The sequence below is a fragment of the Alosa sapidissima genome, chromosome 16, assembly GCF_018492685.1.
Source record: "Alosa sapidissima isolate fAloSap1 chromosome 16, fAloSap1.pri, whole genome shotgun sequence".
NCBI classification, from domain to species: domain Eukaryota; kingdom Metazoa; phylum Chordata; class Actinopteri; order Clupeiformes; family Clupeidae; genus Alosa; species Alosa sapidissima.
Genome location: NC_055972.1, coordinates 9521542 through 9593630, shown reverse-complemented (window position 1 = coordinate 9593630; position 72089 = coordinate 9521542). Strand labels below are relative to the sequence as shown.

General features: G+C 41.7%; 2 protein-coding genes across 2 annotated transcripts in view; one reads left to right on the top strand and one right to left on the bottom strand.

Annotated features, from left to right (window-relative positions):
* LOC121685123 overlaps positions 1-2388 on the bottom strand; it is a 6928-nt gene extending 4540 nt beyond the window's left edge. The window contains exon 1 of the mRNA XM_042065446.1: positions 1341-2388. Coding sequence (XP_041921380.1) covers positions 1341-1575 — 235 coding nt within the window. The 5' untranslated portion in view covers positions 1576-2388. The remainder of the gene's footprint in view (positions 1-1340) is intronic.
* A 12516-nt stretch (positions 2389-14904) lies between these two features.
* On the top strand, positions 14905-55824 carry plpp4 (phospholipid phosphatase 4). The gene is made up of 7 exons (XM_042066653.1): positions 14905-15381; positions 34854-34962; positions 39117-39207; positions 41558-41621; positions 41705-41829; positions 49473-49643; positions 52047-55824. Exons 1-7 carry the CDS (start codon positions 15293-15295, stop codon positions 52250-52252), a joined length of 855 nt encoding a protein of 284 aa, XP_041922587.1. The 5' UTR covers positions 14905-15292; the 3' UTR covers positions 52253-55824.
* The last annotated feature ends 16265 nt before the right edge of the window (positions 55825-72089 follow it).

Here is a 72089-nt window from a genome sequence, read left to right as displayed (position 1 = left end):
TGAATGAACTGTTGTGCGAAGCCTTGGGGCAGCCGTGGCCTACTGGTTAGCGCTTCGGACTTGTAACCGGAGGGTTGCCGGTTCGAACACCGACCACCTAACCCCTCACTGCTCCCCGAGCACCGCTGTTGTTGCAGGCAGCTCACTGCGCCGGGATTAGTGTGTGCTTCACCTCACTGTCTGTTTGCTGAGTGTGTTTCACTAATTCACGGATTGGGACCAAATTTCCCTCACAGGATCAAAAGAGTATATACTTATACTTCCGCAATCATTTGAAGAGCCTATGAGGAGTGCATGTTCACCAAGTGCTGAGGTGAGTAGTGTGGGTGTGCCAAAGTGTGTGGTTGCCTGATTATCATGGACTGCAGGCAAAGGCAATAATTGGTCAAAATGGGCTATGTGAGCTGCATGTGGGGTCAACTGAGGGAAAACTGGGGTAGACAAAGATACCATACTGTTTTTGTTTTTTTTTGGGGTTTTTTTTGGGGGGGGGGGCGTCATGAGTAACTGTCACCCTCAGTGTTTCCCACAGAATTGAATTCCATTTGTGGTAGTTGGCTTACAGAATGATCTTGAATACAACAGTTTTTAACAAATTAGCACAGCGTGGTTATGATGCTAGCCAGATTTAAGCACAATTTAGTACAACCTGGAAAATCATTGTGTGGTGGTCAATGTTGATATTGTGGTGGGCCACCACAAATAAGTCAATGTATGGGAAACACTGACCATTGTAAAAGTGTAAATGCGCAGAGCTTCACTCTGACCAGAGACATCCTGATCGATGACCGCCCTGTGCTTGTCTGACGTTGCCATTCAGAAGCAGGACACATCAGCACCCTTGGAGAACCGCGAGTGTCATGTTGTTGCTTGTCCTTTAAGGGCTGACAGTGAGGACAAAGATGGGGGCTGAGGCTGGGGGGCCATAGTCTGCTTAGAGACTGCCCTATGCCTGGGGAGCATACTTGTGGACAGCTATGCAGGGGGCTGTCCGGCTGGGTCCGCCTTGCAGGGAATGAGCGACTGTAAAGCTGTTGCATCCATCATAGCTGTTGCATCCATCATAGAGCTTATACAGTGTATTCATATTCAGAAGACATTAAAATATGATGTATAACAACTTTCTCAAAAATGCCTACAGGGTTACACATTTTTATACTGCCCAAAGAGAATTACCAAATTGGCCACTGAGTGGGTGGGGGGACAGATAACACACAAAACACACAGATACGTTCCTGTCATTAAGATAATTATTGTCTCGTTTCAACAGACTCAAATTCATACATTCACTAATCCTCTGGAACAATTAAACAATATAACCAACAAAAGGCATAGCCTACCTTTAGTGATATCCTGCTTTTTGTGCGGGAACTCCTTTCTCATTGTAAGGCCAGCCTCATGTGTGGGGTAATTCTCAAGGAAACTTTGCAAAATGTCCCCGTATTTGCTGCAGGACAACTCCCATTTAATACCTTCTGCCGCCATAGTCACTTTGTACTCCAATGTTACTTTTAGTAATAATTCTACTTCATCATCAGTCCATGAAAGGAAAGTCGTAGCGTTTGTCTTCACCATCTCAACTCTTTCTCCAACAGTAGTGAGTCGTCCTGTTTAACGGTTAGTGCATGCCCAATTGGTCATGTGACAGTTGCATGAATGGCCATGAGAACTGCGTGAATGTTTATGTGGATTGCATATCAACGGTCTAATGTGGACGGAAAACGTTTCTATTTCGAAATTGAAAATGGTCACTGAACAAAATTCGTTTCGAAACGCCCTTTTAAAACAACAATAAAGTAGGCTGATCTGAGCAGGAACACTGCAACATGGAGCCTGTAGGCATATAGCCAGCCTATTTCACATCTTCTTGTGTTTAAAATACAAGACAATCTAAGGTCTTTGTCCACGGCTGCCTTGTTGCGTTTGGCTGAGTGCCTTGAATCTGTATTGGCCACATCGAAAGCTTGATCTCAGTCATGTCACAGGTTTATGAGCCAACGCCACTGAATGTTGTTTTGTTTTGTTTTGTTTTTGCTAAACGGATTTTTTTTTGCTCACGGATTTGTGTGCTCGATCGTTCACTCGCTTCCAGTAGGCACACGTTTCATGTTCAATCAGTCACAACAATGAGGTGTGGATCTTTCGAAATCACGCCTCGCTCATTTGCCCGTGCTGCTGTTTCCACCTTCATACCCCTCTCACAAAGGAACTGCTGTACCTATCAATAGCCGGCAAATATTTAACATCAACCATTTTGACAAACACATCAAAGATTGTACCTGCAAGTGTTCACGTGTAGTGACCATGGACTGTAAAAATGGTAGCGACCCTGGGACTAGTTTGTTTTTGCAGCCGTGCATCAACACTTCTTGTTCTACGAGCTTGACAAACAGCTTTTGGTGCATTACTGCCACCTTCTGAATAGGAGTGTGGGTCTGAATAGCCTACTAACTACAGGGATTCCCAAACTGTGGTAGGCTTCGCGAGCTGCCACTAGGGGGTAGTCAAGAAGTGCTTTGAGCGGCTTGTCATGTCACATATCAAAGCCATTCTCCCCCCCACCCTGGACCCCTTCCAGTTTGCATACCGAGCCAAGCGGTCTACAGAGGATGCAATCTGCTCTGCCCTCCACCCAGCCCTCACCCACCTGGAAAAAAGAGACTCATATGTGAGATTGCTGTTTATAGACTTCAGTTCTGCATTCAACACCATAATACCACAACAACTCATCTGCAAACTTGACAAACTGGGACTCAGTACCTACCTCTGCAACTGGCTACTGGACTTCCTCTGTCAGAGGCCCCAAGTAGTACGTGTTGGCAACAATACCTCAAGCAGCATCACACTGAGCACAGGGGCCCCCCAAGGCTGCGTGCTCAGTCCGCTGCTCTTCACCCTGCTGACGCATGACTGCACTGCAACCTACAGCAACAATCACATAGTGAAATTTGCTGACGACACAACTCTGGTGGGTCTCATCACCAAGGGCGACGAGACTCAATACAGGTTGGAGGTCGACCACCTGACCACGTGGTGCAGGGACAACAACCTCCTGCTGAACGTCAGCAAGACCAAAGAGATTGTTGTTGACTTCCGGAGAGGTCACACCCAACACCTGCCACTGACCATCGACGGTGCTGTGGTGGAGAGAGCGAGAAGCACCAAATTCCTGGGGGTGCACATCAGTGAAGACCTCTCCTGGACCACCAACACTGCATCACTGGCGAAGAGAGCTCAGCGCCGCCTGTACTTCCTGCGGAAACTCAGGCGAGCAAGTGCTCCACCAGCCATCATGACCACATTCTACCGAGGCACCATCGAGAGCATCCTCTCCAGCTGTATCGCTGTGTGGGGCGGAAGCTGCACTGAATACAACAGGAAAGCCCTGCAGCGCATAGTGAACACAGCTGGAAGGATTATTGGTGCTTCACTCCCCTCCCTGAAGGACATTTACACCACCCACCTCACCCGCAAAGCGACCAAAATTGTGAGTGATGCAAGTCACCCCGCTCACAATCTGTTTGATCTACTGCCCTCTGGGAAGAGGTACAGAAGCCTGCGCTCCCGCACTACCAGACTCACCAACAGCTTCATACACCAAGCCGTAAGGATGCTGAACTCTCTCCCTCCTCTCCCCCCTCCACCCTCAGCTACATAACATCCTGGACATTGGACCCAAAATGGCCGCCTGCACTACTCCACTTGCACACTTGTACACTTTACAACTGGTGTTGTTGTCCTGAAAACACAACACTTCTGCTGCTCTTACATAACTGCACCACTATGCCACTTTCTTCTTACTTAGGTCAAACAGAACTACCCAAGCCTTTTATTGGCCTGAATTTGCACTAGTATTTTTATTGACTGTCTATGCACAATTTCAACCACACTTTGCTGCTCTTATTTTTTCATTATTATATGTGCCCTCTTATTTACTTATTTACTTACTTTTTTGTTTACTTGAATGTTATGTTTGTCTGTGGACCTAAATTGGTAAAATATGTCTTGTCTTCACCGTGGGATAGTGAGAAACGTAATTTCGATCTCTTTGTATGTCTGGAACATGTGAAGAAATTGACAATAAAGCTGACTTTGACTTTGACTTTGAAGTCAAGTCAAGTCGGCTTTATTGTCAATTTCTTTACATGCACTGGTCATACAAAGAATTGAACTTTCCCATGCAGACATAGACATACTTTAAATACAGATATAGACATACTTTAGACATAGACATAGCCATAGACAATAAAAAATAAAAATATACAGACATACCACATACAGACATTAAAGTGCGAGACTGAAATATAGAACATATATCAAAATATAGAAATATAGAATATCAAAAAATAGAGGTAGTGTGTATATTTACATAGTCCTAGCGTAACCTTCTGACAGAGTAGTAGTAGCAGCAGCATTGTGGCAGAGTGATAAATAACATTGATAACATTTACATGAAGTTTAAACTTGTGCTTGAGTTTACTGTATATTTACATTGTTATGCAGTCATTTCAAGTATATCAGGCTTGCAACACATTAGGCTGCGCAGGCACAGTGCAGTTCCACAGGGCGGTCCTGGGGAGGTGTTGGGGGTTAGGGTATACAGGATCCTAGGTTCCTGGCTGGCTGGTGGGTGGGGGGGGCTGTCAGTGATGGGAGAGTAGGTAGAGTGTTCAGCATCCTGATTGCTTGGTGGATGAAGCTACTTGCAAGTCTGGTGGTGCGGGAGCGGAGGCTCCTGTACCTCTTTCCAGAGGGCAGGAGGCTGAACAGTTTGTGTGCAGGGTGGGTTGTGTCCTTGACAATCATTAGTGCTTTGCGGGTGAGGCGGATGGTGTAAATGTCCTGCAGGGAGGGGAGTGGTGCTCCAATGATCCTCTTAGCTGTGTTAACAATGCGCTGGAGTGTCTTCCTGTTCTGATCTGTGCAGCTTCCGCCCCACACTGTGATGCAGCTGGACACGATGCTCTCTATGGTCCCTCTGTAGAATGTGGTCATGACGGGAGGCGTGGCACTTGCCTTCTTCAATTTGCGCAAGAAGTAGAGGCGCTGCTGGCTTTCTTCGCCAGTGATGCTGTGTTGGTGGTCCAGGAGAGGTCGTCGCTGATGTGCACCCCCAGGAATTTTGTGCTGCTCACTCTCTCCACAGCATCTCCGTCGATGGACAGTGGTGGCAGTTGTTTGTGGCCTCTTGAGGGCCCGTCCACACGGAGACACTTTTTAGGTTAAACGCAGAGGTTTTGCTTCGTCTTGGCCGAGCGTCCAAACGAATCCTGTAAACGCACTGCCCGAAACCGCACTTTTCTAAAACCTGGTCCCAGAGTGGAGAAATCTGAAGCCGTAGCCCGTTTGAATTCGTTTAGACAGCGAAACCGCACATCCTGCTTGCGTATCGATGATGTCATCGCCACACCTGCCCTGGACTTGCACTTTAGTATTGCCTAACAATACTAGTTTTCATACATGACATTACCTACGATTACACTCCGTAAGATAAATATCACAACTGGTGCTGCGCAGCGCCGATAGCTTATGACTTGGTGGACTGAACACTGTTTTTTCCCGGTGTTTTTTAATGCATTCTAGCTACTGTCAGTGACGCGAGAGAACTTAAGTTATTATAGGAAAGTGCGGTGTAAGTTTAGGCTACATTAATTTGTGCGTAGTGCCAGTGTCATTCATTTATTTTACATGTCTTACAACACATGCATTCACAGTCGAGTTATATTTTCTTCCTCTACTTGTCCTATAGGCTACGTGTCTTTCCTGCAGGTAATAAGGGCAAAGGGCCTTTTCATGTGCTGGTCAATCCTGTATGCCCGCTGGTAGGCCTACTCCTGCTCAACATTCTTTTGAATTGTCTGCCTATTTTCATTATCCAGCATATTACTATCATTGATATGGCTTTAATCATGCTGTTCATTTCTGCTTGGCCATATTGTACATGATAGCCATATTTGTATCATGTTTTATTGCCTGTTTGGCATACTTGTCTGCAACTTCATTCCCCCTTACTAGGACCCACCCAAAAAAGATTCTGACTCCTGAATTGTGTAACCTACTTGCCAAGTGCACTATCATACACACCTTACCTGATTCTGAATGTATATTCTTTATAATGCTATGTTTGAATCAGACCATATTGCATCTGGTTCTATATTCTTCCTCCCATAATAAAGCCAACCAGCATGTACACAGCCAAATCATCATTGATTATTTTGGTCTTTCAGTTTTAATTCTGGGATTGCATATGCCTCTCCTACAACTTGTTTTAAACTGACGGAACGTCTTACGTTTTTTGTAGCCTAAACTCTCCAGTGGGGTACGGTTTGGAGCCCACGAAGGGTCATGGTGGGAATTATGTTTTACAGGTGGAAGTTTATTTTTAGAGATTCTTTAGCGTTTCTTCGCAATAATTCTGAGTTCCCTCGCAATACTTTTCACTTCGCGAGGGAATGCAACAAAATGGCAAAGGAATGCAAAACTATTGCGATGGGGCTTAAATAAATCAATTCCAGCATCAATAATACATGTCCCTTGGGGGGTTCCGTGCAAGTACATACCTTTTCTAAGTTTACTCCCGGGCCTACGTAGGCTAGGTATGGCCTCTCCCCTGTATGTATTCTCTTGTGTTCGGCAAGATCTTTGGGATTCACAAAGCTTTTATCACAATGTTGACAAGCATAAGGTTTAGTCTCTGAATGGCTGAACCGATGTACGGGTGTCCCGTAGTAGTGAAGTCCTTACCACACTGATCACATTTATAATATAAGGCCTTTCTGCTGTATGCAGCCTCACAGCTAGACCATCAGCTTGTGAGAAGCTTTTCTTACAAACTGAACAACTGTGCGGCTTTTTACCTGTTTGAATGTATGTGTGGACAAGGAAATTACCTTTCCGCCCTTTCCTTTTTCAGACTGTGAATAAAGCTTCCAATCTACAGTATCTCCAGCCTATCTGAGTTTAGAATAAGTCAATTAGGTTTTCTACGACACTCTGACAATATAGGAGATGCCATCACACAATATCTTCTCTTTAGTAGGCCTACCGAAGTTATCCAAAAGTCTGTCGAAACCTATAACCTACAGGCATATCCACTGAATGCCCCCTGACTTTGTATTTCAAAGACCACATAACATTACATGATTGCATCATGAGATTTTATTTTAAGAAGTTTTGTTCCCCTCAAAGAGAAGGCTGTTGCCTAAGTGACTTATTCCACACACAGGCCTACTGTAGGCTACCTCATATTCAATAGTGGATACACATTGAATGGAAAGAGATAGGTAGCCTAGGTTTACAAGTGATAATAGCTGTGATTGTTTGGAGATAACGGGCCAGACAATCTTTTCATTTCACTTAGATAGCTCAATCAGTCAGAATGTCTTTGACAACTGCTATACATTCACACTTATCAGTATCAGCTAGTAAATAAAGGCAGAACCACACAAGTTCAACTTATTGTTAAACTTCCAAGATTGTGTGCACATTGACTCTTCAGGAAAGTGTCGCATAATAAGCCACATTTAAATAGACCATGGAGAATATTGTGCTTATGAAACGTACTTTCAGTATTTTAGACTACTAGATATGGTTTCAGAAAATGACTTAATCTCCAAACCACTGATCCGCTATTTAAAGAAATACATTTGAAAAGTTGCTACACAATTATTTAAATTAATTAAGGAGAATGTTCTACTGAACATACATGTATGCAGGCTGCTTCCTTCAGCATTGTTTCTTGCAGTGAGACCTAATGTGCTTTTCCAAATGCCCTTTACTCTTGAAGACCTTAGCACAATTTGAACAAGTCAGTGATGCTTCACCTTCATGTTTTCTGAAAAAATGTTTCTGTAAGGTCTCTAGACGCCGGAAGGCCATCCCACATTTTGAACAGGGATACGGCCGCTCCCCTGTGTGCATCCTCTGGTGTTTGGCAAGATCATTGGCATGAACAAAACTCCGGTCACAGTAGCTGCAGGCATATGGCTTGATCCCTGCATGAATGAACTGATGTTCTCTTCGGTATCCACTTGTTGTGAAGGTCTTGTCACACTGGTCACATTTATATGGCCTTTGCCCTGTGTGGATCCTCATATGTACAGTCAGACTATCAGCCCGCGAGAAACTTTTCTGACAAACTGAACAGCTGTATGGCTTTTCACCTGTATGAAAGTACGTGTGGACTATGAACTGATCCTTTCTCCCAAAGCAAAGACCACATTGATCACATTCAAATATTTTTCTGGCCTTTACTCTTGCTTTGTATGCTTTCTTGCTCCTTTTGTGGCTAGTGTCTGGCACACAATCTACTTTTTCACCACTCTCTGGTGGGACAGCTTCCATTTTATCAATATCATTTTCAAACACATCAGCCTCTGATTTAAAAATCTCACACTTTAAGTCCATCAATGTGTCTTCAGTGTTTGAAGAAGGTGTAGAGCAGATAATGTTTCCAAGCCAGTCCTCTTCTAATTTGACTTCGGTAGATGTTACTTTCAACCCATCAAATTCAGTTTTTATACTGACTGGCTTTGATATTTGCTGCCCTGGCCAAAATCCACAAGCCCAGTTTTGTGAGAATGTTTCACTGATAGGATGGCGAAGTCAGCCATCTGTAGTCTGACACGTTGATGTGTGCTTGCCCCAGAATTTTTTTTGATGTAGCCACTGGTAATAGGCTGGTATAAACCTGTAGGATGAGCAGAATAAACTGAATGTATAGCCACTGCAATATCCGCATGCAGTATTGATGGCTTCAGCACTGGTAGCCTACATTAGACCACACAAACTAGCCAAGTTTAAAGCATTACATAGGCCTAGCCTATCTCTGCTCACAAAATATGGTTTGATGTCACAATTAAACAATTTACATGGTTAGGGTTCAAATTGTTTAGCCTATGGTTAGGAGTGATGTTTTCCAAATGCCAAAAGATGTCTCAGGGACAACCACTGTCATTTTTCAAAGCTTTCAGTCTGACTTATCCATTCAAGGGTTTAAAAAAACTGCACTGAACTTGAATACTTTGGGAACTGTTGTTAATAATCTGCATGACCATGTGTATTATGATCTCTTGACGATAATTGAAGATTATTTCTTTCATTCATTGACATCTGTGTACACCAAACAAGAACAAACAAACAAATAATGTATTATGCTATAATATATACTCCCTAGCCTACTTTCACTTGTGACCACAATGTTTAAGAACATTTTACATTAGGTCTAATTAAAATACCCGCAGTAGGCCTGGGAAATATGTAGGTTAGTTTCATTTCAGTTTTAAGACTAGGCCCGAAACGTCAATCCAATTGTTTACTTTTTTCCTGTAAAACTAATTATGTGGTTTCTAACAAACTTACCTCGTTATAGTGTTTTCTATTTCAAAACAGAGCACATCGGCCTTCGCGTTGAGCTTGCTTAACTTCAATTAAATTGTTCGATTCGGAAGCGAGTCTGCTAGACTGAAATCAGAGACGGCCGATGCCAAAGTGACGCCAAAAAATGAGTGAGGGCAGAATCTTTGGTGAGGGTCCAAGGAAGGATTGCTCACTTTGGACAGAGAGGGTTGCCTTAACGATGGCTATTAAGCCTACTTCAGTGTAGACAGACACCTTGCCTTTCTTGTCTCTCCGTAGATCCGCCTAATAGCCTCCTTAACATTGTGGCAAAGTCATGGAGAAGTAGGTTTGTCCTCTTTGTTTAGGCTACCTATAGCCCTTTGAATTCATTTGCATACGGATAGCCTACTCGCACTTTGCTAGCCTGGCCCACTCAACAACGGGTGCGTTCGTAAATTGCCACTCCAAGCGCTCTTTTTAACACCGATAATTCGGAGCATCCAGGGTGTAGCCAACTGGGAGTTCGCTCGTCTTTTTCGAACTTAAAAGCGTTATTCTGTTTTCAGAGTGTCAGAATGATATTACAAACACACCCTTAGATGTTCTTTCAGGGAGATCTAAGCCCCGTTTACACGTAGGAAAAACGCATATGTTTGCCTATTTTGCCTTCACTGTGAGGATTCCAGACTCTTCACAAAAAGTTGAAGAGTAAAGACAAAAGGCCAATCCACACCAGAGCCATGCTGAGGTGAGGTGTCATGTGATGTTCAGTCAGCCGACATTATAAAAAGAACACATTAACATTTAGGCCTACATTTCAACATTCAAATGCTTGAATCCTTACATTCTCACTCCAATTTGCTCATAATAAAATGTCTGGTGATGCCACATAGTGTGTGTAAAGAAGTCTCAATCTGGACTCTTCCATTGTGGTTGGTTCATCGCATGGTTTGGACACGGTATCATGCAAATCAAATAAATGTGAAGATACAGATGTCTGAAATTGCATCAATGCAGAAAGATGTCAGCAGAATGTTTATAAAAGATGAAACATAATTGAAAAAGCTTCTTTCATAATCATGTTAAAATCAAACGCACATTCTGAGGCATATTTTTAGTCACTTGAGTTTATACACACATACAGTATCCAAGGCTGTCCTGTACTGTATGACTGAGTCAAACAACTCCAAGGACCTGTGGTGTTAGAGGTGCTTGTAGTGGCACAATATTTTCTGCAGGTGGTGCACTGGTACTTTTTTACAGCTCCTCTGTTAAATCAGACTATAGTAGCGCATGATGATTGGTGTCTTTTTGGGGGACATTTGTGAAGCTAAATGCTTGAGACATCCGTCATCTAACAAATTTTCAGATTTCCCTCCTTATTTAGATCATCCTGTTGACATGCCTCAAACGCAATGGTATATTACTTACAAGTGGTTGTCAGAAGAACTTCAAACTAAAGCTGATTGAATTAAGGGGCAGTCACAGTGACATGTTGCAAAACTAGAGATCAGTAGAGGTGTTGAGATTTCAATTCAATGTCATACTTAGTGCCAGAACTTTTGTGGACATAATCACACCAGGTTCAACACAAAGGTATGTGGGCTGACATAGCTGATAGTATCACACTCCTCAAACAAGAATGCTCACTTGCACTCGAAACTCCACTTCCTCTCCTCAAACAAGAATACTCCCTTGCTCTCGAAACACCACTTCCTCTCCTCAAACAAGATTACTCCCTTGCTCTCGAAACACCACTTCCTCTCCTCAAACAAGATTACTCCCTTGCTCTCGAAACACCACTTCCTCTCCTCAAACAAGATTACTCCCTTGCTCTCAAAACACCACTTCCTCTCAGAATATTTTAGGTACTGTACAGCATGTGTTATCATCATAATACAATCAAGACAGTTGTAATCTCATAATGTGAACAAGGAAGAAAGTCTTCCCACCGTAGCAGATGGGGATGTAATGCAGACAGTTGTGATCAGTTGAGGTACCTGTCTAAGTGAATGACATCAAAGTTCAGTACTGGCACAGAGTTATTATCCTACTGGCCATGATATTAATGCCCCATTCCTTGAGGTTGAGTTGACCGGACATTTTGTGTTCTCATTCCTTAAAGTTGCCCATTTGTAAGGCTTGGATATAAACTCAGGATTTAAAAATACATAAAAACATATTTTTCAGATGCTCATGTCCTTCCTGCAGAGATATATGGAATGTCATGTCTGGAATGGGAATGTGAGAATTACCTAGCCCTTTGCCAGAGATTTAGCATTGATTCATTTTCTGTTAACTCCAAAGTTTTTCCAATTATTTTTTGGCCAAATTGGCTATAGCACCACCTATTCCTTTTTAATTGCATGAAAAGAGTGTGAGTGCTTCTATAATTCCAGGTCTGCAGATTGGCAGGTGTGATTTAGAAAGTGTTTCTTTGTCTTTTAGAACGTTGACTGGCCTGTCAGCTTAGACCTTTCTTGGCAGGCATGCATATGTATCTCATAGTATGCAAGTTGACATTCAGGCTTTCTCTCTCCTCTGTGTTTGTACAAGCTAAGTGAATTATACATAACAGTAGTTTGGTTAGTGCAGAATAAATCAGGATACACCAGTTTGATATGGAGTAGCTCTGGACATAAATAAATTAGATGCTTTAATGGAGCTTAGCCTAACAAAGACCTAAGTAGGTGTTGTTTTAGGAATCTAGAATGAGATAGAATGTCTAGACTTCAGACTTAGTGAAGCCATTTTAAAGTAAGTTTGTTTCCCTAACCAGTGATAGGAACCTCGTCAAGACGAGTCAGTACATTTTTATAGCATATTTAATGCAACAGGGTTGACCCAAAGTGCTTTACAAATAATAAAATACAATACAGTTTGACTACATATGAAGACTTAACAAATTGATGATTGACTCACTTATGATGGATTTAAGAAATAAAACCATGGGAGGAGATCAGCGTTAAAAGCTGGTGCAGTACTAAGGACTGAAGAGATCACAGATACAGTATATTGTGGTGCTAATCCATTGAGGGCTTTGAAGACAAATAGTAATATTTTGTCTATTTGGTATTCCACAGGTAACCAGTGAAGTTGAGTTCCAATTAGTAATCTGGCTGCTGCATTTTGAACCAGTTGTAGTCTTGCTAGAGTAGAGTGGGTCAAACCAAAATATAGGGAGTTACAGTAATTCATCCAGCTGATGAAGGCATGGATGGGTGTCTCCAGGTATCCTTATAAGATAGAAAGGCTTTTAATTGAGCTGAAGAAGTTACCCTTCTACACTACAGTAACTTGTTTATTAAAATTCAAATACAATCCAAGAAAATGGCAAGATTTTTACTAAGAACTTTTAGGGTTAAGATGTTGCCATGCTGATCCTCAGAAACAATGTTTTTTGTCAGTGAGTTCTGACTGCAGACAAAGTGTGATAATTAGAAAGAAGGACGAGAAGAAAGATTTTATATGGAAGAAGCATTGAATGGTCCAAATTACTGGCTCTGGGGAGGTATGTTCTATGTTATTTACATGATCCTTATTTTGATAAGGAGAGAGATATAGATAGGATCAGAGAGACGAATGCATTATTATAAAGGGAAAACAGTGACTAACAGTCTTTCTGCAAATCGTGCTTTTTCCACTTTGTTTAGAAGCCATGAGTTCCGGAGCTGCTACACTTTGATGTGATGTTTCCCTTTCCTGCAGATGCATTTGATGTGAATTCACAGTTGTTTTATCCTCATTAGTGAGCTGGAAAAGATAAGACAAGTGTGTGCATGTGTGTGTGTGCGTGTGTGTGTGTGTGTGTGTGTGTGTGTGTGTGTGTGTGTGTGTGTGTACAAATGTACAATGATGTGGGCATATGTGTGCAGATGTGTTAATGCATTTCAGCAGTATGCACATTCATTACATTACATTACATTACATTACATTACATTACATTACATTTGGCTGACGCATTTTTAACCAAAGCGACTAACAACATGGTAACAGTTAAGTTTTAAAACAATTCTCTCAACAATTTTAGGACAATTTAAAAACGGTAGAGTACTGTAAGAATAAGTGCAGTGATTGCTGTTTTTAAACAGTTGAGTGTCAGTTCAAGACGGCTGGTAAGTGCTAGGATCAGCAAGACTTGTTGTAAGTGGTGCTATGAGAAGAGATGTTCTCTAAAGAGTTGGGTCTTCAGGAGGTTTTTGAAAATGGAGAGGAATGTCCCTGCCTTTGCAGGAACTGGCAGTGTGTTCCACCAATGACACCAAAGACGTAACAAATATACACCTGAATGTGCATACAGATTCACATAGACACAACTAAAACACCCAACACCAATTATGCTCCAGACACAAACAGAATTAACATCACGATAAATCTGCACTTTCACGGTGCATGTGTGCGTGCGTGTGTGTGTATGTGTGTCCATGTGCGTGTGTGTGTGTGTGTGTGTGTGTGTATGTGAGTACGTGTGTCTACGTGTATGTGTGTGTGTCCGTGTGTGTGTGTGTGTGTGTGTGTGTGTGTGTGTATGTGTGTACGTGTGTGTACGTGTATGTGTGTGTGTCTTAAACTGAACCCCTGAGGGCTCTTCTCATATTCTGCTCAGGCCTCCCATCACCTAGTGAAAGCAAGCGGTGAGCAGGCTGGTTCTTTTATGGGCTTTAGGTCTGAAATATTCAGAAGGCTGTCTGATTTATGGGAGAACTGCTGCCTTACAACTTTGCCACACTCATGCCTGATCATCTATGACCAACAGCCAGAGTTATTAAGGGACCTGTGCTATTAGCTATGTCTAGCTCCACCATAAACTGGAAATAGCCTATAATCTGTCTGCCAACTTCCTCTCTTTCCCCTGTCATATGGCAAGACAAACTACTTCCACAAGACAAGACAGTAGAAGTAACTCACAAGAGAGAGTCCGGAGCAGTAACTGAGTTATAGTTACATGTTGGAAGACTGTACCCATAGGTTTCACTGCAGTGAATGGCCTCTTGATTACATAATGAAGAGGTTGTGGGTTGTGGATTGTGGTCGTGTGGGGGGCAGGTGCTGCCTGCCAGGCTAATAATATAATACACAGCACAGGACGAGGGGGTGATGACAGGGCATGATACCGCTCAAAGTGCACTCAAACAATACACTAATGCTTTCACCATGATAGCCTGTATGTTATGGTTCATTGTTCTGAAAGGAATTAAAAGAGCATGTATGACATCAAGTCAAGACTTAGTTTGTTGATAGGCCTATTGTTTCAGTAAAATACAGGTGTCAATCTAACATTTCATTTAAATCTTCATCAAACCTATAGTAGGCTAGAGAGTAATTTGTAAATTAAAACAATACATTTGCATTTTGGTGGTAAAACGTCCGGAGTCCTGTGAAGAATATATACCAAGTATGCTACTTATAATGAAGAAGGTTAAAAGGTCCCTTTGGATAATTAAGAATTCTGTAAAGATTGATAAATATCTCGAATTTCTACATCTGTTGCATATGTGTCTCTCTCAGTCTCTCTCTGCATTCCACCTGAGAGAGAGACAGAGCGAGAGGAAGAAGAAGCAGCAGAACAGCACGTTCAGGCAAAACTCCACATTTACTTTGAGCTTGACTGCATCCTCTCTATTTGACTTACTGCGAACGCTTTGGGACTGCCGCTCAGATATATTTTGGTCGTTTGCTTTCCTCCAACGCATTTTCATCGAAGAAATATATTTGCTGGTAAGAGGAGACCTAAGTGTAGGATAGAGTACCTGAGTGAACCCAATTGAAACAATGTTTGAAATTGCTCTGACACTAGCCAGGCTGGGTATACTCGGGCGGTGAAAAGGAATGTTCCCCGTGGTATCTGCACCGAAGTGATTATCGAGTCGGATTAAAAGTGGGAGAGCAGAGCTATACTGTCTTATTTGACAGTTGAACTGTTGTTTGGACTACATTCAGATTGCCCTAAAATATGAAAATGTCACCCCCGGATCGAAGGAAAAATATGCGCGCTCTGGCATTGGAGATTGGAATACGAGTTTTGCTCTTTGGAGTTTTCGTGTAAGTAGGCTATGCTATTTGTGAAATTACTATTCATCTCGTTCAAACCATTGCTCTGTCTCTAGTTTCGCGTTAAATGCATTGGGCTTTCTTTTCTAAAATCAAATCTCCATGCTTCTGGAACCACAGGCTGGGGGTACTTACCTCTTGCTCTCCAAACCGTTTAAAATATGCACGATTCTGTTACTGTCTGTTTGCGCTTTTCAGCGGATATTATGGAGGTTGTATGCAAGCTAATAACAGGACGTAGCTGTACCTGGAATGTACCTGGCTTTATCGTTATTATTGTTACAGTCTGTGCTGTGTTTCAAATGTTTTCGGTGCGTGGTGCTGAAAGGACAGCATTGGCCATACGAATTTGTCCCCACATATCCTGTTAATGGCAGCTCTCGCCTAACTCAAACAGGTTGCATCAACAAGTTCATTCATACATTTTTAATAGAGGACAACACTAGTTCTTCTAGGTGACAACCATTAAAAAGGAACCGCATGCATTTATGCTCGAGTGCTGTATCCAGATTTCATCCTCCGATGCGGGCACATAAATGTGTAGCTTACATGAGCCGTTTAAATGCCTTTCAGACTCAATGCAAGCCAGTCACTATGTCATCTGATACAACTGTTCCTCTTGTGCAGTGGAATTCGGAAAGCAGTGCTTTCTCATCATTTTAGATTTTAATGTAGTACCCTCATGTAGGCTACAAGGCAGATTGCGTTGTCACCCGGGTGGGTATTTAAATGCTTTTTTTTATTAGTATTCAAGTGCGTATCTTAACCTCTATACTCTTTCTTTCATTCTTTTTAGTGTAATTTCTAAATCCTTTGAAACACCTGTAGTGGGAAATATATGATTACAGTGCTGGGGCCCCAAGATTTATATGTAAATGGGCATGGGAAACCTGCGCTGGACCAACAGGGAGATCATTTAGTGTCCAAGACAGTGTCTGCTTGTGTCCATGAGGATTTATGTTCCTATGAGATTACCATTATGTATGTTAACAAGGGACCTTGCCCACACAATAAGATGGCCATTCCCTAACTTCTTAATTAATTATATGTTCATGTCATATTATCTGGGAAACATGCTTGTTTTGTTACAAGTCATCAGGCTTAATGCTACAAGTAGCCTAGTGAAAATAGATTCTTGCTCAAAACTCAAAACAATAATTCCTACGTGACTAATGGTGACACTGATGGAGACTTCACAACCAAATGGATAGTCAACTTTACAATGGAAGCCTTTAATCAGTGGCAATACAAGCACTATACAGGCCATTCAATATCCCCATTAGTCAAAATGTAGCTGTCCTAAACGTGTGAATTATTGTACTCAGTTGGTATGCTGTTTCCTGTTTCATCTGATGATTGTATTATACTGAGATCATTATAGACTAAGATTTTCCTATGGATGTCGGTGTATATTAATAAAGTGGAAATTATAATTCACCAATTTACCATTAAGTATTTCTCTCTTCCATCTCACTATCTCTCTCTCTCTCTCTCTCTCTCTCTTTCTCTCTCTTTCTCTCTCTCTCTCACCCCCCCCCCCCCCCTCACACTAGTAATCTGGCACACAAATCATCTAGAGCCTTTGGTTAATAAAAGGCCAAAAGAGACCCCAATGCTCTCCTTCCATGTCTAATGCCTCTGTGCTGCTGTAGAAAGCTCCACATGTTGCCAGCCTCTGTCTTTCCCAGCTCCCAACTCTCCTCTGATGGAGATGGCAGTCACATGAGAACGCTTTGCGCTCTGAATGCTGAATGTCCATGAGTGGTAGGAGTGAGGCTGATTAAAGGGCACCACAATCATCGCCGAGGAAAGTGAATGTCACAAGCCGTTGCGAAAAGAGACTAGTTTACACAAAAAAAACCCTGTGCTTTTGTTAGTCTGAATGTGCGTTCTAAATGATAAATGTACTTTTTAAATTCTGTGAAGTTTCTGCAATTTGCTGAGGGTATTCATTGAGCAGTGTGAGGTGGCAACCCTGAAACGATAGAAAGCACATAAATCTCTGGAGAGAATGATTAGTCCCAGAAGGTCAGGAGATAAATAAGTGGATGAGTCTGCAGATTTAACGGTACTTTTCATAGACCTGTGCTCTAATTCCTCCTATCTTTAATCTCATTCTAATTTGATCTGTATCACCTATGAGCTGCAGTCTAAGGGTAGCTGTCCAGGGGCAGGTTGTAATTAGTACACGGCAACACTACACAACTGTTCAATAAGCTCCATTCATCGCAATTCTCAGCTCAGTCCCATAAGGGACCTCACGCATTCTGTCATTTAATTTGAGGCAAGACACCGTAATAACCCTCTGGTCAAGGAGAGAAGAATCTCGATCTATAACCGTTTTGTTCTCTGATTACAAAATATTAGGTGTAGGCTAATGCTCAGTTACCTGGCTCATTCAGTCTATTCTCCAAACCAGCACACAAACACGCACACTCACCCAGACACACACACACACAGACACACACACACACACAGACACACACTCATCTTGGGGTGGGGATTATAATCGATGTAGTGAAACAGAATGGGTGTGGTTTAATGTAGTGGAAGGGCTCAGAAATGTTCTGTTTGAAGTGGAATATGCTGTGCTCCTTCCATCATAGTGGAATGGCTGCCTATGCTGTACCAGTGAGTCAAATGTCACATGCCGCATGCTTCCACATAGTTAGATAGTGTGTGGGCTCGATGTCAGCATTTGCGTTTTGACATAGAGGACGTGTTATTGTAGTGAAATGTGATTTGAGACCTTGTAATTCTTCCTTCCTTGTAAATCCTTGTAAAACCTTCAAAATCATAAACAATTTATACAGTTCAGAGAGTAGCCTACACTTCAGTTCAGAGAGTACTTCATTTCAGAGAGTACACTTCAGTTCAGAGAGTACACACTAGCTCTTTTGTCCATGTGAGGTCATCATGTTACAAAGAAAAAGTTCAAATGGAAAGATAAGTTGAGATTTTGTAGGTTTTCCCCAATTTGAAATATCAAACTGCCCTGCTGGGAGAGTCCTAACATGAGAAAGGATGAAAAACATATTGATGTTTTGCCAGTCATTGTTGACTGCCTGTTTTGCTTCCCTGCTTTAGTGCATGTCCATTTGTTTGTTTGATGCCATTCTGTGAGCGTAAATCAACACAAATTGTGCAGGGGAAAAAATGATTGGCTGGATCTACAGACAGAACTATACTTCACCACACTACTACTATCTTAACTTCTACATCCAGTTACAGATGTCCCACAATGGAGTCCATGGGGATATATAGGGTGAAACACAGATATACTGTACTGAAATCAGCTTTAGCTACTGCTACATGATCCGCATATTAAAAAATAATACAATGATAACAATGATAACATATTATGGTAAATATCAAGGAGACTGTCCATAAAGTGGACTTTTGAAATCATATATATATTAAAAAAAAAAAAAAATGACAAAGTTAAAATGGCAAAACTCTAAATAGGGTTGGCATGGCAATAGAAAATATGAAAATATGTAGATGAAGAGAGACATCCATACAACTTAACCCAAATTGAAATGAAATAATCAATAATCAATCAATTCAGTTCTAAAAAATGATCCATCGCTACATGAGAATTATTGGTCTATAAAAATCCCTGTAGAAAAACCTGAAAGGAAGCTGGAACACAGCTGTTCATGGAAATCACCCCGTCTAGTGACGAGGGGATGTGGACACAAAATGAAACTTTATCTGGAAGAATTTGAGAACATATTTATATATCATAAAAACATATGCGGGCTGCACTAACACTGATCTATTAAAAGTGTTCCATGACTAACATTTGCTCCTGAAAGTATGTTGAGGCTGCAGTCTCTGTAAGTGTCGATGAGCACATACTGCATTCATAATTTGCTGTTTATTAGGCTAAATCCATACACACTGATTAGAGCATCGCTAATGAAAGCACATCAATCACAGAGGAGCGTGCGCCTGTCAAATCTCTGAAGTCCCATCAGGAAGCTCTCTGGGGTTGTGGTGTCAAGTCTAGCTGCAGGCACTCGATGTGACAGCATGTTGAGATGGCGGGCAAGGAGCTAAAGCATGGGCCTGAAGAGCGGCATTTAGACTCCAACTCTAACAACATGCCCACAATTCCATCTAAATGTAAACGCTTGGTTGACATTTAAAGACAAGCAGAAAACAAACCAATAAAACAGGGACAAATGGAGCGGCTTAATAAATGGTGTGATCTGTTTGGTGGCACTTGGAGACGATAATAAGGTTATGGACCATTTCTTCACCATTTTATACAAACATGATCTCATGTGAAAACACTGCTACTATACTGCATTAGTGAATTTGTGGCTGTGGTGAATAGGCTGTCTTGCCTTTAAAATGTAAAAGCCCTACGAGAAACACTTGAACTTTAAAAGGTTCTTTAGTAAGCATCTATATAGAATGGAGAGTTGAAGAGTGCTAGCTGAAAAAAAAAGTTACAAAGACCCCTTCGTGTTCCGGCTCTAATAAGACACATGAGTTTTGTTCTCTCGGCATCAGGCGGATCCAGTCAAATATGTGTACTCTCCCTCCAACTGCTTCCATTCTCTTACCCAGCAGCTTCTGAAACTCACACCTGGCCTATGACTCTTTTATCAGTCTTAGAAAGGAAGCCTGCAAAACGTGCTGATGAACTGCCACAGGCGTACTGTAGGCCAAGCACCCACATACCCCTGGATCACTCTTATTGATGGGAAAGTAATCTGTACCTGACAAGTGTTCACATCACTCTCATACTGACCCCGCTGCTGTCAGGGGGTGGAGCAGGCCCAGTAAATGATGGAAGACTAACAGAGAGGGAGGAGAGTGGGGAGGGAGGGATGGAGGGAGGGAGGGAGGGAACCACCAACGCCAGCCCAGGACTGACACATTTATTCCAGTTGAAAGGAAAGGCAGAAAATGAGTCTGGAGGAAAAAAACGTCAGTATATTTTATGATTGGCCATCCCAGCGGGGCCCAGGACTCCCACAATCAAGATGTCAGAAATCACGCATGAGCGAGATTGAGGCCAGAGATTGAGAATGAGCTTGATCAGGCATGGAAGTCCATGCTGACCCATTTGGCTTGGAAAACTGTAGGGAGTGACTACACAACTGGAGTCCCAAAGAATCATATGCACCAGGCAATGCTCTAGACTCACTGACTCTGCAGCTCTGATGCTGCCAGTTAGTTGTTGGAGGACGTCAGCCAAAGCCATTTCATTTTATAAAATCTGGTGCCTAATGGGTTTTTATCTGCTGTGCAGATGCTGTACTGCACCAGAATGTATCAACTAAAAAGGTGCTATCACTGCAGGTATTAAGAAAGTGAGAAATAAATCCTGGAAGATTTCATCAGCATCAGTATTTTTATGGTTGTTTATTTAGGTATATTTCCAGTTTGATGTCATAAATAATTTTTAGCATGTTTTAATAATAAAAAAGACAGATTTGAAAAGAGAGAGTGTTCTGTGATAAATGGTTAATGTGGCGAGGTGAATGGGAACAGGGTCTTAGAGTTTTTTGAGTGGATGCTGTTTGTCTTGCTGACGCTGTGAATAATGCAGTCTCTTGTGTTCCACTTCTGGAAAACTCTGTTTGAAACGAGGCCGCGAGTGGTGTCATCAAGAGCACATTTCCATGCCTCCTGTGAACATTCCTCTCATCTCTCTGGAAGCTCGGAGGTAAAATGGCCTCATTTGGCGTTACTGATTTCACTCAGTTGAAGAAGCTGTGAAGCTTTGATTTCTCTGATGATTCTGACATCTTCTAGGCCAAAAGTAAAACATCCTCTGCCACTGAAGACATAGATTTAGCTGCCATACTGCTGTCTGAAATCTTGGTCAGGACATAATACGTGCATATTCTTCCAGTAGGCTATACAAAAGCACACTACCTTTACACATTACACATTATTTTTTAGTCCTTTAATTGCTTTTATCTTTTATCTGCTCATTTGAAATCATTTTGAATGAAAACTTGTCTTGTCTAGAGTGCGATAAACTGAATTCATTGTTCTGTCTATTCACATTTAAACTCCAAATCTTAATACACAATTATCTTGAAAAAAAATCTCAGGTTTACTCAGTTGCAAACTGTTGTCAGTACACAAACATACACAACATAATTCGTGGTGGGTGGTGTTTGCTAGTCAGGGACACCACGACATGATGTGAGAGTGCTGGTGAACACGTGCACATTCTGAATTATTTATACATGGAGTAGAGCTATGATCAAAGCCAAAGGTGACCTTGAATGTGGCTCTCTCGTTACCTTTACAAGCATCTTCTTGATCTCGTTGTCTTGACTAACATGGATAAAAGTCTGTCTGTTTCCCCGGCTTGTTCACGACGCTTATCTGTAACAGAGATGCACAGTGGCACTCTGCCCATTATTTTAAAATGCTCCACATCGCAGATTGCGCTGGCACCATGTAGCCTCAGGGAGTGGCGTCTGTCAGGGCAACTGCCTCCGTATGCCAACTGTTTTGCACAAATGACACTGTCGCCTGGCATGATGCTTCTGCGCTGTGAGCTCACATTCAGCTGGTGTTGGCGAAGCTGGCTACGCGAAGCTGCTGGTGGCGTAAATGGCACAGGCACAAGTTTCCCTGAGCCTCGGAGTCACACAGGACACATGACAATAGGCCTGCTAGTGATTTATGACTGAGCTCCTCGCCTGCCCTCCACAAATACCACAACAACAACAACAACAGCTTTTACATTTCAGATGACAAGTGAAAAACAGTGTGCAGAAACAAGTGATAGGTTTATACATGCATACACACACACACATACACACGCACACACACACACACACACACACACGCACACACACACACACACGCACACACACATACACACACACACACACACACACACACACACACACACACACACACACACACACTTGACAGAGAGGGGGAAAGAATGGAAGTGGGTAGATCCTTCTGTGGCCAGTGGCAGGCGGGAGACCAATTACGGCAGAGTTGGAGGAGAAGGCGCGTGTGTGCGGAGAGGCCGGGTGAGGCCTGGGGCTCAGGAGCAGGATCACACACGTCAGGGCGAGACGGGTCCTTCTCATCTGCTCCCTTTCGCCACCCCCCCCCCCCCCACACACACACACACACACACACACACACACACACCCCTCCGTCTTCTACTCAGTCTGCCTGCTTATCAGCACGCCTGCATCTCCTGCTGGCTCCACACATTGTGTTCACATTGTTGTGCTTAAGCTGGAATACGGCCACAGCAGAGTATAGGCAGACAGACACTCTTTATTCTCTGTGTCCTGCCATTGCCCACACAATCCAAAGGTAGAAATAGACTCACTGAACTCAACAGCAGCAGCAGTTCTTAGCACTTCTGGCTTTCATATGTTCTTTTTTTTAGGTTTTCTATTGAAGGTGCCTTGGGGATATGAAAAATCCCTGATAGTCCATTGCAGGTTAAAATGCATTTATTCTTTTGTGACTTTTTAAAAAATGTGGTTGAAACTGTTAATGATCTTTGAAATGTTGTAAAACGTGCTTGCCTGTTTGTGTAGTTTTGCACTCAGCATGTCTGCTGCTGAAGCTAATGGTGATGGGATCCAATGCAACGCATTGTTAATTAAGGTAGTAATCACAATTTGAGCAGGCACTGCTACAGGTTCATATTTCCTTTGATGGCTATTCCTTAATTACTTGAGCAGATGTAATTAAATGTCAGAGTGTTAGATATGCATAATCTCATCTGGTGCTGACCTAGTTGCCTTATTATAATGAAAATTTCTCAGATGCCTTGATTCATTCATTTAAATGCCATACTCATATTAACTATATTATTTGTGTAGGGGCAACATCACTGTGTTTTTACTGCATCCTTGACATGGAGATACAAAGATAGATCGAAAGCTGCCTTCATAAACTAAACGCCTCCATGAAATTATGAATAAATCAGAATTCACAAGGAAAGGTCTGGATATTACAAAGCTGCAAGATCAGTTGGCTTGATGTTCATATTCTAATGTTGCAAACTCCAGACTGAAGGCTTCCTTTCATTTTAATCGTGAAGGTACTGCCGGTGTCAGTGCTGTGGCAAGCCCACCATTAATCATGCACCTCTGAATTATGATGTGAGGCGGATGAAGCGGCGCTCTGGAAGCTCTCCAAAGAGCCGTCAGATCAGTGCCAGTGGATGTGCCAGTGGGTGACAGGCCTTTCCAGGGGAACCAGGGCAGCTCCTCAGCAGCGCTACGCTAATTTATTAGCTCCCTCCCTCTTCCCAACCTTACGTACACTCTCACTCCTTTACCCTTCTTTCTCTTCTCCCCCCCCCCCCCCCCCCCACTGTTCTCAATTTCTCTCTTTTGCTCCATGTGGCAGTTTGTCTTCCATTTCATTTTTCTCTATTTCTTTTACTGTGGCTCTTATGGGTGTGGTGCTGTCTGTTTCCATGGCCTTATCAGTTGGAGTGCAGAAGAGAGGGAGGCTTCTGAGGGGGTCTGTTTGTCTGTTTGTCTGGCAGGGGGGGGGGGGGGGGCACAGGGTTGGGGGGTGGGGGGAGTGAGAGATAGAGATGGAGAAGGACACTGCTTCTCATCTATGGCTCCAGACCTGCATCAACCCGCATACAAAAGCCTCAGCGACTCAGAATGCACGTCTGCATTCATCAGACGGACAGGGCACAGGCTCTCATGGAGAAGTGGTCAGTGTATCAGGGGTCTTTTCATTCTTTATACTATGAAAATATATCGATTCAGAATTAGTATCCAGAGACTAATGTGGCCATGGATTCTAGTACTTGCTGTTTTCAATTAATTCTATAACTCATATTCAGTGCCACATTGAAGGTCATCTGCCTCATGACAAGAATAAGGAGACCTAGGTCGTTCATTTAAGAGAGTTGGAATTCCTCTAATTTCATTTCACATTCCACTTGTATAGCCAATTCTGTTACAGACCTTTTCCACACTATGCATTCAGCATTAGCTTGTGCAATCAGAGTAGTGATACCTTTTTCACAATATGAATTATTGGTAATTTGGCGGGGGAGTTGACACATTTTTGCCATTATGCTATAAACGCACAGAATATTTACTTTAATGAATGTAATCACTTCGGCATCCCGTGTTGGCGTGGGAGACAGTCTTATACTCTCTAAGGATATCTGATCTGAACGCATTTGATTAAAACCACTTAACTCAGGTAGGAGTGCCAGTGACCCTGTCCACATAAAGTATTCCCAAGTGCAAAGGTAGCAAAAAGACATGGTGTGATTTGACTTTCCAACATGCATACATAATAGGGATGATGTCAGTGTGGAGAGGACTCATCCAGTGGAAAGCCCACATCTCCTCATGCATAATTACCTTTTTCGCCGTGTTAAAGAAATCCTCTGGGTCAGTGCAGGGTCACTGATCAAGGGCACAGGAAACGTGTAAACAAGAAAAAAATATCAAAACAGAAACTCACATGGTCTAGTTATTTCCAGTGGTTTGCAATCCTGTCTGTAAATGCATGTCTGTGTATGATTTGCCCTCTCATAGTGAGCGAGTAGGTGAATTTATGCATGGCAGCTCAGGTAGTCATTCATTGCATATAGGCTTTTGGGTTTTTGCCTGCATTTATGTATGCATCCACACATCCATGTATCTTTATGTATGTACATATCCACAGCTAAGAAAATGTGACATTTGCAAAGTTTATCAAAGGGGGCACACTCCCTGCCTGGTAATAAATTCTACAGCTTCACCGAATGTCCTGCCAAACTGATTTAAGGTGGCAGAGAATCCATTGGTCCAAACAAAGTGCTTGTGTGGGAGACGGGGTTGTTGCTGCCTGTGGTTTGGGTCTGTCCTCACTGAAATTTAGCTTGATGAAAAATGAGGATGTCAGGTGTGATAAATGTCAGGCAGAGCACACCGAACCTGGCTGAGGTGTGTGGAAGGCAGTCAAAAATGCAATGAGTGCAGGAATAACACTCGACTGGAGGGTTAAGCCATGTGAGGACTATCAATGAAGTGTGTGTGTTAGATATTATTGAGGACTTATGCATCCCACTCAATTTATATCCAACTCCAGCAGCATAGAATCGGGGAGAAATCAAATAATGTGTAAATGTGAAAATAACCAGCTGAGAATGCATTTGGGAATAAATTGGTTCCCAACACCTATGCCACCATGGAAAATGGTATGACTGCAAGAAATATCTCATAAGAGGTTTCTCAAACTCTAAGAAATGTTTAACCATACCAAAAACAGACTAAATTCCAATGACAGTTCTCACCCTTAAAAAGCGCCGTGCTGTGAGTTTTCTCTCACCGTCTCTCTCTCTCTTTCTCTCTTTCTCTGTCTCTCTCCTCTCTCTCTCTCTCTCTCTCTGCCTACCTGTCATTAGAGCTCAGAGTTCACTGTCTTCCACAGGAGCCCCCAGGGACCTTTCAGATCATCAGGAGAGCCAAGCAAATGAGCAGATAAGATGCTCTGCTCTATGAGAACTAGTGGGACAGTTTTTTTTGTGCAGGACTAGAGATAACCTTGTCACATTGACCTTGCAGCGCACACCTGGGGATCATTTGTTGTAATTTGGTTAGAGTATTGCTGTGACATCCTACAGATTTCTCTTTGAAAACCTGCCTTCAATCTCACAAATCTCATAAAAGCACTGTTATTGATTGTACAAATAGAAGTTTGAATCATCACTTCTGCCGTAAGCTCTGCTTTCACAAGGCATTGGACTGATCCAAAAGTCTTATCATTCCAGCCCACATTTAACCCAAACCCCAGATAACCTGAAGTCATTATATCATAATGTAACGTGGCCCCTCTGTACTAGTGGTACATGTATCACTTTCCTCGTTTATAAGGATTTTTCACCATGTTTAAGAAATCCTGAGCACAGGGTCAGTGATCAAGGGCACAAAAACATGTACACAAGAAGAATATCAAAACAGAAACCTACATGGTCTAGCTATTCCTGTCGGTTTGCATGTATGTGCATGATATGCCCTCGCATAGTAAGCACAAGCAGTTATAGTAAGTTATAATGTAATCTGGCCCCTCTATACAAGTGGTCCATATGCCACTTTCCTCAACTGTTTATAAAGGATGCACTCGTGTCTTCTTCAACAGCTCATTCATTTGGTATTTAGAACCTTCTAGTTTCCTGCTGGATGTAACAAACGAGTAGAGCGCTAATAAAGCCTCTGTTGCATGTGAGTGACCTGGCCTTCGATAAACAGACGTTTCATAAATAGGATAATGGTGATGACAGGAGCAGGGGGAGTGGTGAGGCCGTGCAGATCATGTAATTACCCAGCATGCCCTGGGCTGCAGCTGGGGCCTTTGGACCGTGTGTTGAGCCTGCACTGCTGCTGGCCTGGCTTCCCTGCCTGGCTATTCTTAGAGCCGCGTGCCCTCCCAGCATCCTCCTCTCTCCTCGTCTCATTTGTCTTTGGCAGTGTGGCCCAGGTTCACCTCATATGGCAGTGCTGGAGGTGCCGGGAAAAGAGAATGAGAGAATTTTTCAGTGCCATGTGTGGTCAAAACATCAGAATGTTCTTGTGGAAAACAGAAACAGTTTCAGCATTTACGTTAGATGTGTGGTAATGTATTCTCTGTTAGGAGATGTACCGTAATATATTCTCAGTATTTATGAAATGACAGAGAGGATGTAGACTGATGTAGATTATTGTCTGAATGTCCTGACACGTACCATTTGGCTCAGTGTATTAGAACCAAAATGTGCCTGACTGTGATAAGCAATGACCTACACTAGCACAACACGATAACCATGGAAATATTGAATGGAGTGATGTTTTGTGGGAAGAGACAAAGGTGGAATCCTCTGACTCACTCAGCTGTTCAGAATAGCAGACATCACACTGCGCAGGTCCGCGCTCCCCCTCAACACTCGCTCACGTGACAGAGGCAGTCAGGCAGGGCAATTAGGGCTTCGCAGTAAAAACCATGGCATGCCGTTCCATTCTTCAATTTACTGACTGGCTGAATACATGCCTGGCTGCAACGTGCCACGTAATTGCGAAATGTGATGAGAATTGATTCTACATGCAGCTTCACAGCCCCTTAAGTGCTGTGAGAAACATGGGGCTGATGCCAATATCACCCCCCTCCCCCCCCCCCACTCCTCCTTTGCACCCTGGCTGTCCTTCACCTCTGAGGAGAGATCCCTGGGGGGCTGCCACAAGCTTCACACCTGCCAAAGTATCACTCGAGTCCTGCCCCCTGTTCCCCTGTCTTAGCTCTAGGACCTGTCAGTACGGTTGGGAAGGCGCAACGCTATAGCGCGGTATTTCGTCTCTGGCTGCAGGGGCTTTTGCCATAACTCATCCACCACGTGGTTGACACTTCGGGTCTTTCCCTAGAAACTATTGGGCTGTCGCTCCCATTGATCTCCACACGTCACACCCGAATATCTTCAGGCTTCCCTCCTGTGAGAGTCCATGCATGAAGTTGGCATTGGGAGCCCCATAGGGAGGTGATCATTAAAGGCTGTTGGGGAGAGTAACATCTCTGGTCTGGTCTGATGTCTTGTCTAATCTATTATGTTAATGGCCAACTGCAGTGGCAATGCCAGGAGGTGGGCAGAGGCCCACAGACTATTGGGACATAAAAGGGAGAGCCGGCCCCACAGTGTAGCCCATCAATATCCAGAGACTGCTCAAGGACCTCCCCTACCCCTGCCGTGGGAATGATTCACCTCCTGCAGATCCGGCTACATTAACAGTGCCGTTTTACTGCCGCCGCAGAGGTATTCCTCAAGTCTACGCCACCTCTCCTGGGCCGGGTAGCTGTCTGGTTTTCTAGTGGGCCATATGATCTCTATTACTGTGTAATAATGGCCAGGGCTAGCCCAGGGAGCCTGCTATTTGATAGCCATAATCCTCCTCAGCTTATCCCCTCACCCAAAGCTAGGCACTTAATCAACAGGCTCTATGTAGACACACATCGATTCACCAAGCAGGAGAAAGGTGTGAAGCCCTCTTGGTGACTGCTGGGTAAAGAAATAAATAAAGGCAGTTATTAAATCATGCCACATCCGTCCCTGCACTGTTTCCGTCTGCGGTGACCCTGCAGACACTCAAATCAAATTAAGATGCCGCATTTTATTAAATCATGCACCCACAGAAGAGATGGGTGTCCAAGCTGCCAGTGAGGCTGGGAGTTCAGCATTGTGATTTTTCACATAAAGCAGAGATTTGTATCTTCCGGCAAATCCATCAAATTGTAAATCAGGAGACAGTACATGCATGCCAGAGCTTTACAAAGTGATAATGTTCACAGCACCATTGTTTTTGCTAGAGAAACTGTTTTATTTAATGTGGCAAAACACAGTATGGTTGATTCCAAGGCATATACTGTTGTTTTCATTGGAGGTGCAGGGCATATTGAGAGAGAGATCTCCAGCATGTGGGACTGTAAACAAACAGTGGGCGATGTTGGCGATACCTCATCGCTATACCCGGAATAAATCTGGCATATATTGGCACTTCCCAGTTTGGAAGCTATTTTCAGTTTGTTAGCGCGTCTGGGGCTCTCACCAGCAGACACACTTCCCAGACAGCCGATATTCTGGTGTGACTGGCTGTGTGTCAGCTTCCGTAGGGATCTCATCCTGTCAGGAAGCAAACACGTTCAGAGGCAGAACCCCCCCCCCCCCCCCCCCTCTGTTTTCACGCCCTCACACTATCCTTTTTTGGACTTCCTCCCATGCTCTTCTATTGTCTTCTCTCTTAAGTGCTCACATCTGAAACAGTTTTGTGTTTTGAGCAGTGAGCTGTGATCTTACTGTTCTTGTCTTTGACACAGTTAACAATGCATGGGATTCTGGTGTCCTGTCAATCTACAGGGTCTCTGATTTTGTGAGAGGTATTGAATTACATTGTTATGGTAGCACTTACATACATTCTTACTTTTCTTCGCAAGGCACAGGCTCTATAAGTACCTCATAAATCCCTGCCTTAGACCGAGTCATTGTGTGGCATTTCTCATTTCGCTGCATGCGTTTAGAGATGTAGCAATATGAAGAAATGGTATAACTCAGTTTTGTCTCTTCGCTTTTGCTGTTTTGTTGTGGGACTTTGTTTGTGAGCCAGTCTGTGACTCATGTGAAGAGCTGGTGATGAATCATGGTGATACCCCCAGGAGGGGAGCCATGGAAGGTAGATGGAGGAAGATAAGTAAAAGGGTCTGGAGGAGCTGCCAGATCTCATTAAAAACACAGCGCATACTTACTCTCTGTCCTGTGATCAATCCTGACTGTCACATGCCCACATTTAGAGGACCATTCAGATTCCCAGACCAGAAACATAAAATAGCATATAGCATTTCTCTTCTATTATTGGTTTGCATATTCTGTTATGTGGATGACTGAGCTTATGTTGCTGGATCATGTAATCGTTCAGTATCACCTGGTAAAACAACAACAATCAGTGCCAGCAATGAGTGTGTACGTAGCACTTTAGAGGTTGCAATGGCAAGCTCAGATCTCTCTGGAGGACATACTATTCATAGGCCACAGACTAAAGGAAAGAAATAAGGATGTTTGTCTCTTAGTTGTGTCTGAAGAATTAGAGAAATCTGTGGGTTGTGAGCACATTCATCATTCAGGGATGAATCAGTGAGAATGCTTGTTTTTTAGTTTCTCATTTATCCACTCTCTAAAACAGGAGACTCTTCAGGAGGCTCTTTTTCTAGCTCATCCATTCAAATGCCTCCCTAGACTCATTAAATCAAAAATGGACTGAACTTAAGGGAAATACTTAGCATAAAGTATATGTCTTAATCAAAGCTAAGTTTTGTTTGTATCACAGTATTTCCTCTTTACATCTTGTCTCAGAGATTTAGTGTCAAAACTTTAATGTAAACTAAAACTTTATTTTAATTAACACATTTTTTTGCATACATTAAAATCACATAATATTTCTTATGAACTAGATGTACCGCAGAGCGGTACAAAATATGACCGCCGCCCAGTCCAGCACATTTTTTCCACAAAAAGAAATCCCGCTGAAAGGCCTATATGATTCTACTGTCTCACTAAATTGCATTATCCACACTCAATTCTCACTGGTATCTGCTAGACAACAAGTACCAAAACATGATTAGTTCATAGATTTCACATGTAAAATTCATTTTATACAACCCCACCTCCATCTTGCCTGTTTATAATTCTGAGAAATTCTTGATTGTTTGTGTTATGTTTATGTTATGTGTGTGTGTGTGTGTGTGTGTGTGTGTGTGTGTGTGTGTGTGTGTGTGTGTGTGTGTGTGTGTGTGTGTGTGTGCGTGCATATGTCTACTGTGTGAGTATGTGTCATACGTATGATTACTGTGAATGTATGTGTGTGTGTGTGTGTATCTGTTTGTGCACATGTGTGCACATGAAATGGGTTAACATGACCCCTGGAGGCAAACATATGGGAAAAAAATGGTCATCCTAGGCCCTACAGTTCTCAAGATATTCACAGAGAACTGTGTCTGCCCTACCCTCCTTTCGGGGGGTCCAGTCCAGCGGGGGGTTACAGATCAAAACGAAAAATGACGGTTCCATGCTATCCATGTGGGGGTACATGCCCACCAAGTTTCGTGTACCCCGGTCTTTCAGTGTCCCGGGAATCCTTGTTGGTGTACGTCACTAAATGTACACATAAATTATTTTATTGTAAGGCCCCCCATGAACGAAAGTACACAAAACTTGGCATGCATTCGGAGGGTGTCATAATGATCCTACACTTTTAATTTTGTGCAGTTTTGACCTTGTCAGCCAGAGATATTGTGATGAAAACACCAAATTCTTTGCTTTTTAATTTTTAACTAGGTGGCGCTATACATGAAATAAGTGGTAATGGGATGGGTTGACATGCCCCCTTAAGACCAACATACATAAAAAAGATGGACCTCCTAGGCCCTACGGTTCTCGGGATATTCACAAAAAACTGTCTCCGGCCACCTACAGGCCAGTTGGTGTATAGTAACATAAATTAATTTATTGTGTGGCCCCCCATGAACGGAATTCCACAAAACTTGGCGTGCATACAGAGGGTGTCATAATGATCATACACTTCCAATTTCGTGCAGTTTTGACTATGTTAGGTCACAGATACCTTCAATTACAACACCTCATTTTTACTTTTTTGTGTTTAACTAGGTGGCGCTATACATGAAATGAGTGGTTATGGAATGGGTTGACATGGCCCCTTGAGATCAACATACAAAAAAAAATGGTCCTCCTAAACCCCACGGTTTTCGAGATATTCACAGAAAACTGTGTCTGCCCTACCCTCCTTTCGGGGGTCCAGTCAAGCGGGGGGGTTACAGATCAAAACGAAAAACGATGGTTCCATGCTATCCATGTGGGGTTACATGCCCACCAAGTTTCGTGTACCCTGGTCTTTCAGTGTCCCGGGACTCATTGATGGAAATTTGGGCATGCGAAAAGAAAATCATCTCAGAGATTTAGTGTCAAAACTTTAATGTAAACTAAAACTTTATTTTAATTAACACATTTTTTGCATACATTAAAATCACTTAATATTTCTTATGAATAAGTTGAATCAGGAGTGGGCATTTTGCTCTTTTGTTAACAGCTAGTGGATATGATACAGTTAGTCCAAACAAAAGTAATCTAGTGGCATTCACTACCAACTGCACCTTTTAAAAGCTAGTTGAGAGAGAGATAGAGAGAGAGACAGAGAGAGAGAGAGAGAGAGAGAGAGAGAGAGAGGGAGAGAGAGAGAAAACAATATTTTTTAGGGCTACCTGCTGGGCCAATCATGACTGCTCTTGCTGCTGACATTAACTTGACTAATACAGTTATGATAATTGCCACTATTCCCCGTGACAGATTTATTGTCAGTGCAGGTCTTTGGTAGTCATTTCAATGATTGCTGCCTTATTGAACAGCATGTCATCATTTCGTGCAAGTGAGCCATTTCAGCCCAGGGTTGAATGATACATTATCCATTATGGATGGATGGGAAATGCATATTCGACATTATCACAATAATGTTAAACATCATCGGGAACCAGAGCCAAGAGACTGGTACACATAAGTCTGGTACACTTTTACAATAGCAATGTTCTCTTCAATTACAATATAACATATGGACATTATATGCATAGAGTGGACATGCTCTGTTTTTGACATGTATGTTATGTGCCAGTGATTTCTGAAATCAAGTGCACAACCTTTTGTGAGAACTTTCACCTTTTCTTGTAAAGATAGATAGACAAAAGACAGTAGAGCCCATCCTTTAAAAGACAAAGCCCATCGTTTTACACCAATTGTGGTCTCAAAAGACAGGTAGGTGTAATCTAATTTGGCCTGCTGTTGGGCTGATAACAATGTTCCATGCTCAGTATCGTAACACCCCCAATTATCACCACTTTTATTCAGAAATTCTAAAACAACGACGTTTTTCAACACTTCAAAATAACATTTGCTAAATTAACCTGACATTTTTCAGTAGCCATAGGTGTGTAGATTTGAACAAAATCTGGTTTGTTTGTTAACGGGAGCATTTACTGCCTGAAATATCCGATTTTGTTTACCACGCTCGGAGTTATAGTGCTGGCCTGATGGGTCGCCTATTTACACCGTTTCAACGGCACATGAACGGTTAGACCGAGAATTCTCGTCGTGAAATTAAAATTCCACTGGAGCTCCAAGCGGTTGTGTACACGCAGCCTTACAACACTGTCAACAGCTCTTTGAGTCACGGTAAAATGTCATTTTTGGTACATAGCTAATTTAGATACACCTATGGTGTGGGTGGTTGCGTTTCTTTAGGAGTCTGCTGTCTTGGTTTGTATAGAAATTGATGACACATACACGCAAGACGGTGTCTTGCAACAAGTGACACATACACGCAAGACGGTGGAAATACGGGACCGACGGTAATAGGGGGAGTTCCGATATCTATGTTGTGTGAGGGAAAGAATAGAGTGAAAAAGTTTGAAATGTAAACTTTTTAACAGCAATCCCAAAAGAGGAAATATAAGACCTCCTGGTGGGCACTCAGATGTATTGATTTTCAACACAGTACTGTTTGGTACACTGTAAAAAAACTATTACAAGGACCATTTCAATCTGGACAGAGATATCAGTGAGTGACGGGCACCCTGGCGGTTGTTTTCTTATGGTAAATGAATGAAAGAACGGCGGGAGGAGGAGGAGGAGGAGGAGCAGCAGGAGGAGGAGGAGGAGTAGGAGAAGGAGCAGGAGGAGGAGGAGGAGTGGGTCCTATATTAAATCAGTTTTCCTCTCCTTTCTCAATCAGTGCTGTGCACCAGCAGCAGAGCTCTTAATCACGGCGATCTGCAATAATGCTGCCAGGGAAAGAGTAATTACCACGCCAGCAATGAAAAAGGCAGAGCAGCAACGATGCAAGCTTCATACTGAAAGGGAAAAAAAAAACTTTTTGCAAATCAAATGATGACTTGTTATCTCACTTTTGTGTTTATTGGTCTACGGTGTCTAGCTGTAGGTTTTCCTACATTGATTCCCTGTAGCCTACATAGCAGCATATTTTCTTGTTAAGTCAGAGACATAGCTATCATAAGTATTAAATAAGAAATGTCAAGGAGTAGTTGAAAATGCATTACTCTAACACTTCCACAGATGGATCTTGAGATAGTCCCCATGTTTTTTGTTTCTCTCCTTAACGTAAAATTCACTTCATTAAATAGAATTTATGAACATGTGCCATACTGCAGGGATATAGTTTGAGGTCTTTCCCTGGAAGATTGAAGCTGCTCAGTTCGGGTTGAAAGAAAGATTCTATGTTGATCCAGGAGAACAAGGTCTTATTGGAGGGAAATCTGCTTGGCAGCAGCAGACTGCTGAAGGAAGCCAATGCAAACGAACCAATCCTGTAGCTTCCAAGAGGGAGTATTTAACAGACTCCACTAAGGTCACAAATGGACAGGTCTGTCAATCAGTGTGAGCATTATTCAATGTTCTGTTCCTTAAGATGTTTTTTTGTTATTATTGGGTATGGTGCCATGTCACATTAGATTATCCTGACAAGCCAATAACTTTTATTGCAACTGTCCCTTATTCTTCATTTACGACTGTGCATACAATGCTGCACAACTACACAAATAGCCCAGTCTATGAATACAAATGAGGTTGCCAAATTGATTGCTTAAGATGCAATTCAGTGCTTTGTTAGAGCTTTATGTTTTATCGTAACATTCATAAACCATCCATAAACCATAAACTCTTCCCTATGCTATTCCCATTTTATTGGCAGGTTTTCTGTACATTTGGTGATCTCTGCAGCAGAGAGCCAACATCATCAATCTGACCATCTCAGCAGTGGTAGAATTGAACTAGAACCCTTGATATTCAAATCCTCTCTAACTTCCTTTGTCATACAGTTTCATAGTAAGTTTTTCAGACTGCTTGGTGATTGACAGCTCTTTCTGTCATTCTCTCTGTCTGTCTTCCTTCACAGCTTCACAGAGTTCCTGGAGCCCTTTGAGAGAGTGATCCAGCCGGAGGAGCTGTGGCTCTATAAGAACCCTCTGGTGGAATCAGACCACATCCCGAAGAGGGTGATGTTTGTAAGTATGAGCTACTGCAAAGCTCTTCATCCTGAGATAACAGGGAACTGCACCAGAGTCCCATACAGTGTGTCTTATCACTGGTAAAAGCTGAGGGACAACAAGTGCCCAATAGTTTTATCACCCATTCGCATTTAGGGGCATAAGTTCCTCATGAATAAATGTGCTGTTGATAATAAAGCCCATTCATCAGTTCATAGTTAGGCTTCATTAGGTGGCCATGTAAACTAATAAGGGAACTCCAGATTTGCTGTAAAATTTTTCTGCATCTACTGACATAAAGTGAAAGTCTAACCATTACACACACACACACAAAAACTTACAACGTAATGAAGATTCACCATGTCATGCTATTGTTAATTTTGATAAATGACAGTTACTCACCAAAAAAAATTATACCTCAATGGTTTCAATATGGAACTAATGCCTACTAGCTTCTTCTACGTTAATGAAAAAGGTCTTAGTCAAGATGGCACTATTTCATTATTCCAATGTGGACATTTTCATACAGCCCCTTGCCTTGCACAATGGATTACAATATGCATTCTCTATGACAACAACACTTAAGGAAGATTTGTGTACCACTGCTCTTCAGTTCAGTGTGGAATGTGATGAGATCCTCCACTGTGCCTCTGCTGTTGGACAGTGGAGCAGAGAGAGAAGGATAAGTGTTTATCAATAGTTATTATAAAGTACATGATCAATTTTCTCTGGAGATATTCTGCTATGTGTCATCTGGAGAATGGTAGACTTGGATATTTTTCACCAATGGACATGTTCACTGGAGTGTTGAAAACACATTAAACATAATCAAATTGAAGGAATCAATAGAATGATCGCAGAGAGGATTAGGAGACTCACTCTCCGGTCCAGCTGCCATAACTCTGCATGTGAGGATTAGCATAATGAAGCTTTTTCTCCAGAAGGGCTCATTGCAGTTAAAGCCATTACAGGTTATAGGTTAATAGCTTGACTAATTTTGGCCCATTTATTGACCTAGTGTTGGCCAAAACTCCCTTTTCCATTCGCTGCATCTAAAAGTGAAGGTGTTCCTTGACAGTAAAGGACAGTGTCTGGCCTTAGCTATTGCATTGGCTCAGTATCTGGTGTCCACGGGAAGACTCGCTCATATATTTCACCACTATAGCGGCAATCACCTTGGGCCCATAATGCTCTCCCAGAGAAAGTGGATACATCCGTGGTGGACCATAAGCTACAGTTTATGGGTTCCTCTCTCAGAGTGCCTCATAAAACTTGGTGTCAATCTCTTGGTGTCCCTCTGCCAATGGATCACTGTCTAAACGAGCGACCACTAAAGTATAGCCATGAGGCCAGAACATATGTGGTGGGCAGTGCATCTTACAGCAATGCCTTGGGGTTCAAATTGTGTGCTTTTTCTTAAGAGATCTACTGAACGGCCTTTTACACAAAGGAAATGTATTAGCCTAGCATTCATTTGGTGTAAAGAGTTCATGTTTTATATAATGTCCCTGTGCACAGCTTCAGTCAACATTAGAAAATGTGATCATCAGAATAAGCACTGGAATGGTAGGGGAGAGTCGGTGAAGATGGGCCATTATTTTTAATTACAGCTTTTTTTTATCTAAGTTGATCTATTTAAAACATTAAGGGTAAGAATAAATGGGCCTGGTTAAGCACTGCTGTTTGTTACGATGAGCTTCGTCTTTTAGGGGAATACAAGACATTCAATGTAACATACACTACGTAATACAATTCATACATCGGTGTAGTTTATAAAGGTGAAATCTGAACACATAAAATGGTAATATTGCAAAGTGGAGGGCCTGAGGAGAGGCTGAAATGGCCAGAGTTGACGAGGCAGCAGACCACCCGTGGGCAGACATTGTCTCCCATCGGCCTGCAGCTCAATCACCTGCTGCACCCTTCACAGCTCGCTTGGCATTGTGGACGAGGAGTGCAACTCTGCTATCTGATCACTAAGCCCTTGTCATCTCCCTCCCCAGACATTCACCCCTCCACTGCCAGGCCAAGGGTTTTAAGAGCATAAGCAATAAGCGCGGATTTAGATGTCCATAGTATGGGGATACATGAATGCAAACACTTATGTCTGAGACAGCGAGTGTATTGTATTTGTGCCGTCTAGCATGTGGCAGCGGTGTCACTGAGCGGAGTTGTGAAATGAATACTGCACTCGCTGATTATGCCACATCCAGAATTCTCCAAAGCCACTTCTGAACATGTCTCCTGGGGCCAGATGAAGGCAGTCAGCATAATGAATCGCATGCCTGCAAGGAAAGGAGAAACAGCTGCGTTTGGCCCAGAGCTTTTAGGTTACGCCATTCATTCACAACCTTACATGGGCCTTAATGGATGGATTGTGTAGTCTCTCACAATGAGCACAGAACACTCTCTCTGGCAGACACCAACTGAAAGTGGTATTCTTTATACACATCAAAGCCGGCATACCGAGCTCTGCGGCAGAATAGGAGGTTAAAAGTAATTAACACTTCTTTGGATGCCGGTGATTACCTGGGAGTCTAGAAAGCCCCAGCCCAGACGCTTTCCATCAAGTGAGTGCCACCAAGCCCAAAGTGCCACCAAGACTCCAACTCTAATAGAATGGACTCCGGTGTACAATAAATGGCTTGATTGTGGCAGCTCATTTTGGGCACAGTCGATACGCTTTTGCCTTAATTCAGTGGTCTTCGAGTGAAGGAAATTGCCTGTAATTTTCTGCTGTCTCTGATACAGGGATTTAGATTACCTTTGCAGCCTATAATTTCTCCAGTAAAGCATAGTTTGCCAAGTAGTCAACACTTTCAGTGGAGTGATTTAGCATAAATGTCAACAGCCTGGGCTGAAAGCACATGAACTTTTCTCCAAGACTTAAAGTTTGCATCTGATCATCAAAGTGACACCAAATCCCAAATTGGAAAGATCAACATTCTTATAGTAGGCTAATGTTAAAGTGTATGATTTACAAATTCACAGATTAAAGGATTACTGACTCACTGACAATGTCATGCCACAATTTCCTGTATCCATTTTCATGTTTAAATTAAATGAGGACCTTGTCTGATGAGTACATTCTTTTTGATGTTTCATCTTAACAATTAGCAGTACTTTGTCTTTCCTTTTGTCTTTCAATTTGCATTTCTCTGTGGTGGTATTTCTCAGCTTTGGTTAACATCATTCATGGACGATAATTGGGAGCTCTCCAGAGAGTGTGCCCTAAATCGTGAGCACTACAAAGTAGTCACGATGAGACCCATTGATTTTAATACCATCTCAAGCAGAGCTTTATAATACCATACCTACTGTATATAGCTCTGGAGAAAGTTAAGAGACCACTGCACACTTTTCTGATGTCATCCTACGGTTGCTGAGTGTCATTCGAATGAGCTGACGGTCATATTCAAAATTAAGAATTTTGAATATGACCGTCAACTCATTAAAATGTCAATTAGAAACCATGGGATGACATCAGAAAAATGTGCAGTGGTCTCTTAACTTTTTTCCAGAGCTGCACTATGTACTCCTGACTAAGTTTTTTCAACAAAGCCCCGTTGTGTATTCCACCCTATTACAGGAGATAATTTAAGGGATGTCCACCCTTGGCTACACCCCAGTACTAAAAGGACCACAAAACTTTGGCTCTGTTATTCCCATAGCAATAAATCCTGCAGTCATGGGCACAATTGCCTCAAGGGTGAGCAGGTGAGCGTCAGGGATGTCTCTGTGCCAGGCAGGGCCCTGACTGGTTGGGCCTAAATGATGGAGGAAAGTGCTGTCACATTTTCCCTAATGGATTTCAGGGCAATTCTGTAGCAGTCATAATGAGAAAGTCAAAGACACAAAATTCATCTCAATCTCACCTTGTTCCTGTCCAAAAATATATTCTGCTACTTCATTTTATTTAGGAGGTACAGAACAAATTGGAATTAGATTGATGCATATGTTTGGGTATTTGAGGTGTTGCATGAGGTGTAAATCAAATCGTTCTCTATAAGCCACAACTTGTTTTTCAGCTAAAAACAAAGCTGCTGCCTGGAGATGGATTTACCTCAATAACTCTAATTTATGATAATGATTATGGGCACACCAATGTGACAGTCAAATATTGACACCCAGCTCTATGGTTTGTAACTTAAACAGCATTTCTTTGTTTTCAGGCAATTTCATTCCTCACACCTTTGGCAGTCATTTTTGTGGTGAAGATTATTCAGAGGACAGACAGAACAGAGATCAAAGAGGCCTGTCTTGGTATGTCACCCTCATGCGTCTCCAACACTGTCTCACATTAGACACAGGAGAACTGGAGCGCTGCTGGTGCCCCTTGTGTCCCTGGTGCTCTTGGAAGGGTTACATGTTCATTGAGAAGAAAAAGGGGGAAATTCCATATCCAGCCACTCGGTAGGATTGTAAATACTAAAAAGCCTTTATTTTCTAAGGCTAAAGTTTAAGCATACACCATGCGTATTGGCTCACGGGCCTTCATCAGGGTGTGGACCTTCATCATACCCTGGCCGGTGAGCTGATACACGTTGGTGTATGCTTAAACTTCTCACATTGGTTGTACTGTTTTGTATTCTTCAGTCAGATTTGCTGAAGCAGCCTATTGTCGGCCTGTTCCTCATTCCTAAAGTCTCCATATTGTCTGTAATGCCATTTAACTATGCTGGAATAGATCTTCAAAGAGAGTGGGGGAAAGAGATGAAGAGTTGAAGGGTTGATTGATCAGTTGAGTAGTTGATTGATTGCTTGATTTGTTGGTGAGTGGTTGGTTGATTGATGAAAAATGAAGGGAGGGCACGCATATCCCTAAACACTTGTTGGTTGCAGAGCAAGTGTTTGAGAAAAAAGGAAAACTCGCACACCAGAAACAGCTCTTGTTTATACTTTTAGTGTGTGCAACATTTTAGTGTGAGCAAACTGCTCTTCTTCAGATTGCTTTCACTAATACAAAAATGTTGCTCAATCTTAAACACATATCAGTGGGCAGCCGTGGCCTACTGGTTAGCACTTCGGACCTGTAACTGGAGGGTTGCCGGTTCGAACCCCGACCAGTAGGCACGGCTGAAGTGCCCTTGAGCAAGGCACCTAACCCCTCACTGCTCCCCGAGCACCGCTGTTGATGCAGGCAGCTCACTGTGCCGGGATTAGTGTGTGCTTCACCTCACTGTGTGTACACTGTGTGCTGTGTGTGTTTCACTAATTCACGGATTGGGATAAATGCAGAGACCAAATTTCCCTCACGGGATCAAAAGAGTATATATACTTATACTTACTATCACATGACACGACAATGCATCTGATCTACATTAGTATATGTTAAAATTAAATATGTTAAAGTAACTGTTAAAATACAGCACTCACCGACGCACTTATTCTTACTGTACTCTAATGTTTTTTTAAACTGTCCTAAAATTGTGAGAATTGTTCTAAAACTTACTGTTTACCATGTTGTTAGTCGCTTTGGTTAAAAAAGCGTCAGCCAAATGTAATGTAATGTAATGTAATGTAATGTAATGTAATGTATATTTAAAGCATCTTACAAGACAAATATTTACAGTGGTAACACAACGTACAAGATGATCCAAAGTACATAGAAGTGGGAAGTATTGTTCTCTTACATACACATGCTATTTAGAAAACTAGTCATACATTTCACTAATGGAAGATGGAAACAGATAATCAAGTAGAGAACACACAGACTCACATTAATAAGTTAGAATTACTGCTGTGTCTTGAAGCTTGCCCTTTTGGCTGAGACAAACTCCAGTGAAGGTTCCTAATTTGACAAATTAGATGTGTATGTCTGACGTGTACACTGATTAGACTGTGATAGCCGACTGGCCCAAAATATCACCCTATAATAAGGCAATCAATATCTGCAAATCATTGTGTTGCTTGAAAAGGTGCGACTAAAACTTCAAAACGATGAGCACAACACGTAAATCTGGGACATGTAGCTTTACTGTGTTAGCGCTCAGAGCAGGAAATAAGAGCCATGACAACTGCTGTAGTACATCGCTGAAGCTGATATGTAACTTTGGCCTTGTGTGGGTGGGATAAAGAAAAGATGACAAGGAGAGAGAAAGAGAGAGAGAGAAAGAGAGAGAGAGAGAGAGAGAGAGAGAAAGGCCTCTAATGACTGCAGGGTGAGGCAGGTTGCAATTTGCTCTCCGCAGCCACCACAATGCCTCCTCTACTTGGTTCCTTGCAGTAGTACGGAGAGAAAACACATTGCAATTAATCTGCTATTTTTACCTCTGCTCATGAGCAAATTGAATTGATCAGATGGAACACGTCTCATTTCACCTTTCAGCAGTGCACAGAGCTTGTCCAAATTAACAAGCTGCTTAATAACTGCTTGCTGTTCCACTTTAACTCAGACGGGGTTTGCAGATAATTCTCCTCCACCTGGAGAATAGATGCTAAGTGAAGCGAGGGGAAGTTGATGAGCTCTCTCAAGATCCTGTTCATACATTTACCTGATACATCCAGGAGTCACTTAACTTGGTCACATTAAAAATTGATAGAGATACAGAGATTACTGTGAGACACTGCAAAATGTAATCAGATCAATAATGTTTTTATTTCAACTTTGCAGCAGTATCTCTTGCACTGGCTTTGAATGGAGTCTTCACTAACACAATCAAGCTGATCGTAGGCAGGTAATGTATAATATACATATTCAAGGGTTAGACTGCTCTCTTCGTGTTCAAAAACTATGAATGGTTTATGTCTGTTCATGCAGGCCCAGACCCGACTACTTCCACCGCTGTTTCCCTGACGGACAGGAGAATTCCAAGATGCTGTGCACTGGACAGCCGGACCTGGTGGCCGAGGGCCGCAAGAGCTTTCCCAGTAGCCATTCGTCATGTAAGTGACCGATAAGAGCCAGGGAGCAGGACTCAGGCCTTCCTTTGGAACAGCGCTACAAACGTAACTAAACCTCCAGCTCTGGAACTAAACTGAAGTCAGAGACAGAAGTTCCTGGAGGTCATTTCTTGTTCGTCTTGAGATACTTTCTGTACTATGACGTGAGTGGCACTGGAATCTTTTGTTTCTTAGAGAATAGAGAGTAAGGCAGGCTATTTATGCCAATGTCTGGCTTGCAGGAGAGAGATGTCTTGTCAAACTGTTCAAATAATCATCTGCAGGGCTCTCTGGACTACTTTTGGTCCAGATAGTTTCTTAATATAAATATCAAATATTTTAGCCGTGAGTCAGTTTTCATTGTGGCATGTGGGCGCTTGTGAGCTTGTGCTTGTGATAACAGAAGTCTAAATTAGGAAAGGGATAAATATATTCATACAACATAGAGACTGTCATGAAAGAAAGATGACTATCTTTACACATCTGAAATGTTGGAATATTAAAAGGCAAATATATATTTGCACATCAAAGAATCTAAATTAAGAGCAAGATCTAGATTAAGGCAGGCATGCTCTAAATGTAGAAATCTTGCTCCAAGCTTATAGTGTAATTTAATAGTGTGAAATCATAACAACAGAGTACATATGACATATAGTATGTGTTTGGGTTGTACATTAATTCCTATTTTATTTTCAAAGTGAACTCCCATTGGTTTCCTAGTAATTGCTGAAATGCTGAAAAACAGACAAATTGTTAAACAGCATAGACAGTGACAAATGTCCATGAAAATTGGGATTTTGTTAGATAACAGGTCTTGCCAAAACTATTCAAATTTAATTTGTCAATTTAAATGCATTTTGATAGATTTGTTGTTTTTCAGAGATTTTCAACAGAATGGATTGTGACAATAGGGGCATGCCAGGCTGAGTTAGTCTGGTTTAAGATTCATTTGCAAAGACATTTGAGGATCTCTATGAGAAGACACCCCCCCCCCCCCCTTCTCTCTTTCGCTGTCTTGATGAGACCTCCTGGGATTGATTGGAAATAGTGCTATTAAGAGGACTACACTTCATAGCCTTATGGTGCTTGTTCGTGTGGTGAGATTTCATTGCAGAACCCTTAAGACTTCTGTTGCTCCCAGCAATCACCTGGGGGCAACTTGGTGCAATTGTAGGAAAGAAACAGTTGACCTGACTCTGACTAGTTAAATAGGGACTCTTTGGGTGTCCAGCAAAGTAGTTTTTGTTTTATCCACTCAATTGTATGTTTTATATTTTTACATTTTTCAGTGAGGATAGACCAGACCATTAAATTTGTCCTTGAACTTATGAGCTGCCCACTAGAATGAAATGAATCTGAGATTGTGTCAGTATTTCTCTTATACTCATTGATAGTGCATGTTAATGTCTTAGTTGATATCAGAGAGTTAATTTTTCTATATTTCTATAAGTCAACATACTGTATGCAGTTATTATTATTATCATTATTAACTAAATGATATTTTGGTTACTGATGAACAATGAATAATTTGTTTGGAATGAAAAGCAAGTCGGGCATTTGAACTGCTGGTATATCAAACTCTTTTGGTCATTTTACTAGTTCAGAGGCAGCAGCATTGCACCACATGTCATGGGGGTTCTGGCTTGTCTGCATCCTTAATGAAACCTGGGATGGAAAGATATCAAATCAACAAGTGCTATGCCCCTTGGTGGAAAGTTTAATCATGAAGCAATACCTGAGACATCTGCTTGAAAGGTGTGACAGCATTCCCTAAAGTTAAATTGAGGTTATTTCATGGTTGGTTGCCATATTGCCAAGGAGTTTATGTGTTGAAGTTTAAGAAATAACATATTTTGAAATGTGCATATTTTAGAGATAAACCTGAGGGCTAATAGTTTGAGCATGAGCAGTTTCTGTTGATCGTTTGGTTTTGTATTGGTGGATTGTTTCTGGATTGTATCTGGGTGAACTTAGCATTATGGCTATAGACCCTTTCAACAATAAAAACAAAACCAATGCTTAAACGTTCTATTAAGGTTTTGCACCTACGTCATCATGTCATGTGACCGTTTGTTTACAACTAGAGTGGTAGGCAAGAATGGTAGGCAAGGCACTGCAGAGTGGTAGGCAAGCCTACAACATAAGCCTATTCTGTTTTCATTTATTAGCATTTGTTGTGATTATATAATCAAATGACACTCATGATAACGTGAAATAGAAGGACAGGAGATAGGTGATTGATGTCTACAAGCACGAATTTCACGAGACAAATTAGAACAAACTGTAAAAAAAATCTTGCCATGTTTAAAATGCTGCACTTTTTCCCTTCATAGCCTATCTCTGGCAATTCATTTTTGGATGACTGTAGATAGTTGTATTTTAGCCTACGTCTTCGTAGACAGTAGGATACACCATTAGGCCATCTTGAGAATAAAAGACTTCACAGCTGCTAACGATCATCCTCCACAACCACGAGGATAGGTAGGCTAAACGGTCGTTCGTAGCCTTTTTGCTTCTTATTGTAAAACCAACTGTTAGGGCATACACAAGTGGTCGGCATCCCGGTCAATATTTGATATTAAAATTTCAATTTTGAAGCTATTTGTAACTATGTGTAGCCTATGCAACCCGACTGTTGTAGGCTTGCCTACCACTCTTGCCTACCACTCTAGTTGTAAACAAACGGTCACATGACATTATGACGTAGGTGCAAAACCTTAATACAAATGATCTTCCCACCACTGCTCTGTAGGTGACAGATGGTGAGAAGTTTGACTGTGTGGCTGAGAGTGTGAATAAATTATCTTATGAGGGGAGACCGATACTGCAAGTGTCATTTGCATAAATTTAGTGAATCGTTTTTAGATGGCACACTCTCTTAATGAGGTCAGTAAATCAACGAAAATACTTGGAAAGTATTGCGACTACACTTCAGACATGAGAATCTCTTGAAGTCAAAATATGTCTCTCTCTTTTACTGCATGGTTGTGTCTTCGAGTGAACAACTAGTGCCTTTGAAACACCCTTGAGGAAATAGTTCAGATGGGGGAACCTGTCAGCCGGACTTGCTTTGACTGGCATATTTTTCTTTGGGCTTTAGAGGGAAACAAATGGAGGTAAATGTAACCTGACTGGCCTGCCGTCTCGAGTGGACGGAGGAGTTTCTCCTTGGCCGCTGAGCCCAGTGGGGGGAGAACCCTGGGTCTCAGGTGTGCCTGAGCGCAGCCAGATTGCCTTGATATGTTCCCATCTCCATCCTCTCACTGTGAGATGGTTATGAATAAATGAAATCACCTTTGGGGTTTAACTGCTCAGTTCTCTATCAGTGTCATCAACAACTTCTGAGAGGAAGAGATTTTTTCCGCCCCAAAAACTGAACTTGTTAAATCTGTCAAAACCTTAAATAGGCTAGGGGATTTTTTTAAAACGTCCTACAATCCATGTGCAAGTAGTCTAGTTGATGCTAGCCCACAGAATCTCTCTGGGTTTTATCATTAGGGGTTTTCAAGTTTTCAATTTTGCATTACATGTCTTTGCGTCACACTTGCTGGTGTATTTGAAGCATGGCACAGCTGAGATTGTTGCTCCCTGGTTGCAGCCGCTGTGTGGCTGAGCCTCAGAAGACTGCCGCGTTTCACAGAGCAAACACCAGCATGGCTCCACTGTGCCGTTTGATATGCAGAGAGAGAGAGAGTACACTTCCAGGCAAAGTTCCCGTCCCCTGGCGACAAAAGTAGGGAGGGTTATGGAAAATACATAACTACTCGCTAATTCTGGGACTCCACAGGAACTACAGATGGGTCAGGGCAGGGCTGTTCTTTCAGAGATTTGCAACTCTGATCTTCAAAAGCACCAATTGTCCAAGAGAGTAGAAGTCCACTGTGTACAGTATATGTGTGATGGCGTGCGTTTGAGCTTTCTGTGGGAGCGGCCCTGTGGGACTGGGATTCATTAGAGCACCAGAGCATGCTGGGATGAATTTGACAATATAAAGGAGAAGTGAATACGCATCAGTGTGGGATTTTAATGTCTTAGGAATTGTAAATGTTATTGCGTCATTCAGAATTGTGTGACATTGACAGATATCACCCGACAGTGCTAGACATGTCTGGTAGGAGATTTCTTTATTGAGAAGTCAGTGGTGACAAGTACAGAAAGAATAGAATAGTACTCTTCAGTGCTCCCGTTGTGTCACTCCTTGGAGCGAGGAAGACCTCTTGCTCTTGGAGTCATCATAAACACACATCGCGGTATTCTGATATTTATGTGTGAGGAATAAATTCATAGTGGCACAACTGAAATGCCTAAAGATAAAAGCTGACTTTGTTCAAAGAAGCACATAAGCTAATCAACCATAATCTAAAAGTTAGATATTTTCAGCATTTATTAGGTGCTTCTCTTCCTTTCTTTAAAAGTAATGTCTTTTGGATTTACTGTTCCATTTTGCATATTCTTATTCATGGGGATAAAATAAACCACTAAAATTGTCAAATTAAAACATGTCTTAAATATAATTTCCCTTTGTCCTGATATTTATAATCCTAGAAGATATAACTCCAACCTCATAGTCCAGTACTTACTTGCTTATATTGCTTATTATGCAATTTCCAAAAATAGTTATCAGTTCATATCAATAAGTATCAAAGGAGCATATGCCATTCTAATCATACACTTGTCAACATCTGCAAATTGTTCTTTATAGCTGTCCATTCTCTGTATGTGTGCTCAAAATGTACAGTCTTACACTGAGTCTTAAACATTCCAACCAAATCAACATGTTGCTTTCATGGAACATGGAAGGGGAAAGGCTGTAATTCCATTTATTGCTCAAATATCAACCTTTTTGCCTGAATCACAGACTAGCCTTTCAAATCAAACACTTTGCTATTGTTTTTCAAAAGTATTGTAATGTTGATGGAGCATTTTCTGTCTTGGTTTAGACTTAAGTGACTTGAGAATCTGATGTTAAAAGACTGGAAGTGTTTGGCTGCATTAACTTGTCATGTATATAAATTACTTTTATGTCCAAAGTGAGTTCTGCAATGGTGTATAATCAGATGATAAAAGGGCTTCAAGATGGAGGCAACATTGTGTTAACCAGGATGATTTCCATATGGTAACATACAACTTAATCATCTGAAGTGCCCTTCTTCATATGTGTGAAATGGTCTCTAATGCATCTAAATAGAGGCAGAAGGATAAATACACGAGGGGTTATTCTGCAGTTTTTGGATTTGCACATTTGTCACATAGTCTTCTTTATGAGAAATGACTCATGTAGAAGTCACACAGAGGTTATAGAAGACATTGACATAAAAAGGTACAACTCTACTGGTTGCCACTTTCTTAGCCTGCTTTTTACGAAAAAATTGTGCGTTAGCAACCTCCCTGCGTTTAAATCTGTTGCCAATGGTGCTATTGGCAGACATTTGGCCAGCCCTTGGCACATTAAGCATTCTTGGCTGGACATCATTGGCAGAGCAGAGGAATTCCACTGTGGCTGACACTCTTCTCCCTCAACACAGACCGAAAACAAGCCAGCGTGAGGCTCATTACAGACATCACCACACAACAGTTGAACATGACACAGTTCCATTTGGTCTTTGTGAACTCAATAGCACTGTACTGTACATCCTCTTAAGCATAACCAATTACAGATGAGTTAGACAAAACAAAGTCAGTGCTTACAGGTTTGTATTGTCTCACAGAGCCGCACGTGCAGAGTACAGTGAAACAGCACACCTGGGCACACCTAAACATGTTGCTATTGATAAAAGACAGTGGTAATAGCTGTGTCAAGATATGGGGTTTCCTTTAAAGGATACTGATACCTTGAGAGGTACACCACCCTTTTGTGCTCTCTTCTGCAGTATTGGCACTGAAACGTTGGGCTCTGGATGTCTTACATGTACAGTAGGTTTCCCCCCTAGCTCACTGAGATGCAGACCAAAATTCATGTAGATCAGAAACCCTCAACCTGTGGACTCCGCAGTGCATTATTAACTTCACTATACTGGCACTCAGAAAAGCTCTCTTTCGTGGAATGATTGCCAATATCCGGTGCTCTGATAATCTCTGTCTTCCAAAGCTCAAAGGGGCATTATGTATTCTGTAAAAGAGCCCATAAACTCTTTGCCTACAGTAGCAGAGACGAGATCTGTGATTCCCTTGTGATTCCCTTGTGATTCCCTTGTGATTCCCCTGTGGTTCCCCTGTGATTCCCCTGTGATTCCCATGTGATTCCCTTGTGATTCCCCTTGTGATTCCCCTTGTGATTCCCCTGTGATTCCCATGTGATTCCCCTCTTCTATTAGCTCAATGGTTAATCTGCCCCTGGTCAGCATTTGCTCCTGATGCACTGTCAACTTGGGACCCCTTTTTGTCTAGGTACCTGGAATTTCATCAGTGAATTGAATTACAATACATCCCCCCCCCCCGCCCCCATACAATACACACACATAAATATGCATATACACACACACACACACACACACACACACACACACACACACACACACACACACACACACACACACACACACACAAACACTTGTCCTGCTTTTGTCCTTGGGCAGAGCTCTCATGAACCCTTTCACTCCCATATATATGATTGCTTATATTTTGTCCTTGACGTATTAGTAAGTTACAGTGCTCTGAATAACTGGTAACTCGGCAGTGAGAGGGCCTTTCCATTATGATCCTCTTAGTGCATGGTCAGTGCTGTTGTATCTTGTACAAATCTAATGTATGGCAGTAAGCGATTTATTTTTAATGGGCAATTCTGGTAAATGATGTGAGGACAACCTTCTCATGTGAGGCAGCTCCATGTACTGCATAATGCCAGAGTTTGATGAAAATAGGGCTATATAAAAGAATAAAGAAAGTCCACACACTGTCATTTTTATCTGATGTAGTGTTTCAATTACAGACTATTACAGACATGCTACAATTGTATAAATGAGGTCTATCTCAAATTGCCATGCAGGGGTTGGGTATTTATGTGATGAAGCCTATTTGTTGACAAATGTCCAATTACTTTCCATTGTTTAATCAATTTAAGCGGAAAAACATCATTATGTCAGGTTCCCAATTAAAAGTACCCAATTAAATTGCAGTGTTATTACAGTTTGGGCGTGATTGACTGTGAACTAGAAGTCTTATCTTGGATTAGGGTTTCACCATCAAGTTGCCAGGGCAACAGGTTATGTGCCGGTAGGAGGCAGTTTCAACCTCTGGATATCTGCGCTCTCATCTGTGCAGACGGCTTATGGCTCGTTCAGGAGAGCGCAGGGTGATTTTATGCAGTGCTATGAAGCAGAAGCTAAGTCCTGCCTCACCCATTCCCTTTATTCCCCCTGTATGTCTGCTTTAGTGTAATGCTCTGAAACAGTTATTCATGTTGTAGAGCACCTGCTTAGAAATATTTACACACTATTTGCTCTTCTCCTATAAAGAAACATTTTGTGAATTAATATGCGCCACTTGTGCATATTTTTTTTCCTTGCTTGTGCAAACTGCGAAAATGGCACAATTTTTACCACTATTTCAATACATTGAAAATCAGAAATGTATTGTCCACCCTTGATGCCCTTGCTTTAGGTCGTTCTGTCTCGTCTCTGCATGTGTGTGTGTTTGTGTGTGTCCAGTTGCGTTCTCTGGCCTGGGCTTCACCTCCTTCTACCTGGCGGGAAAGCTGCAGTGCTTCACGGATGTGGGTCGCGGGCGCAGCTGGCGTCTCTGTGCCATGGTGCTGCCCCTCTACAGTGCCATGATGATCGCACTGTCACGCACCTGCGACTACAAACACCACTGGCAAGGTAAATGCCCCACACAGCTGCACACATTTCATGCAGACTGTTTGCCTTACACTTAACAGAATATGTGCTGTTTTTTTCTCTAGATAGCTACCATATGCCTGAACTCATAGTCATGTCTTTCATTGGTGATGATGCAATTGGGTTGAGGTGTTAAGATGCTGTCACAAGGATAAGGCACATTTTATCTATGTCTAAAATTACGGTAAAATCTCGTCAAATGTCTCTGTGTCCTCAGTGAACTAATTTTTTGCTGGGCAATTCCATGGAGAATTACTTTTTTTTGTAGCATCCATAACGCCAATAAAATGTGATGGTAGGGTATGTGAATAATTACATGAAATTTGAGCATTTGCTATTTTTGTCTGAAGAATGTACATGGGAAAAATGCACAAAAATGAATGTTATCATTCACATCATACAAATGCCAAGGCATTTCACTGGCGTTTTGGATGTGACAAAAAGTCCATTTTCCGTGGAATTGCCCTGCTCATTGTTATCTGTTCTAACCCACCACAGAACACTGAAAGCTTTTCATAACGGAACCTGTTCTCCCTCCACAGCCTCCTTGGAAATCATTAGTTCATTGGTAAATATTTATACCTGTAGCACTCTTCTAATAGAGGAGGAGGAGGAGGAGAAAGAGACCACTCAGGGGCATCAGTCAGGTGTAAAATTAGTGCATGTCAGAGACATGTGCCCAGGATATCAATGGGCAGCAGTCAGCCAGAGCTGAGCTCTCACAGACAGCTGTCTGCACAATGCTGTTTGGCTGCCAATTATCACATTCATCAACAGGGTTAGATGGGACTGATCTGTGTATGATGTGAATGTTTGTTTTCATCCAGAAAAACATAGACAAATGCCAGATAAACAAATGTTCTCTGAATGGGGCTGAAGAGCAAAAGAATTATTAGTAGAACTTATTGTGGGCTGCTCTTACCCTAAGTGGCAGGCAAAAGATGCAGCTTATCATCAGGCTATACAGGCAAGTGATCTCTCTGTCCGTATGGCAGAGGTGAAGTGATTACCTCACAGCCGGGGATGCCTGGTGGCATTGAGTTGTTTTATGTGGCCCATTGCTAAGCTCCCAAACAAAGAGTACAAAATTGTGTGTGCATGTGAAAATATTGCATCAGTTGGTGAAAGTTTTGTGGGAAAACTGTGAAAATGACAACAATTATAAACGTAACCGGGAAAGGCCGTATTTAAATGTGGTCTTTGCCTGTTTTATTGGTCTCCGTCTAATCTGATACTGACTGCAAGTGATAAATGAAATTCTATCAGATGGAATTAAGGTGCTTAGTGGATGAGTCAAACATACAGCTACAGAGAAGATCTCTGAATATTATGACTGAATTGTGTGATGGGTGCAGTCTTGGCTGTAGCTACATAAATAGAGGCGGGCGGCCTCCATTAGCCTGCTCAGCGAACCATGGTTAATAGAATAAGAACAGACCTTCAGTTCACTGGCCTGCCCCAACTTCTACCTGTCGATGCACTAGCAATCAGTGTCTTTCGTCTCTGGATGCCAGTGTCAGAGCTGTGGATGGAGATTTTCTCTTGGAGGAAGACTGAATCTTGCTGTAGATGCGGCTGTCATCATCAGCATTGCTCTGTTAATCTGTAAAGAAAATACAAAGTCCCGTCTATCAATCTAAAGATAAATGGATTTTGTATGAACAGGCATGTCCGTGGCATTGTTGTAATGGGCTACACAATGTCTGGATAGATGATAATAATAAATGGCAAGTATGCCATATACCACAGCATGAGATGGAGTGGCCAATCCACCTTGAAACAATAGTTCAATAGTTCATTTATATTTCAGAATGAGAATGTATATGTAAGGGATAATGTATAGAACGCCGGTCATTATATGGCTACTTGCCAAAACGAAATAATAAACTCCCCACGATATGACTTTAGCCTACATAACCTAGCCTATTTGTTACCGTTCATCATGGCATTTGCTGAGAAACAAATAGTTCGCAACAACACACGCTGCTGAACTTGAATCAAACATTCTTTAGAACACAGCTGATCAACCGTCTGCTTTCACGTTTGAATGAAGTTCCAGTCCTTGCGTAGTGATATGAAAGACATAAATCAGAAGCACAAAACCCGTTGCCATTGACAGCGGTGATTAAATGCTTTGCCGGTGATTTATGTAGATTTAACATAGGCCCGAACGTTGGGAAGGCCCATTCATGTGAATGGAACTTTCTGCAGCACTCTGAAGAGCTGTGTAATAAGCAATTATAAAACATTCAGATACATAAATTCCTTCATGTGGAAATAAAATATGTTAAGCAATAACCTTTGCAAATGAAATATGTCTATGAGGTGATGGTTGGTTCTATTTCCATAATGAACAGATGATAGCATGTGTCCTAATGTCCACAGATGCCTTTGTGGGAGGAGTGATTGGCCTGATCTTTGCCTACATCTGCTACCGGCAGCACTACCCGCCGTTCCTCCACATAGACTGCCACCTGCCTTATGCCAGTCTGGCCGCTGCCCACCCGGTGCCCGCTGCCCAGGAGGACGCGCAGCCCACCGACAACGCCACCAGTCTGCCTCTGGAAGGCCTCACCGAGGGGCCCGTATGACCACCAGTAGCCTCCACTCCAGCCAAGGCCAATATCAACCTGTAGCGTCCAGCTCTGCAGTGTGACGACCATGCAGACAAACTGACTTGCTCTTCAACATTCCAATGAATAGTACTCCCTTTTTCTTTTTCTGTGTTCCCTATCCTTCGCCTTCATCTTTTATTTCCTCTTTTCTTCTGTTGGTGTCTAAATCAGCTGTCTCTTTGAGCTATATTTAGATGTTTTTGTGTATTGGTGGAGAATGTGGGACAACTTTCCAGAGAGGCAAGGCAGAAAACAAATTAAGACAAAACATGATTAAGAAGTCACTTAAGAAATGTTTGGGAAATGACATTTCACTGCACTCATTAATTTTGAATATCCATTATTTTTCATTGGTGCTGTAGCCATTTTCATTTACACCTAATGACATGCTTGACTGGGGAAATTTGAGTAACTTGTACAATATCGTCGTTATGGATTCTCTCAATAATTCTGGTATTGATTTAGTGTATTAAAATCAAGTTAAAGCCCAAAAAGACATTTCTTTTTCATTTTAGACATAATAGATTTTGGTGTCTCTGCAGTAATAGTGTGCAATGTCTGGTCTAAGTCATCTGAATTTTTTTTCCTCCTCTTGAAAAGCTCTTTTTCTGATAACCATCTCAGCCACTGGGGACAGCCAGCGCATTCCCACATTCTCTTGGTGGAGCCACTTGTTGTCTGTAGCAACATAATGATAAATATAGATCTGATGCATTTTGTCTGCAGCACGTTGGACCATGTCCTGGAGATTGCCTCTTTTGTTTCCCACCTCTGTTTCTATTGGATGCACTTGCTTCTGCTTTCTCCCACTTTGTTCCCTGACCACCCCTCGTCAGTGGACCCTCTGCGCCATTTCTATTGTTATGTAGACTTCCTCCTACCTAATAAGGTCATTTATCATTTACCTTCTCTTTTATGCACTTCTCGCCATTGTTCTTACTGTAGCTCTCCACCAATGTGCTCCAAATGTTTTACGTTGGACACTCACTGGAACATTTTAGCTCTCAAATTTAAATGCAGATTAAAGTTAAATGGGGCCAATCAATAATAAGCTGGTGCAGCCAGCGTAGAGGGCTTGGGCAGAGGGGGGCACAAATCCCAATCAGATCTGCAATTAATCCTCATAAATCTGAAGAGGGCCAGTATGGCCTTGGAGGACTATAAAAAATGTTATAGTCCAAAGACCATTTGAGCATAGGGGATGAGGAGAATTTGATATTTCACCACCGACACAGGCAAATGGGTTGTGTCCCTCAAGGAAGGTCAGAGCCTTCACAAGGAGCACTTGAAGAGACATTGGTACATGTAGGTTGTATTGAAAGAATTACCATCCAGGGCAAGCTTATTCATATGGCTGATTTACGAGGCATATGCTGTAGGTTTTTATCTGCTGAAGTCCATTATTGTTCTGTATACAAAACTCTCGTAGAAATATCCTTGGTATTACTCTGTAACCACCTGTAATTACAGACCTGTTCACAGGAAAGTACAATAGGATGTTGTAGGAGGGGTGTCTCTCCGACTTAATACAGAAATCCTTGCCTTTTTTCTCCAGCCAAAAGCAGTTAAGCCCAGGAGAGATCCTTTGGATTTGAGAAAGTACTGAACATCCACAAACTCTACTCGCACCCCCAGTGACAGAGAGAAAGCCCATCATGTATTTGAAGAATAAGCGAAGTAATGGGGGTTTATAGTGAAGGATTGGCGTGCCTTTATTAAAGTGCACTGATTGTCTACTCTCAGTCCTGGTGGCCTATAACTGATGGCCTTCACTTATATTTTGTTTTACTGTTATAACTGTCTGACAAATGTGTAAATGCTAAGGTATAATCCATTATTTTCTATATGGAGAGATATGGAGACCATTAAAGTGACACGGATATTCTAATTGTATAAGGACAGAGTAAAATGGGTAGGCTGGAATTGCCTCTTTCTATCTGACAGATGGGGGAGAGGAGATCCTGAGAGCTCCATTGAGTCCCCATGGTGTGGAAATCCCTCGACGGTCAGATCATTTCTTTAAAACAGATAGCATCGAGTGAGAGCCATGGTGCTTGAGCAGATATTCTGTACTGTCAAGTGTGCCCTGCACCTATGTTCCATACAGTTGTGTAACATTTGAGAGTATTTTTAGATATGGCTTATAGCACTTACGATATGTATAGATGAGTAGCAGGGAGCATCTTCTCCTACAGAGAGTGGAAAGCGATAAAAAAAGTGAGTACACTAGAGGGAGGGAAAGAGAGTTTGTGAGAGAGAGAGTGAGGGGGGGAGAGAGAAGGGGGGGTTGTATTTGAGCGAGCATTCTGTTTTAAACATGAAATGGAGGAAACTTCAGCTGTTCAGACTCTTCCTCTGTGATGGATGTGAGTGTCATGGTTTGGTTGCTAAGCAGTGTGCCTGGAAGCAGCACAGCCTCCTGCAGAGATGTTCCGATTCAGACCCTTATATTGCACACCTTTTTTCCGAGCTCTCAGCAGCCCCACTTTAGGAACCTGCAGTACAACTGTAACTGTAGTCTAAAAGATCTAAAGACGTGAAAGATTCTGTAGTTGGTTTTACAGCCTGATTCTGGTCTATTCCCTCTACCAGCTTTCCTTTCCCTAAGGTTTGGTTCCTCCTCCAGCATTGTTCTCAAAGTGCTTTCCATTTCCCATTAAGATGCATTTTCATTATCCCGATTTTCATTAGATATATGCTATTTATATATTCAAGAGTAACTATAAAATAAATACATTAATGTGCTGGATGTGGTTTGTTTCTGTTGATTGTTGATTGATCAGTGTGACAATGTATGATATTGATGCTTTATTGGTTTATTTCAAACTGCACACATGGGGACCGTGTTATCTCTCCAACTGTCATAGTAAATGACTTTCATAACAAAAGCTACCAAATAAATGCGACGGCTCTCCTTGGATCAGAATTATGATAGCATTAGCTCAGCATCATCAAACATGGCATGCCAGTTTCCATTTGTGAAAAGAAACCATTTTTGTATGGACTAGCATGTCTGGCCTTGAGAGTATTTTGAATCATGTTTTGTTGTTTATACTGTCTATGTAGAAAGTACGATGATGTTTAAACGCATGAGCATAGTCTATCAATGAAAATAATGGGTGGTTAAGTGGACGTATGTTGTATCATGAAAAGGACATTTGCACTACTGATATGTTGAAGCTGCTAGAAGATGAGAAAGTTTCAACCTATGAAAACTCGTGGGAATATATTTCACATTCTGATGTGACTCTTGATGCTCCACTAACATAAAAAAATAAACTCCTAATGGCTTGCCCAAGATTGTAAAAATGGTTTATGAATTCAAATAGATATGTACATGACCTGTGACCTTATTCCTCACAAATCATGATAAATGTTCCTTGGGATTTGGGTCTGGAAAGCAACCTAATGTGTTATTCTGTGTTCACAGTAAAGGTGTGTGTTGTGTCGTTAAGCATCAAGCTGCACTTAAATGTGGGAAGTTTCCAATAAACATGATGTACGGTACAGAGTTTCATCTTTTCTTTGGGTTGAGAGTGGTTATACTTGGAGGCTCAATTATGTGCATGCATAGTATGTGAAGACTACTCCACAGGCATTTTATCATAATAAGGTTAATTGCATTCTTACTTTAAGAACAGAAGGAAATTAACATGCATTTATGTATTCTGAATATGTCCAGAACATGTGTATTTGATCCTTCATGACTGATGTGTGAACTCCCTTATGATTAATGCACTGTGTTCAAAATGTGATGCCTAGTTTGACTCGGTGGTTCGCTGTATTCTTGCAAGAATATAAATCAACTTTTCGCTTCACATGACAGAATCTTTTACCTCTGTCTCTTTTGACTACATAAATACAAAATGTTGTTAACACACTGCTAAAACATTGCCATTACCATGACAATCCCATCAGTTCTGGAGTAAACTTACTTTTTATAATAGGCCCTGTTTTAATAGTCTGTGAGTTCCATAGATTATGTTTTGTTTCTGTGTTTGAAATACTTTATAAGAGTTGGTTAATCAGTATATTACATGTCATTTATTATCAGTGTGGCATTCCATCATTAGAGAGGAGAGAAGAGGGTATACGAGAACATCAATACATGTGTCTGACTCTGATTTATGGTAGTGGTGAGATTGTGGTTGTTGGTATTCTATGTAAATACTGTGCCACTTGAAATGTCTCCATCAATCGATTCATTCTAAGGATTCGCCTCTATAACAACAATAATGCATTTGTGCCTTTTCCTTTTCTGTGTCTTCTTTTTGGGTTTGTTATTGACGTAAGAGCGCAAACAAACCTAATATGGATTTATGAGTTTGAATATACAGTACATGTGCATGTTGTCTGAGTGAGTGAGTGAGTGAGTGAGAGTGAAACAGAGAGATCAGTTGTGTCTAACTGAAAGAATGAAACACAGAGAATGTCGACGTTGACGTCTATCATTCATTGTGTGTGGAGCTCTGTCCCCTGAAGCCTGACGATTAGAGTGAATGCAGGCTGTTGCTGTGACGATGACCTATCCATTACTCTTTATTAAGGTCTGGGCAGAGACTGATAGGTTTGATTAGATGCTACAATCTTCCCATAGTTTGTGGTGGGAGGGGGGAGACCCTGTGCTGCCATAAACTCATCTGGAGCTGTAAGACTCCTATAACGGATCAATTTGGTCATATCCTCAAAAAGGTCTTAGGCATCTCTGTGAAGTATGTCAATGCAGCAGTGTGCTAAAAATTACACTGTTTTCCCCTTTTTTCACATTTTTTTTTCAAAGGGTTGAGATAAAACTGAAATAGAACATGAGCAAGATATCAGCTGACTCAATGCAAGCTGAGGGCCAGCACTAGTATAGGGTCAGTGGCATTCTGGGAGGGGTATAGAGGAAAACTGATAAATGGGAAAACTACAGAGCCAAACGAGTGCAGACTCTTATCTAAGTCATGTTCCTCTTCTTCACTTCTTCAGGGACAGAGACAAGTATCCTTCAATTGGTGCCATCCTTCAGGGGGGAGGAGCATCGTGAGCAGGGCTCAAAGAGTGAGTGACAGTGAGGTGTATTTGTTCTTTAGCATCCCTGTCCCCTGCCAGTGCCATCTACGCTGCTTTGGGGGCATCGTGGATCGCTTCCTCCTGCAGGTCCCAAACCGCTCCTAGCTGCAGGTCTGAGTGCACAGCCTGCATCAGAACTAGTCACGAGCCCTTGAAATGAGCGGGAGCTTTGTGAAATGAATGATATGGGGTCTCCATTGATCAAGTGTAGATTGGCCACCTGGGCATGCTGATGTTTCTCAGTCCTGACAATCCTCAGGCTATAAGCAACAAGACAAACATTTCTCTATTGATCTCAGTTAGAACAGAGGCTTAGATTGCGCATTTTAAGTTTTCTCTTTCATTTCATTTTTTTTCTTTCCCGAAGCTCGCTAAATAAAAAATAAGCCATGAGTAACTGGAAAATATTACAGTCATCAGAATATTTCATTATTAATATATTGCCTAGTAAATATTAGATGATCCAGAGAAGAGTCAGAGATTTTGATGCTTCCCTGGCAGATGGGTCAATGACTCTGGCAGTGCCTGCTCCTTAAAAACATCCTTCAAGTTTTTAGTGAAAGTGAAACATGTCTTGTTTTTTCTTTTATTTATTTTTTTGTGCCCCAGGTACTGAGTGTACTGACAGAAGGTGTGCTCGTTTTAGTAAACTGCGCTCATTTGACAAAAATGTAAAGAAGAGCACAATTTAGTCAAATTAGTGCACAATTTAGCGAATGAGCCCAAAATTTACTAAAATAAGCTCACTATTTAGTAAAACGAGCACACAATTTTGTAAAATGAGCACACACTTTGGTAAAATGACATATTCTTTCAATACACACAAAACTTTTTTTTGCAAAGACACCTCAATCAACCTCACAATTTATTTGAAGGGCTGTGCATAAGGCATTACACTGTCACAATGTAATTTTTGATGCAACGTTAATTGATTAATTAATTAATTGGCAAGTTTTTGCTATGAGAATGTGATATTAACCAAGACAACATAACCTCATGAACATGCCATGGTAGACTGAATTAAAATGTCAGTGATTAACTAATGAGCTAAAAGCTGTCTATCTTGCTAATTGATTATCTAACTGACTACATGATCAACAACATTGTGTCAAGAATTAAGTCCAACAAAAACAGGAGGTGTGTTACATGGAGAAAGGGTACGTATTGTACCAGTCCCCACTTGTGATGGACAACTGCAGTGCAGCTATGTGCACCTAAGCCTGGCAGCAAGTCTGAGCAGGTGCCGATGTAAAGAAAGCTGAAGTGCAAAATATTCCAATTTTTATCCCCTTGAACAAATTCAAAGACCTGGACAAGGCCATGTCAAAATTTATTTGTGCTGGTAAACATCCCAGGATCTGCAAAGAGCAAAAAGGGAGGGTGGATGGCCTTGCCAAACCTTCTACATTACTATTGGGCATGCAATATACAGAAAGTCCTAGGATGGAGGGCATTCAGTCAGGTAGATGGGGCTCCAAGTTGGGTTAGGATGGAGGGCATTCAGTCATGGAGATGGGGCTCCAAGTTGGGTTAGGATGGAGGGCATCCAGTCATGGAGATGGGGCTCCAAGTTGGGTTGGGATGGAGGGCATCCAGTCAGGGAGATGGGGCTCCAAGTTGGGTTGGGATGGAGGGCATCCAGTCAGGGAGATGGGGCTCCAAGTTGGGTTAGGATGGAGGGCATCCAGTCAGGGAGATGGGGCTCCAAGTTGGGTTAGGATGGAGGGCATCCAGTCAGGGAGATGGGGCTCCAAGTTGGGTTAGGATGGAGGGCATCCAGTCAGGGAGATGGGGCTCCAAGTTGGGTTAGGATGGAGGGCATCCAGTCAGGGAGATGGGGCTCCAAGTTGGGTTAGGATGGAGGGCATCCAGTCAGGGAGATGGGGCTCCAAGTTGGGTTGGGATGGAGGGCATCCAGTCAGGGAGATGGAGCTCCAAGTTCCAGTCAGGGAGATGGGGCTCCAAGTTCCAGTCAGGGAGATGGGGCTCCAAGTTGGGTTAGGATGGAGGGCATCCAGTCAGGGAGATGGGGCTCCAAGTTCCAGTCAGGGAGATGGGGCTCCAAGTTCCAGTCAGGGAGATGGGGCTCCAAGTTGGGTCGGGATGGAAACCAATTTCCCTTCAGCCTTCTCCCTTGCCTCCGCTCAATTAAAGTCTACAAAGATTAAGATTAACAATCCAGTTGTCACTCACACTCTCAGGATTTGGGTACAGTTTAGAAAACATTTTAATTTACATGGCATCTCATTCATGGCACCACTGCTTTAACCTCAACAACTCTGATTATTTCCGTTATCTTCAGATAAGACATTTTGTTCAACATAATTATCAAGCTTTTCCCCATTTGGCCCCCCCAACACCGCTGGATGAACTACTAGCCATAACAATGCCACATAGAGGCACCATCTCCCCTCATTTACACCTTCATAAGCAACATAAACCCACTGACAGTAGCTAACATAAGAACATCTTGGGAAGAAGACCTGGATTTCAGCTTTTCAGAGGATGAATGGAGCAAAATTTTGAGACTGGTGCATGTATCTTCATCATGCTCCAGACACAGCTTGCTACAATTTAAAATTGTTCACAGATTGCATTTCTCCAAGGTGAAACTGGCAAGACTCTTCCCCTCTATAGGCCCTTTATGCCAAAAGTGTCAAAGTGCTCCAGCTAGCTTGATACACATGTACTGGGCCTGCCCTTGCTTGCGAACATTCTGGGAGGCGGTATTTACATCACTTAGGGACGCTTTAGGCATTGCTATTGAAATCCATCCAGTCACGGCCATATTTGGGACCAAACCTGATGACTCCCACTTCCTGTGGTCAGGAAGATCTCAAACAGTGGTGACATTTGCAACCTTATTAGCCCGACGCCTTGTCCTGTTGAACTGGAAAGGCCCAAAATCTCCATCCCACACCAGATGGCTTAAAGACATCATGTATCATTTAAAGTTAGAAAAGATAAAATACTCTCTCAGAGGAAACGTGGGAGAATTCTATTCCACCTGGGGGTCTTTCATGGATTATTTTGATGAGGTTTCTGCAGTAGACTGGGAAGAGGAGTAGGGCTACCTTGAGTACAACTAAATGACTTACCTGTATTTAATTATTATTATTTGTGTTACTTTTTATTTATTTATTTATATTTATGCCTCTTTTTATGTACATTCTTTTTTTTATGTATGTGGGGTATACCCTATTTTTTTCTTTTTGATTGAGGTCGGCAAGATGTAGGTTCACTTTACTCCAAATATAAACTTGTACGGATAGGTTATGAGGATGCATGGGGACTGGGGAGGGTGGGGGGTGGGTAGAGGATATTTGTGTATGTATATTGTGCTGTATATTTGTATATTTATGTACATGGCTGCACTGTGGCGCTATGTACAGTTGTTCAGAAAACTTGTGAAAAATAAAAGTAAAAAAAAAAAAAGAAAAAAGAAAGCTGAAGTGCAATAACACTAACACGGCTCTTTTGTGCCCACACACCAACAGAATGAAATGACCAAACAAGGCTGCCAGTCACAAAGCAGGCCCACCCTTGTGCCTGAGCACTATAAGGTGCCCTGCACTGTTCATTAAGGTCCAATCAATCACCACAGCTTTTCACAGTCACAATATTTGGGCTTGCTCATAAGGTTTACTGTAGACCTACCGCATAGCATCGAACAAGGACATGTTGTTGTTCAGAGTGGGTTATTGTTCTCAAATGTGATCTACATCTAGAAAAGCTTCTAAAGTTTTATGAATGGTGAGTCTGTAATCCTTTCACTGCACTTTGCATTCATTATCAGTTTCAACACCATCAAACATAACAGAAGCTGACGTCTGAATGCTTAGATAATAATGTAATGGTCATTTAAAGCAATTGCTGTGTAGATCAGTTATGTGTCAACAACCAGATGGGTCAGCTTGATATTTCCTACCGATGGTTTCAATGATTTATAGGTGTCTGATCTGTCCACCTTTCGTGTGATGAGACGTTTCTGGTCGACGCATCCTCGTCTGTGTCATTCTCTAAATACTGATTGATCTTCCATGCAAGCCTGGGCTGACGAAATGGATTTGAATCATGTAGAGACAGAGGGGGTTTTGAAGTGATTAGCTGTGACAAGAGAAGAGAGAAAAAGGAAAGATCTAATGGTGGTCGGATAAGTGGGGCTTTCTGAGATGGAAAAACATGAAAGTGGACATGCTCTTTGAAATATCTGACCTGAAAAGAAAAAAATGGTAGATTTTATTAAAGATATTAAAGTATTTTTGCCTCTTAAAAAAATAGTATGTAAATCAAGATGATGAAAAGCTGAATTTGAAATGTTCTCTGTCACTTTTAATTATTGATGATGATGAGATATGTTTTACATGTGCGACAGGCAACTTAGTGAAACAGATGCCTCTCTATCAGAGTGGAGAGGGTGCACAATATCTTTTAAATGAAATGTCTATGTTAATGAAATTATTCATTCTTTAACAAATTGCTCACTGTTAAGTTCAATCTAAATATTTGTATAATAAACATTTTGCTCTTCTAGTTAGAGCAGAAGAGATCAAGTCACAATACCACAAAAAGCCAAAAAAACAGTTCCTTGAAATGCAGTACAGTTGACAAACATGAAACCTTTCTGTGTGATTTCACTAAAACCATCTCAGAAACTGTAGCCTAAACTGCGACCTTGGCCATATCTAGCAATCACACTTTCAAGTGATTGGGCCTTCAGCTATCGTATCACTGGCACATTCTCTCTATCTCAGGCTGTCGCAAGACTATATTTAGTCTGATAAGACCTACTCACGGCCTTACACAACAGCAGCTCCCACACACTTCTGTTCATTGAGAATATATACTGTACTGTACACAACGATCTGCAGAAAGGGACATCTACATATGCTTATCTAGAATTGTATTTGTGTAGAATATCTCACATGTTTCTGTGATGGAGAAGAGAATACAAATGTATTCAGATCTGTAACGTCACTGGCTGTGTGTGTGCCATGTTTGATCAATGACAGATACCTCTCTCCATCTCTCCAGCAGTCAAGCCATATAATGAGAGTGAGAGAGAGAGAGAGAGCACTCCAAAGGCATGGGTGGAGAGCCAAATTTGACTGGTTTATACTGTACATTTTGCTGATGTTGCAGTGTGATGGAAAATATCCCTTCCAAAAGTGTCAGGTCTCATCTTCATTGTACAGGGCCGGATATGACTCGACATTCATGTCTATGTATAATAAAAACATGTTCTCTAGACAGAAGCACCTACCTGCTGTGTCAGCAGCAACCCCCAGGTACAATAGAAAACTAATATATTTTTATGTGCTCTCTTCAGTCTAAGTACCAGTGAAAATACTTTCAAGGATAAATGTAAGAGAGAGATATTGCCATTGTCCTTGATCATTTTATAATGTTGGAAAGCAAATTACTGTGATCTCTTAGCAGGTAGCCTACATAATTTTGTAGTGATGGATCTACCAGAAGCAATGCATGACATGAACCAAGAAAGTCCTCGAAATGAAAATATTTTTTTGTCTTCTGCCATGCATTTCAATATTCTTGAGATATTCTTAAGACCAGATAAGGACATCAAAGAGATCATCCAGGCAAAGCAATCCTTTGAAGGGCAGGAAATGTTTATGTACACCTGAGAATTTTCAATTAGGTCAAAAGGTTGTTCTGTTTAAATCTTTCACAACTATTTAATAAGCGGATGTCATTTTAAGTCTGAAACATTTACATGTTATCACAGTAGTGTAAACTGTCTGAGTTTACAATGAAGAATGAACTGGTAACCAAGGAAAAAGATAGAGAAAGAAAAAAAGTCATTACAAATGCACATCAAGAAGTGTGACAATGGGCACATCATGGGAATAAGCCACTGACAGATACAGCTCTAGCTGCCTTCAAGGTTAGGCATTCATGTAGCAGTATATCTGGTCTTTCTATTAGAAATATGTCCTAAAGAGTTGTGGTATTCTGTTCTCCAACTAAATCGTCATTTGCAACTCTGATGACCACAATCATATTACCGTTATCACAAATGTTTTTAAAAATAGTCATTTCAAATACAATGAAACATCATCATCATACCAAATGTCTGTGAAAAGTGTTTTTCTTTCAGTGACTTTAAAGGCATTTCAAACAATGTCTAAAAATATTTATACACTTGCATCATTAAATATTAATGTAACCTCTTCTCATAAAACAAGCTCCATCTCGGCAAACAGCAAGAAATTGGTGATAATTTATTTACAGAGTTCTATTCATTTGCATTCCTAACTCATGGAGTTCGGCCTTGTGCTTGCACACAGTTTCTCTTGAATGGAGAAAAGTAATTACTTGCTGTCAGGACAAACGTCCTCTTGGAACTGGAAAAGAGGAAAGTGTTGTTTCCTCCGTGACAGAAAGACTGATAATGGGGAAGTGTGGTGGCACTGCTGGAGATAGCAGGCAGCTGATGAGCCTTTACTGTAAACGTGCCCCTAGTGGATGTAGGGGCAGACAGCATAGAAATGCATACACAAGTGATAGTCATAGGCACATATCTATATGATAAAAATGTAAATGATTTATGCATTACTCTGCCACCATCAGTCAGCAGATCCAGTGGTTTCAGTAATGTGAAGGTGCATGTTCTCATTATGGTGCTACCTAACCTATTTGTAAAGAATCCATCCACCTTGTCCAAATCCATATAGAATTGTGTGCATCCAGCACAGTGTCGGGGATATGCTATGAGCTGTCTCTGCAGATAGCTTTGGAGAGCAGAGCCCTCCCCGGTCTCATCCTATTTTGGGGAGGCAATGAGAAGATATGAGGATGGGGGATGATGTGGAGGATGGATACGGTAGAAATTACACAAAAGAGAAGGGCAGAAAATGCCCTCGCAGGGGGATAAATATCACACTGTCCAATCGAAGCCCATCAGATTAATCTGACATGTAGGATTCAAGGGAGCCGATGTCCATGACTAAGCTGTCAGATCAGTTAATACCCTTTAGAGCCATGTTCTCCTGCTAGCTCTTCTCATTTCCAGCAATGCCATCATTTGTCAAGAATGTGTATTCTATGTTTATACTTATACTATACTATTCACATAATTTGTGAATAGTATAGTATAAAACATAAATAGATAAAGAATGTGTATTCTATGTTTTGGGCGAATATACTATTCCCATCATTCTTCATGAATAGTGCAGTGCACGAGTACATAAAGCTTTTTGATTGTGATCTGTTTGCGCATAGAACAGACGAGACATTAATTGCCAGCCTAAATTTTCCATACAGAGACGTGCTCTGACATCTGTGGAGCAACATCAACAATGGTAGTTGACTCACCATCAGTGCTTCTAACAACCTTTTCACCCACTAGCTTCACAATTGCTCTAAAACTAATTACATGGAGTCTTTCTGCCTCCATGTCTCAAAGTATTTCTATCTGTCATGATTTCTTTTTGGAAGCTGTCATATTATCTGGAGGTGATAATGTTCTTCATAATTCTTTTTCCTCTTAAAAGATTTTCTTGCATTGACAAGCACTGTACCTTTTAATTTCACGTTGAATGCACTTAACCTGTGCCTGATTGCATAATCGACAATGTAATTTGCAGAAAATGAATAGAATGATTAAATCAACTGAGTAGAATCATGGAACTACCAATCAACATTAAAGGGGATTAAAAGTTTAGCAATCAGAAGAGGTCGAAAGTTTTCTCATTGGCTTCTAGGCCATCCATTAAAGATTTCAAAGATCTCAGGAACACACGTGAGATAACTGACACAGGACAACGAGCAGTCCTTATTCAAACAGGAGAAGTCTAAAGTAGGCTATAACTGTCATGAATTTGATAACTTGGTGAAGTCTATTTGTCTATTTAATATCATGAGCGCTCCATAATCTTTAGTCCATGAACACTTTACCTTGGAAGTTTGTTTTTTTCACCACAACACACAAATCACTGATTTTATTGTACAGGACAGAATATTTCACTGCAATACAGACATGACAATACAGTCTTCAACATAATATATAATCAGTGACACCATGCAGTTCTCTTCCATCATTTTGTCCCCACTTTTCCCTTGTGCAATTTGCTGTTCTTTGCTTCTGCAGCAGGCACAATGAGGTTTTAGCCACCGGCAGACTGTCCATACATACCAGCACAGCATGCTCTTAGATCCGCGCTGCAATAAAGACTCCTTTGCTATATCCTCCCTGTCATGACGTCATGATGCTGGGCATGAACAGCAGTGTTACTGAGAGGACCTAGACACCTGCAGCTTCATGCACTGACATCTTTTTTGCCATTATGCATAGAAAAAAAACTATAAAATGCAGGCCTGTAAAATCATTGATATTCATTGCTTCAATGTAAAACATTTTCTTAAGCACTAAAAATCCCACCTAATTTAGTGGAACATTATATGCATGATTAATCAGCTAGCTGGACCCAATGTACTTTAAATAACAGTGACTCAGATGGTATTTACTGTTTCACTGGTTGTTGAGTTTGGCCATTTGCATAGCATGTCGTCAATTCCAAATGAAAGCTGACTGTTAATGACAGGTGGAATTCCACTGGTATGGTCATGTTGACAGATGGTGTGAGGTGGCTGCCCCTCACCTCCGCACCCAGCAGATCTGCTAAGAAAACAGAATGTTCTCTCTCAATTAGCCACAAGTTCCCAGCTAACCTCCAGTGATAATTATGGCCACACCTAGCCTGACGAGCCAGACCCACATTAAAATGTAGGGTCTGGTCACTCACCGTTCGCAGTGCTCAGTCCGAGGGACGGGATAATCAGTTGTCTTTCAAATTCCCTCTGCACGCAATAGGACAGCGGCAGCGCTATGAGTCCCATGCGTTTCCCACCAGCGGAGCTAGTTGGCTAGTTCAAACGTTTGCCTACTTAATAAAAGCTTAACTCGTGTCACACTGTTCGCCAGCAGCAACATCCATCTTATTTGTTTTCAAGTAGCAAAGCCAAACCGTTGCAACTCTGCCATCAATCATTATGTTAAGCCCACCTAACGACTCTATACACGATTTCATTGGCCTGATTAAGTTTCGATTTCTGGAGCTCACAAGCCAACGGAGAGTTGCTAGACTAGCCCTGGCAGCAAATGTAATTTGCGGCCGCTAGGGGCGCGTCTAGATTTCTAGGCTAGGCCACACCACTAATGACACATAAAACTGTTGATGTATGTGGATAATATCTCATCGTAATGCAACAAACATACAGAATATAAATTAAAGTATCATTATGACTAATAAAATTGAAATAAATACATGAAAATAAAATTGAATCTAAATAAGATTCAAGGATTGACTTCAAGGGATGAAGAAGGAACTGGTAGTGCTCAGGCAAAGTGAGGTTTTATGACACCATTGAATTATTCCGGGGCTATAATCATGATGGGCATAGACTAATAAAACACAAGACTTCAAATGAACAGTTGCACTGCAATTAATTCCCAGCTGACATAAAGCACAAAATATTAATATACTCTGGAAGACTGCAGGTCTGCCAAATAAATTCAGTAAGCAATTCTGCTAAATTATATGGTGCAAATGTCTCCATATCTCAGACAAAGTTTTTAAAAAGCCTACTTCAGCTTAGTTTAAAAAATGCTAACACATTCATCAGTTATGAATCTAAGTAAAAAAAAAATGTCTTTGATTCTTTCCATTGTGACCCCACCACTACAACCATCGGCTCTCCAGAGGTTAAGTTTTCTTATTCAGACATTCCATGTACAGGAAATGACATTGGACCTGACTATGAGCATTACAAATACAACATGTGTAAGAGTATGACATCATCTCAGACTCTACTTGAGTAATGATAGGAATCTTTTGTAAAAAGCATATTTATCATACAAAGAAAGTTTAAGTTCAGAGGGTTCAGATTAATCGTTTTAAGTAAAAGTATTCCTTGGACCTAAAATATTTCTTGGACCTAAGGCAAATCATTAATTCATGGCTGCTTTTTAGAGGGAGTCATCCCTTCAAGGCAGAGAATTTATCTGCCTCAGGCCACAAGCCATGTGAAGTTCTAAGTCTCTTAATGAAGCAACATTTTTCAGAACCGCGACGTGATTTATTATCATCTACAGATGAAATATCAGTGATACTGTTGACATATGAGCCTATCAAATACAGGGAAGGAAAAAGTTACTAATAAAGTCACAGAGGTATTAAATAGAGGCAACAGGAATGCTGTTCAGACATCTTCTACTTTCTCCTCATCAAATGTGGTTGTATGCCTCAGTGACTACAGTATGTTTGTTGTGAGACAACATTGTTTTTTAAAAGACTTTTTTTTAAAAGTGTTTTTTCAACGCTAATTCATTGTAATTGTGTATGAAAACAATATAAGGAATTAATGTCAGGAAATGTATATATTGGAAGTGTTATTCCAAGTCATTGTTAGCAAAACCATACTCTCACTCACTCCCTTCTGCTAGTCAGTGTGTATGGTTTCAGTATGCACAGTTGAATTACTGAAGCTAAATGTTTCTGCTGCTCACAGTAGATGGTAGCTGGTATCTGGGCCACTGGACAGATCCAGCAGCGATGGTGTGGTGCTGCTGATCCTCTGCTGCTGCTGGCGCCATCTCTCTCTGTCAGCTCCCAGCGGAGTGGCAGGCTGCAGCTGGCCCACGCCAGGAGAGATATGGCCCTGCCACACGACAACAACCAGCCCCCTCCCAACGACAGGACGCAGGAAGCAGCGAGCAGAAAGCCAAGTTATTCATAGTATCTCCAGAGACGGGCATCAGATGCCTGTGTGGGCCAGACAAACGGAGCGTGCTGCCCACGCGTCCTACAGATCTGGGCTTCCTCCTTCAGTGGTTCCCCCTTTTTAATTGGGCCACTCTAATGATGCCTCCGCAGTGCTACAGCGCTAAGCAACAGCAGCCGTGAGCCTTTAGCTTGACACCTACTTCCTTGTGTTGCTCAGGCTACAACTTAACTTCAGCTGCTGCTTCGTAAAATATTGATGAATCCTAACAGTGATTTACAGATGGATCCGCGTCCATGAATCTTTAATGAACCTCATTTTGGGCTGTCAAGGAGATAAAACACCTCCCTGATTACAATGTGGCAGATTGCAGAGACTGAAAAACATTACAAACATACTCACACATACACACACACACACACACACACACACACACACACACACACACACACACACACACACACACACACACACTCATGTACGTATCCAGTGTGAATTCATTCAGCCTAGACCAACACATGTTGTGCAAAGTGCAAACCATATTCCGTTCTATTATGCCTCATTTGAAAGAGAACAGACCTCAACCTTATCACTGTGTCATGTCACCACATGAGGATGTCCCCCTCATTTAGGGAGGATCTAATCCAACAATTAAATTAGCAATGGGTTGAAATCCAATTCATTAACCGCCAGCGTAATGACACATGATTTAGAGAGTCCGCTGGCCGCAAACGTGTAAGTGCTTTAGTCTGGGAGCACTGGGCGTAACATTAAAGATGTTTTAATGGGATAGAGAGGGGATGTGCCTGGCAAATAAAGTGGCTCCAGAGAGCGCACTGTGCCAGGCTGAGTTTGGCCATGGAGATTATGAAAGGTTCAGAGACAAGAGCAGCTCATTGTCTCCTGCTCTGCTCAGCTGGGCAAGTGTAATGGGCCTCCTCTGAACCCGGGCCAGTGAAAGGTGGGCTGAGCCCTTCAGGAGGAGACGTGGAGATACTCCGAGTCACAGCCCCAGTGCAAGTGCGGACGGCCACGGACGGCCACGACAAACAAAATGTTTCCTCGTTCCCTCTGGCGCAGTGCTCAGCTAATCTCCTTACTCCATGGGCAATCCGATTACTCGACGTCTGATATCTTGAATAAACTTCCATCCATTGCGATTGTTTATTTGCTCCCTTCTCGAAGAACCCGCGCAATTTTCCTTATGGGCGGTGGCCATCGACTCAGAGGATTCGCCGAATTATCACTCGGATGCAGCTGGAGGCGTGATGAATTGCATGGCATTCTCATCTCCTCTTCATGAATATACCATGTCCTCTTGACCTTCAGAGGCTGCCCACTTTTTTGTGTTTATCGCATGCTGACATGGGCTTGTCAGCTGAAGCCTGAATGAAAGCAATTGTTGGGTGACATGCTTGAACAAATAGAGGAGTAATCATGATTGGAAAACAATGCATCCTTAAACAAACTCAGTACAAAAATATCTTGGCATGTCTGCTGATGAGCTTATGATGCTTCTCTTGAAAGTGTGTCTTTGGCAGAGAAAATTGTGCTAAAAAGGCAACAGCATGTGGGCCTTCTGCTTAGGTTCTATTTCTTGAAGAAATCTTCGCCTAATTCCAAGGATAAATATGGCTGACAAGTGAAGAGAAAAACACTGCCTGCAGCACAGTGCTGGTAAACCTTGCTAAAACCTGCAAGGTGCTGCCTGGAATACTCAATGATGTATCTATTTTCTGTTCTATTTAGATATGGTTTTTTTTTCAATAAAGCCTGCTTAGAAAAGAAAATGTGACTGAATATGACTAACTAAAATGAAGGGAGGGCATGGACATCCTGCAACACTACAAGTATTTGTTAGTTGCTGAAAAAGCAGACAAGAAATGAAAACTCGCACATCAAAAACAGCTCCTGGTCATACTTTTATTGTGAGTGACTTTTAATACTTTTTAGGCACAGAGAGAGAGAGAGAGAGAGTTTAATAAACTGCTGGAGTACAGTAGGTCTTTAAGGGCAGTGAGATGGTAAGATTCCTATTATAGAAATATAGAAATCCTATTATAGGTTTGGTATAAATCAGTTTTAAAGCTTTTGTTCTTCTGATAATTAGAATGTCAGGAAAGTTCAGTCATTGACATCAGCTGACATAGTGACTTGAAGGTATTTATTTTTAGAGTAAATAAATGTATAGAGGTTCTGTAACAGCCTCTTAAAGCAACACCAAAGAACGTTTCCTCTGTCAAACGCACTATTTGTTTATCCAGCACTGGCTTTGCAAATAACAATGTCCACAGACAAGGTAGAATATGTTGCATGATTTTATGAAAGTACGATGTATTGCGACTTCATATGCAAGTCAAATTTATAGTTTCTTATGTCTCATTCCATCGAACTACAGATCCGCTACCCGATCTGGTAAACTTACACTGTATTATCCACATTCACAAGTTGTACACTCATCAACACTCTAGGAACCATTTAATACCACTGGTATTGTTATAAACATTGGATAATAACCTCCACCATCACCAAACATGTTCTGAATGCCTTTTTTTAAAATCTGATTCAGCATGGTACAGTCTTGCTGGGATCATAGAATTCATCATTTACCCACCTCTTATTTTACCACTACACCCCTGATCTTGATGTAATACATCGAGTCCTTAGTGTACGATGATGATGTTGGAAATAGTCCACAAAGGTTAATTTTTAATGTAAGTGAACCAAGAGCTAATGATGTTGTGTGAAGTGACAGTGAAGTGTAGAAAACTGGAGTGATTGGAAAAAACATGAGTCATGAGTGCATGTTTGCGTTAGGGAGATGGTGCGCTAAGAACCAGCGTGCAATTTCACTCTCCCGTCCTGGACAATCATGAATTGCCTAACAGCAATTATATTGCAATAGCCCCTTTGTATGAAATCCTGTTATATTACCTTGTCAGTCAACATGGCTCTTGAGAGATTATCTTTGCCGGGTTCCTATCCTTTGGCTTGTAAACAAATCCACATGTGCCATGTCCAGAAGAGAGGTGAAAGTTATGGGATTTAAGACAGTTGTGTAAAATACAAAATACTCTTAACTGCACTGGGGAGCCAGTAGCAAAGAGAATGCTTAATTAATCTGGCAGCAGTGTTGTAGCTGTGAGGTGTCTTCCAGAGGGAGACTGGGTGTCCTTTCATTAGAATCACTTATATTCATGATGGCTACTCCCGGTCAGGAATCTGACCTCCTCAGTGGAGCCAGGGGTGAAGTGGTGCTGATTTCTCATTCAGTGAATTACTATCATTTGCGTATCACTGGGTTTTTATTAGCCCCCAATAAAAAAGAGCAGCGATAATAAATCATGGTTTCCCTCACAGAGGACCAAGCTGGCTCTTCTGGAGATCCTCCACAGTGAGGAGAGGAAGTGCTACTGGATTAAGAAAAGACTTGCTTATGGAGATACAGCACACTGACTTTCTAACAGACTTTTCCACTGCATTGGCACCTTCTCAGGATTGTGACAGAATTGTGACGGCACTGCCAGCTATCATTTCAGCCCATCCACATTTATCCTGTAATCCTGTGGATTCTGCAAGCTTTTTCCAAAAGACCATTGTGCATTGATTTAGATACAGTAATGTCATAATACGAATTTGTGTGATTGACAGCTATGAGGCTCCAGAATTTGTCATTTATTTCTAGTTATTTCCTTCATTCCAGAAGATTACCTGTGATTCAAATATCTTCAGTTTGAAATAAGTGCGTAATGAAACCAAGTGAAGATGCTCTATACCTGGGAAGACAGTCAGAATTGTGCAGGGGTGTTTCATTTTAATTCACCCCCAAAGATCGATCACTAGTGCCCTAAATAGACTCTGAGAACATTGTATCAATTAATATGTAACAGTTCTGTTGTTCAGGCAAGTCTTCTACCCCATCTCATCTGCCACACAGAGAAATTAAGACAGAAAGGTTCCTCAGGAAACAATGCAACCCAGGAAAAAATCTATACATCCCAGTCTATACAATGGC

What these genes read in the sequence shown, in the direction of transcription:
- plpp4 (XM_042066653.1), top strand. Translation starts at nt 15,293, where the DNA reads ATGAAAATGTCACCCCCGGATCGAAGGAAAAATATGCGCGCTCTGGCA. An exon ending in ATCAAGCTGATCGTAGGCAG is followed by an intron (nt 41,622 to 41,704) that starts GTAATGTATAAT and finishes CTGTTCATGCAG; the next exon opens with GCCCAGACCCGACTACTTCC. An exon ending in TCCCAGTAGCCATTCGTCAT is followed by an intron (nt 41,830 to 49,472) that starts GTAAGTGACCGA and finishes GTGTGTGTCCAG; the next exon opens with TTGCGTTCTCTGGCCTGGGC.